Genomic DNA, 72,089 nt, shown 5'->3' with positions numbered 1-72,089 from the left:
TGCTTGAATCATCTTCAGGTTGCTGCCTACATCGAGCCACACCTGGAAGCTGACTTCAAGCTCTCTGAAGTAAAAATGGATCTTTCCTTTGCTTTCAATGATCTGTGGGACTTGCTGCCATGGTCGCTATAATGGTGTCGCTTCTATGCAGTTATTAATCAGACTAACAGCAAAATATGAGGAGGGGGGATGAAGAGTCACTGGCAGGTTTGAGGGCAGCTATACCGTCCCTCCACTCCCGTGGCTGCGAGCTGTGCTACAAATGCTGCCAAGTGCCAGCACACGACATACCAGAAAGGGCTTCCACAAGGCTCTGCGACTCTGAAAGCCTCTCAGGAAACATCATATGGCTTTGATTTGGGAAAGACCACACACGTTACAGTACTCGTGCCACCTGCTACATGTTTCTTGCCAGTCACTGCTTTGCTTTGCTTTGCTGGTTCTGGTGTAGAAGGTGATCTTGAAAAATATTCTTATTTTGATAACAATACTACAGTAATACATAATTCTTCTCCTTATAAACATCCTGAGGGTGTATTGCAGGAAGAGCACAGGCCACTGAACCAGCGAAAGCCAAACAGTTGGTAAAAGTTCAGTTTCTGCAGCAGGTTAGAAGTTTCCCAGCAGATTAGGGCAGCCACTTGGGCCAACACTGCTTTTGGAGGTTATTTTTGTCCTGGAATATACAACTCATGCTGCAGCACCTGTTGTTTGTTTTTCCCGGCTGCTGCTCTGCCAAGCGCACCCTGCAAATGGAGCCAGGGAAGTCAGGGGGTCCCCTCTGCAGCACCGGTTGTGCTTCACAGCCCTGTGTCTTCTGCTCGTGCTGGACAACCTGCCCACTGCTGCTGCATGCCAGGGAGGTGCTCAGGGAGAATAGCAATGCCTATGTGCCACCACAGATGCCCTGGGAATAGCTTGTGCCGTGTCACCGCTGACAAAAACTTAGCAAATCTCCCAGCCACCCCCAGAAGGAGCCCGACCAACTTAAATTATGGTTAGCAGGGTGTTAACATAAGATGGATGTCACTAATGACAACACTAATGTTGCCACAACTAGGATGCCTTGTACCTTGCTTCCCTGGGAAAATGATCTTGCTGATAGAAACCGAGAAACAAGTGGTGTGCTAGCATGGAGGTCCTGGCAGTAAACAGAAACTTGCTGTACATTGAACAGCAAGGGATCTTATACTCTCCTCATGCTTTGAAAGAAGTACGTTTGCTGCTCCTTCATCTAAGAATGTGCTTGGTGGGGGATTGTGTAACACAGGGCAAAACGTCGCTGGCGGTTCTCCTCTGGATGCGTTCAGACATCCCACACATGCTCTGAAATCTGGCATAATTTGCTGGAAAGTTTGCATGAACGTCTCAGGCATTTCCAAAGTTTTATCAGGCTGGGAATGCCATACCTGAACTAAGGTGCAACCACCCGTGTGTGTCCTAGGCAGGGACCAGGATTGTCACCTGCAGTCAGTAGGTCCTTCAAGCATTTTCTAAACTCCTAGGCAATGTGAAAGGTAAATGTGGCAGGAAAGTAGGGAAGACTCACTGCAAAAAACACCCCTAATAACTACAAAATGGAGTATCTGAAATAAACTACCCTAAGGCTATCTTGTTCCATTTGAGTAAAACAGCAGAGCAGCAATGTATCCCACTCTGTAGGGGTGCAGGTGAACAGCTGGACCTGGAGAGCATGGGACAGGCCTCGGAGCAGGTTGCTTGGGCAGGGTGAGGGCTCGAGTCCCATGGCAGCGGTGTGGCATTGAGTGCGACTGAACAAGAATTACCACCTGCAGGTGAGATTCCTGAAGGAACCTGAGAGAAACTGAGATCTCATGGAAATTGATAGTAGATTTATCACTGGGGCCAGAATAACCAGGAGTATTCATTCCCCCTTTTTATCTGCTGTCATCTAATGCAGCACTGTTTAAATGCATACATTAGGGTAGACCAGGAGTTGGGATGGCACAAAAGGATTGTGGGTGCCGAATCTAAGAACGACCAACCCTGCTTTAATTTTGCTTTAGTCTCACTGAATCATTTTGCCTTTCATGACCCTAACTATTTAGATACACTATAAAATAAACCAAATATCCAAGGTTAAGTGATGTTTATTTTTATTTTCTTCAGCCTCTCTTATTTCTCTCTAGGTAGACATTTTAACTGTTTCTAAAGCCTAAGAGGAAAGAAATCTACAGGCCTAGAAATGTATTATTACTTGATTTCATAATTCAAAAGTAAGCTCTTTACCAATCATTTGGTCTTTATTTAAAGGTTATTTTGTAAAGTAGGATTGTAGGCATTAAAAAGCAGACTTTAACGTCAGAAAATATGCATGCTGGAGCTAGGATTCTATTGTTTATCTCTAGAGTCGTTAATACATGTTTTATGAGTTCCTCAGGAATAATTTGTGCATTGTTGTGTTTATTCAGATAAGTGGATGATGCTTTTATGACTCTGCTGGAAAACAAACAAAGCTCCCTGGTAACTCACAGTCCTTGTTGTGGACTATTGGCTCCATCCTTAATTCCCCCAGTACCCCTTTCCTTTTCTTTCACCGGTTAAACTTAAGAAGCTTTATAGCATTGAGAACTTTGCTGTCCCAAACCCAGAGATCACAAGTGCCATCTAAGCTAGCTTCTCTATAGCACCTTTCACATTGTCTCCCCTCCTTTTAAGTTCAGCCATAATTGCCTACAGCCCCCAGGCTGGGGCAGATATGCTTTATATTTGCACCTCCTCCTCCTCCTCATCTTACACTCACTACTCCACACTGATCTTTCTTAGCCTCTTTGTCCATGTCTATAGATTATACATTTAAGAAAACAGTTATTTTAACAGTGCATGTTCACTTGCTCGTGCTTCCCGGAGAAACCCAGCTTGTGCACCTTGGGGGAAGCCTCAGCTGTGCCCTGGCCAGAAAGGGGTACTGAGGTGTGGCACCCGCTGTGCCACCCTGTGCCTGACCTCTTCCTGTGATGATGTCCATCATACAGCTGATCGCAGTCAGAGAAGACATCATAGATCCACCCCAGCTGCTGTGAAAGCAGATGGGAAAGCGACAATTGGGTTTGGTATAAGGGAGAAATAGACACCGGGAACCACCAGCTCATGGGAGGCTTCCCAACTTCAGGCCACAGCTGATGCTGTGGCTTGGAGTCAGCAGAGGTGTATTCCAGCAGTAACCTTCACTTCCTAAGATCCTTTTATAGTGTTTAGCAACGCATATTTCTGCCTTACCTTCCTGTACCAAGTTTTTGTGGGAAACACTTTCACTTCACTTTTCACTTCTATTTTCTTAGATTGGATGTAAGGAAAAATTTCTTTACTGAAAGAGTGGTGAAACATTGGAAGAGGCTGCCCAGGGAAGTGGTGGAGTCCCCATCCCTGGAGGTATTTAGAAGACGTGTAGATGAGGCACTTAGGGACATGGTTTAGTGGACATGGTGGTGTTGGGTCAACGGTTGGACTCGATGATCTTAGAGGTCTTTTCCAACCTCAATGATTCTATGATTCTATGATTCTCCAGCTGTTTTTCCTTGGTTGTAGCAGCCTGACTTTTGGATTGCCCAGTCCTTCCAGAAGACCCCACCTGTCTGGTGGGCAGGAGGCTGAAGGTGCAGGCTTCTGATTGTGGTCATCTGTCTCTGTTTCATCTGACATAATTGTAGCATGTATTTTTACACCCCCCAGTACTTATTTGTTTATGTTACAGAATAACAGAGACCTTTGCAAAGCAAAATATAATTTATTTGAGTCAGATAAGGAATGAAGAGAGTAGTGAAATCTTTTGGCTAGTTTTATATATTAATGAAGAAACATGAAATAACTGAGGGTTTTTTACATGCTCAGAAAGAAAGTCTTACTGTACCTAGCAAGGGAACAAATTGTAATGAAATGAAATCAGTCCAGCTGTATTAATTATCAAAGTTTGTTGGGTTGAAGTTAAAGGATGAAGTAATGCAGAACTCCCTAGCTTTTCCTTTGTGTGCAAAACTTGTTCACAGAGCAGTACACATTTTACGGGACTATCAGCTAGCTTTCTTAAGGGAGAAATAGTCAGTGCCCAAACTTAGACCAGATATGGATTTGAAACGCTAATACTAGGTCTTCTCAAAACCAGATGAGGTAAGCATGCTCAGAGCATCCTACAAACTTACTAGAGCCATCCGAGATTCAAGCTGTTGCCTTTTCTTTTGCTGCATATTGACAACAACGCGGCTAAAATCCCACAAGAGGAGGCATCTCTCCCAGGTCGGCCCTTTGAATGCCAGATTCCAGCCTGTCCCACACAGCTTAGGGGAGAGGTGCCCCTCTGCCCACTGACTACCTCTACCTGGGGATGGGGGCACACCATGACCCCGTGTACTGATTGCCACTCTCACAAGTATGAATTACCTGCCATCTATTTTTTATATATAATATTTGTAGCCATGTATTGTATATATGATACATATGCTAAATAAAATATGTTATCTGTAATATGTATATATGTGGGTAAAAATAAAGACTACTTCATTATAAGTGTGTGGTGTATTATTACAGTCAGATGGTCAGATATAAATGCATGCATACGGTAAACTACATTTTCGTTTAGCTCGAAGAAGTTGCCTCTGTTTTTCTGGACAAAGCCACCTCCTGACCAGACACCAGACAAAACCACTAGCATAGTCCTTAACTTGACAATAAACAAAGTGAGGCCTCAGTACATAAAATGCCCTTGCAGACTGTCAAGGCCACAGGCAAACCTCAGTACATTTCTCTTTCTACACTAAAAGTTAAATTTCATATCAACAGTTAGCCACTGTATTACAAGTTCCTGTGCTGGAGAGCAATGGATGCAGTTTATGACTGCTCTGCTTTTGGTAGAGGCTGACCACGATGGTAACCAAAACAGCTTTGGGCCAATAGCAGCGTGAAGGAACAGCATTCTCACATTTTATCTTTTTCTTCTCTAAGTGATATACATCCCACATGTCTTAGTAAATGTGAGAAATGAGCCTGCCCTGAACGATAACAATGCTGGTTTTTTACTAGAACAAATACTTTTTTGGTTCCTCTTCATCACACTCCCTGCAAGATCTGTCTTGAACATGCAAACACAGAATTTATCTTCTAGTTATTTATTTTTACAGAAGGAATTGTGTACGTAGATTCTACATGTAACACCCTGGATGCTGTACTTCAGCAGTGGCATAGACCAGAGCGGAGATGATAGACCAGAGAGGAGACCAGAGGAGAGATAGACCAGGTGGCATAGACCAGAGGAGATGCTGGCATTTCCCAGAAGCAAAGCTGTTTCCCTTCTGCTCCTGTTACTACAGTGGAGCCGTCATATTAAGCATCTGAAATACTATATTCCTGTCATCACCATGGATATGTGAGAGCACGATCCCATTGGAGAAAACTGGGGTTCTAGATGATAAGAACTCTCTGCTTCCCAGCTTTTATCTAAAATACAATATATATATAAAAAAATAAATATGTATGAAATACATAATAATATATAGTAGATATAATATCAATATACTATAAATATACAATATTTATATATATTATATATATTTATATATATAAAAAAACCTGTTACCTACAGATACCTTGCTCTCAGGACAACAAAATAAAGGTGGTGGTGCCTTCGCTGAGTACTCTACCCAGGCTGAACACATGAATCCAACTCTGTCTTTTCCCTCTAACTTTGAATTTCTTCATTTTTGACGACTTGCTGGAATGTTGTTGGTAATCCTTGCCTGCTTCATTTTCTTTTCAGTTTGGGTGCCTGAAGGACTTACCCAGCTGCGTTTAGCATTTTTGGTCTTGTAGCTTTGCAGAGGCCTGGTGGGCTCTGAAGACAGCTGGAAGTGGCAGCAGATGCAGTGGGGGAAGAGGCTCAACACACGGTGAAGGGCTCAGAGCAATGAGTACTTCTGAGGGAGCACTGCCGTAGTGTCAGAGCTGTGTTTGGAGGCTGATTGGTGCTAATGCAAACCGGTTTCTCTAATTCTCAAGTGCCCGATGCGCTACTTCAGCCTAGGAAAGTGCAGCTGTCCCTTGCCTTGAGAATCCCTTCCCCTTGTTAGGGTGAAGCCACCATACTGCAGTTCTTCAGGCATCCAAGATGTGGACACAACCTTCAAAATGAAATAAAGCAGACCAAATCCTTTGAAATACACATGCTCCTTTCCTCACAACACAGTAACAGTGCCAGCGGTAACTTTTAACCACGATTACTTTCAGCCATTTAATGCAACTGTAATTGTCCGACAGACTCGGAAAATATGCCAGTAAATGTTAAAATTCGAATCCGCAGGAAGCGAGTCAGCTCAAGCGATGAGAAATGACTCTGAAGTCCATTATGGCTATCTATCACTGCATCGCTTCCATGCTGCCTTGCTGAATTATTCCCAGGGACATTGCCAGCTCCAGGGAGTATCATCAGGACTGAGTTGGGAAGTGTGCTTTCTGGTTTTAAAAGTTTAAATGATCTTAACTCTCCCTGTCCTCGATCTCACGTGGCTGAATGCAGCTGAATTTGACATTCCTGTGAGCACCACCGTTGTACTCAGACAGGGCCAGTGGCGTTCTGGGGCTTTCGGCCCTTTTCAGTGTGATCACACTAACGTCAGTGTTACTCCCAGTTTCTCACCCTTCATTTTTCTCCGAGTTACTGGCCTGTTTGAACTTTCCATTTTTCTCAATCCCCGATTTCCTGCTGCTGATTGATCTTAGACTGCAGTCACCTCTCTGGATAAATAAATATTAACAGTACTATTACTCATTTCTGAAATGAATAGCTTTAAGCTTTGCTCTGCTTTCTAAGCTGTGATTCCCAATTGTGAAACGACATAAAATGCATTGCTTCTCATCATTTGCATTACTTCCCATTTTGACTTCTAAACCAAGTCTTATCATTGCTGAGATTTCTCCCTGCCTGAGCTACTTGTTCAAGTGCCTGAAGCACCTTCTGTAATGATTACTGTGGCATTGCCTTTGCTGCATTTCTATAAGGATGCCAACATCTTTACCTAACAGGTTCAGTCATGCTTGAGTGGCCTGTGCGCAGACACACTAGAACTAGAAATATGGTACAGAGATGCAAGGGCTCATATGGAGCTCTCCTGCACTTCGCATGCCACCTTGGCACCACCTAGTATCTTTGTACTGCTCGGAAAATGCTACATTTAAGCAGTACTCTTACTTTCGGTATCAGAGATTTTCTCATATCCTGTGCCATCCTTTATAGCTTCTCAACCATTTCCAAAGGAAAGCTCAAAAAACTCTCCTGCTGTCCGTAACTCCAGGGCGAGGTTTGCTACGCTCTTGCACTTTCTCCATTCATTACGGACAACATGGGCTTAAGTCCTGCCCACGGTGAGACCCCTTCTGTCGGATAATCAGTGTAAAGATATCTTACAACTGATGCGTAATATGTTGCAGCCTAAATGATTCCTGACACTGACAGGGTGGGGTAAAAGGGCATTAACCTGAAGGAAAATCTGGCTCTGGTTTCTTCTCTTGGGTCCTCCAATATGGAGTAAGGATGTTTTCTCACCTCCTTTTCTTTCTCTCACTACATAATCTGCTTATGGGCATTTCACGTTACAAAACAAAAACCTAAGCAGTTAGGAGGACCACCACTTTGTTCACAAGGATTTCTATTCTTTCTCAATACACGTACCCCCAGGGTTTTTAAATCCTTCCTGGCTGATTTCAGCAGGGGGTTTCTCCACTACTCATCCTCTATAATCCAATTTTTTACGTAGCAGCTACTGTCAGGAGATCTGAAGGGATGACGTTTCGGTGTGAAACTTTTTACAAAGCCACGTCTACAGGATGTTACAGGTAAGAAAATGGTATTATGCAACACAGTAAGGAGAATGCAAAGCTATTTCTTTGGAGACAAAATGAGAGTTAAAAAATGATGGTTCACTTATAGAGTGGCTCTGTCTTTGTTTCAGCAGCATAAGATCATGTAAAGGACACAAATATGCACAGTAGACAGCTTGAAGCAGGTTATTTCCTACCTACTGGGCTTTCCAGCCCTAAAACAGTCTCACTCTAGTCCACTTCACATTCAGGCACTTCAGGTTTTCTTGTAAGGAAGCATTTTATTGCTCTAGCTGATTTTAATTCACTTGGGCAAAGTATTTTGCTAGTCAGTCCTCCTCAGCAAGAGTCCAATGCATTCACTAGAAAGCCAGGCCTCTGGACGTTTGTTTCAGCAAAGGATAGCCAACTTGTTTCAGACTGCCAGATCATACAGTAATGGCATTTCTTGTCCCAAATTGTGACCTTCCTGTGTGTCACACAGGTGAGGCACAAATCAACCCTCCTGGCAACAACTCTTGGGGACGCCCTGGTTTGGTGGAAGGAGATGGTGCCGTTGCCTGACCCACTCTTCACTTTGAGGAGAAAACATTGCCAGAGCTGCTGAGCAGCAGGAGATGAGCTGGAATATTTACCCTCACTATCAGAAATACTTGATACACGATCCAGAAAGAGAGAAATGATGCCCACGTATGCCTACAGAACCGTCCGCACCCTGAATGAAGAGCAGGCGGTATTTCCAAACAGATTAAAGGGAAGTGGGTGATGAAGATTGGCTACAGATATACGCCCCGTCACAGTTTCCAGATGCTATATTCACAGCCAAAGAATCAATTTCAGTTGAATTTATCCATGTTAATTCCTATGTGTGAATTTAAAAACTCACATGATGACACTTTCAGTTAACATATATGGACGCGTCTAACAGGATTGCTTCTAGAGATTGCTGAAATGGCCCCGTATCTTCACCTCAGTCTACACAATTCTTCTCAAACATAACTGTGATTTGTATTCCAACTGACACTACATATATTAAGTTTCTTAAGCTCTATACTTTCCATACTTAGACTCTACTATATATTTCTATCATGTGGCAATTAAATAATCAGTCTGATGATTTCCATAGAAAGTTAAGTAACTAATTCAATGCTGTAATGTTAGCTAATTATAAAATGCCTTCTATCTGTCTTTCCATATAAAAGCTGTTGATCAAAATTGTTTTTTGTTTGCATATTAATCGGCATACAGGTAGTTTAACTGTTTTCTATCCACTGTTATTTCTATATGTGCTGAGAACTGCTCCTTCATGAAGCTTAAAAGCCAGGCTCTAACCCTGCACCTTTACCTTAAACTGCAGGAAACATCTTCTTTAAACTCCTATGTTTTCTTCCAGGAATCGGCCAGTTTTGGTTCTGCATAGGACCAAGAGAGTCCTGCTCTGCAAGCACGCTCCATATCCCAACCACCATCAACTTTTCGACCACCCTTGGTTTGTATAGTCCTACTGTCACCATGTCCTGGTTTCGGCAGGGATAGAGTTAATTTCCTTCCTAGTAGCTGGTACAGTGTTTTGCATTTAGGATGAGAACAAAGTTGATAACGCACCGATGTTTTAGTTGTTGCTAGGTAATGCTTACACTAGCCAAGGACTTTCCAGCTTCCCATGTTCTACCGACTGAGAAGGCTGGAGGTGCACAAGAAGCTGGGAGGGGGCACAGCCAAACTGGCCAAAGGGACATTCCATACCATGTGACGTCATGCTCAGTACATAAACTGGGGAAAGCTGGCCGGGGGGGCCGCTGCTCGGGGACTGGCTGGGCATCGGTCGGCGGGTGGTGAGCAATTGCACTGTGCATCACTTGCTTTGTGTATTATTATTATTATTATCATATTATTATTATTATCATTATCATTTTATTTCAATTATTAAACTGTTTTTTTATCTCAACCCACGAGTTTTTTTCTCACTTGTGCTCTTCCAATTCTCTCCCCCATCTCACCGGGTCGGGGGGAGTGAGCGAGCGGCTGCGTGGTGCTTAGTTGCCGACTGAGGTTAAACCACGACACACCACAATGGAAATGACCATTTCTCTGCCGATCTATCCCGATGGCCTTGGTAGCCTGAGAATGCATGCCAAATCCAGGAGCAACCATAGATCCTAGTATCTATTCAGCTACCTATGTGTGTACAAACTACCCAGTAAATAGCGTGTATTTGGTAATTATTCCTTAAATCCAGAGAGTTGAAAATATTACAGATCAACTTTAATAACGTCTTTTACATTATAAAAGTGTGAATAATTTAGTTAATTGTATGGATGTGTTTATAAATGGTATTACAACACACCACGGAGTTTGTCAGAAGCGTTTGTACTACCAAGATCACTTCTGTATGCCATGACGTGCATTGGCTTCCTAATAATGTGCCAATACTGGATTTAGATCCACATTGGAAGTCACTCTGATTTGTCGAAGAGCTGCTGCTGAGAATTTTAACAGGCTGTGAACCTGCTACGGCTAAGTCACAGAAAATAAACCAAAACCGAGCCACTGAGCGATCTGGAAATTTCTTAACACCCACCACCACATGGTCCTCCATGCAGGCAAACTATGCAGTGGCGTTAGGGTCAGCTTTGGATGGGTAGTTGGGAAGGGTGGATATGGTTATCCGTATTTTCCACCATAATGACAGCTGCTGAACGAGTGAAAGAAGCAAAGTCTGAGGGGAGGAGGAGGGGGGAAGGAAAACATTTCTCAAATTGTAAGTTAAAAGCTCAGAAAAGATTAAATCCCTGAGAGGCTGCTGTGTATAAATGCCTGAGTTCTGTTTAAAGAAGCTTGAAAGGCTTGAACTTTAAAACTATAAACGCTGACTACTTTGCTTCTGCTGTAACTGTACTGCTGTTCCTCTTCACTTAAAACTATGTATTTAGGCCCAATCTACTTATTCAAAAATGTTATCACTCACTGCCATCTAGTGTTAATGGTACAGATTGTCAGGAACTTAAAATTACTTTTCTCGGTTTAAGAATTAAAAATTTACATTTTTCAAGTTTGGCCTTATCCTGAGAACCTGGAAATTCCTGTTTCCACGGACAGAGGGAGCTGCAGGTGCACAGTAGCTCAGAAAATCCAATCAGCTTATTCATAGGAACAGATTTAAGTTTAGAGGCCACAACACAACTTCAATGACTACAGCTACCTTCAGTTTTACTTTCTTGATTCTGACTCTGCCCACTGGTTCTCTCTCCCTGTTTCACTGTGTCACACCAGACTTGGTCCTGAAGCAGAACCCACAGCTGCTCCTCCTGCAGGCTGCAGGGCAGATGCAGCGTGCTTTGCAGCACACGCTCTTCATCCTCTACTTGTCAAGAGAAAACTGAGGACACTGTTATGCTCCACCATCTCTGCACCGTATTTCTTTCCACCTGGGTATGCGAGAGTGATGGTACACACCGGATCTCAACAGCACAGTTAGAACAGGATCCAGAGGCAGACTTAAGGATGGGGCCTCTGGGGCACCCAGGAGTGTATTTGTGGACACACTCACACAGCAACGCGTATGTCCATGCCCCCAATTTGCTGTTTGAATGGAGTAGCCAAGTGCTTATTTTCTGCCTTAAGCTATTACTTAACTAAGCTATTACAGTCACACTTAAATGCAAAATGCCTATGCAGATTCTGGGAGGCAAACCCAGAACAGAACTTCAGTTTTAACAGCAAATGTCTTCAGTTAGAACTGGCGTGGATTTATGCCACAGGATTCAAAGGTATCGATGAATCTTGCTAGTGAAGAGAAACAAACTCCAAACGCTTCCTGAATCTCTACAGATGCCATCCACCATTTGATATTAAGCAACTGTTCACCTTAGTAAGTGTCGTAGAATAGGCAAAACCAGTGATAACTTCCTCCTTTCTCTATTTTACCAGGCAAAGATTTAAAGTCTCAAAGCTGGGATAAAGCGGTTGGGTGAGAAAGCATTTTCCGTACTGAGCAGCGTGTCATCCATGGCAATTTTAAGGCACAAGTCTCACTAATTTACAGCGCATCTTCCTGTGTTTTCTGAAGATTGGACAAGTTCTGTACAGTGTGAATTACCTTCTGGTGGCTACCTTTTAAATAAACAGGAATCATAATTGTTCTTTACATGAAGAATTAACGTACATTAAGTTCTTAAAGAAAATGTCTGAATTCAAAAGCAGACCACAGAGCATTACAACCACATGTAGTCACAATTAGTTTATTAGCACTGGTTTTGAAACAAATATACTCAGGTACTTAAACACAGTTTAATTCATGTTTATTTCCACATTTGACATATTACTGTATATTACATAATGCACTGAATATGCAGTAAATAAATAATAAAACCAAAGTGCAGATGAAAGTAGCAAGGTCAGTTTTTAGGTTATCAGGAAGGCCAAAGTCACATTAGCAGTATAAGGACAGCAAGTTGTAAATGACTAATATTTACCGTGTCATTCTATTGTTGCTATATGCATGCTAGTACAAATGATCCCTCTGAGAATTGCATATAGTTCTCTACAAAAGAAAACAGTTCTTCCCTTACATGACATTTTCGTGGTCTCTTTATTTCTTACCTTTCAGGCCTGATCCTGCAGTCCTTACTCAGCAAAACTTCCAACGCAATCTGTCAGGTTAGTTTCTTACTTTTTCTTTAAGCTACATAAAGCCCATCGGCTCTCTCAAAACATCCGAATACTAAATGGTTAGAGTTTGAATTTCTAAAAAATTCGGAAATTCTAAAAATACTCGTAACAGAAAATAATGTAATTAAGTACAGACCTAAGAGTATTAGGGCCAAATCCAGGAACAGATCTAGACAGAAGCCTTGGGACCTGTCAGGACAGCAAGGTTGGCATCTGGTGAGTTAGGCACTTTCCTGATTAGCCAGCCACTTTTAGGATCACAGTTTTGGATGTAGACATCTTCAGTCTCCTTAAACACTGTTTTCAGCACCTGCATCCTTTTTTTGGATCTGGCCTTTTTTTATACTTGAATACATGATGTATCACATTAACATTATGCACAGACAATAAGAGAAGTGACCCTAAAGTAAACCAAAATGATAATACAACGTGATATCATAGCCATGTCTAGAAGAAGCTATTGTTCTTTTCTGTGCTTGGGTTAGGCACATTTGTTTTAACAGCTTTTAACACTGTATCCCATTTACTATTCTTGTGCTCTAACTGCCTTTTCCTAAACTTGTGCTGAAATAAATCATTGCTGTCTTCGTCCTCAGCCTCTGACACTATCTCCATTTTTTGGATAATCAGTTTAATGAGGTCATGTTGCTTTTCCAACAGTGTTGATATATCTTTGAGCCTAAAAAAAACAAAAAAGAAAAAAATATGCATAGAGCAGGCTTTGTCATTTGGTTTCAAAGGACATCTTGGTCATTAAAATTAGATGTGAAAGACCTGACAGTTCTCAGGTTCACCCTTCTGCTAACAAAGAATATTATCTGGAGTACACTTAATTTTTCAAGCTGTGGTACTTCTGCAGGTTTCAGGAAATAGGATTAAAGAACAAGTTCCTGGTTCTTGAGAAAAGTAACTTACTAGATACTTAAGGTAAGAGCAACTTCACTCTCAAAAAAAAATTCTGAACAGTTCTATCAAAAGTTTTTCCCATTGACTGAAGTAGTCTGGCAAGAAAAAAGGGACAGATTTGCAATGGCAATTAAACATCCACAAATATTTAGTGAATTTCACAACTACTTTAACAGCATATGAGAGATACTGATAAGGCACTTACTGATCTCTTTTAAAGTGCTATCCAAAGTGCAATTGATACAAATAAAGTTAACATCAGTTAGCATTATGCATACAGAACACAGTATCTGTTATCTTTTAAGAAACAATGAAAGAAATGGGAAATGTGTCTAGAAACTGTCTTTGTAAAACTACCAAACAGGCTTTTTGAAAATCTACTTTTCAGAATGTCTAGACTCACAAAATTACAGCATGAAATACACATTGTGACTGAAAAGGTTCTCTGCGAAGAACAGTTTGGGGCTTCTGTAGATGTAGTTGCCTTTTTTTCCCCCCAAAGAATTAAAATAGCGCAGCAATTAGCTAACATTAATACAAAGCAAAAAAAATCCCACCCCAAATCAAAAAACAAAACCATATACACTCAGCACTGGTTGCCACTAGCTTCAGTAGGAACTGAACTCTGTTTTGAACTCTGACAATAAAAACATACTGGCAACGCAGCAAAACGAAGTTTTCAGCCAATATTTTCGGAGCAGTGAATATAACTTTCCATAGTGAAATGGCCACAAGTTATTCTATTCCAAATAATTTTATAAAATTATAGTTTTCTTCCCTCTCTGTAGGGAAACAAAAAGAGTATGTTCAATGCTGGTTCCTAATATATTGACGTAGTATGGCTTTGAAGAAAGACTTGTTAAATTCCATGGTTTGCCTACATCTGTAGGGTGTATTCTCACCCCTTCAACTCTTGCTAAGTCCTTCATGCAAAAAAATACTTAATCAGAATCTGTGCAGGGAGACAAAAATTTAGTAGATTAAAAAAAGAAAGGAGAAAGAAAAAAAAGAGGAAAAAAGAGCAGGGGAGAGTGAGACAGAGTGACAAAGAACAGATTTTCCTAGCTGTACATTCACAGAAGGCTCTTCCTAAACCATTCTTAGGGATATATTGGTAAGATGAGTAAGAAAAGTAAGAACAGAGAATTCCTTTCAAGGCTTTGGGAAACAGCTGATTTGTTCAAAGGAGAACCAGGACACCAATCCATTTTTGGGGAAACAATCTGAAGCAGATTTACCATCGGACCAGTGGAAAGTCAGTTACAGACTGTGTATATTTGCAAACCAATTGGAATGACATCAATTGTGAATTTAAAATAACCCTTGAAAACCTCCATACACAAATCTCCAATTCTGAACTGAAAATGCATTTTCCCCACTACTTCAGTTTACTTTAATGAGCAAACAAGCCTGTCCTCTTTCTCTGCCATGGGATAAAAATATTTCTCTACCACGTAAGTATTTTGAAGGTAAATACATTACAGAATATAAAATACTAAGTCACCATAGTGAGGGAGCTTACTTAGGGACACTAGATACATTGACTTTTTAGGTACAGTATGGAGCTTTCGAACACTTTTTAAAATAGGAGTATATTTATAATATTGGTTCTACTTATTTTTACAGCAGTAGAATAACACAACAAATACCTGTATTTCTGCTTCAGAACTTCCAGTTCTAACGTTGTATCAGTGCTCTGTGCATCTGTGGTAGAGTCCTCACACCCAAAGCAATACTGGAACACGCTCTAAACAAAACATGGAACCAAACTGAAATCAGGTATTATAGTCTGACAATAGATTAAAAATCCCAAATAAATGAATGGTAACAGTCTCCACACAGCATTAAAGTTGAAAAGAGTTTCTGTTATGAAGTTATTTTTTGTATATTAAGCATTTGTTTTGCAAAATTTGTTTAATCAGAAAATTCAGTCTACCAACACTGCTGAAACGAAAAGTGAACAATAAAAGAAGAAATGCCAAAAGGGAGTAATTGTATTTTTGGTCTGAGTAACTTTCGTAGCTTGTCTCACTTAGTAAAGTCACAGGTCACTGAGAATTCAAACACTAATTGTATCTGAATAAGTTAGGCTGCACTCAAACTGATTTATCATTTTCACTGAAGTTAGTCAAGGTCTAATCATGATTCCACTGATGTCAGTTAATGATTGAGTCTTATTAATGCAATGTTCCTAGCAATCTGTGTAAAAAGTAAGTCAATCATATCACATTTTAGTAAGAATTCTTTATCTAAGATTCACCATCTTACCATAAATCCACAGTATCTTGGTCTGTTGGGATATACAGTGATTGATTCCTGGTCCACCCGACTTAAGAACCAAAATGGTAGCTTCTTCTCTAAGTTGGTGTGAAGATTAACCTAAACGTAGTTTTGCATTTAGAATAAGATATATTCTCTTAAGATAAAGACACATTATCAAGTGAAGATAACCATCATGTAATTATATTCAAATCACTATATCTAGATGTCAAGTCTCAGAGGATATCTACACTGCAAACAATGGTATAATATTTGAACAGTCCAGCCCAGACACTAAAACCATCAAGTCGTAGCAGTACTGAGTATCTTAGCAGAATTAATTATTCCACATAGATGTGCACTCTTATAACTAAAATGGTTCCAAAACTGAGTTAGCTCTTGTGTAATGGCTTGAATAGCTCCTTAGTACACTGTGGGTTGCAGTATAGAATTACAGGGCAGAAATGTTCAAAAGACAGAATACCTATCATAGCCACGGGTTTTAAGACCAAATAATAATGGGAAAGAGAGTGATCTTTCTCTCTTTAATTGTGCCATATCCTTTTACTAGATTATGACAGAGTCAGTATAGATTAAGATGCCAGTGGAATGCCTGTGAGAGAAGGAGTTTTCCCTTGGGTAGAAACAAGTATGTTGTATATCCTGTCACACCAGGAGAAGCGCTGGAGCTAAGTAATGCAACCCGATCTGACCCCCGTATAACAACCAGCGCCACTAAGAAAAGGCAACGGGTGGCAGTAGTAGGCAACTCTTCTGAGAGGTGCGGAGGCACCCATTTGCCGACTGGACGCACTCTCTAGAGAGGTGTGCTGCTTACCGGGGGCTTGCATCAGGGATGTCACCAAGAGGCTACCAAGCCTCATACAGTCCACTGACCATTATCCGCTGCTGCTGTTTCACGTGGGCACCAGTGACACAGCCCGGAGCAGTCTGAGGACTATCGAGAAGGACTACAGAGCCCTGGGAGTGGCGGTAAGGGACTCGGGAGCGCAGGTAGTTTTTTCATCAGTCCTGCCGGTCAAAGGGAAGGGGTTTGAAAGGGCCAGTCGAATCTGGCGAGTCAACAAATGGTTACAGGACTGGTGCCACAGCCAGGGGTTCGGCTACTTAGACCATGGGACTCGCTTTGAGAAACCTGGTCTACTGAGGGCTGACGGGGTCCATCTGTCAGAGAAGAGGAAGAGCATCTTCAATCATAGGCTTGCCAAGCTGGTGAAGAGGGCTTTAAATGAGAGATGCTGGGGGAGGGAAACCTCAATCCATCCCACTCTTACCAGTTTGATGCCAGGGCCAGCAATAGATGCCCAGCGCCTGGAGAAGGAACACAGGTCAGCAGGAGAGCACCTGAAGAGCAGCACAAAGGAACTCCAGCCAGTAAGATAGCTTCATCGGGGGCCCAACTTAAATGCCTCTATGCAAACGCACGTAGCATGGGGAATAAACAAGAGGAGTTAGAGACGTGCGCACACCTGCAGGGCTACGACCTTATTGGCATCACAGAGACGTGGTGGGGTGGAGTGTTGGGATGGAGGGATACAGGCTCTTTAGGAAGGACAGGCAGGACAGACGAGGAGGGGGTGTCGCCCTCTATGTCAATGACCAGCTGGAGTGCATGGAGCTCTGCCTGGGGATGGATGGGGAGATGACTGAGAGCTTATGGGTCAGAATTAAAGGGAAGGCAGGGACAGGTGACATTATGGTGGGGGTCTGCTACAGGCCACCCGACCAGGAAGACCGAGCAGATGAGGCCCTCTACAGACAGACAGGAGCAGCCTCACGCTCACAAGCCCTGGTCCTCATGGGGGACTTCAAGAACCCCAACGTCTGTTGGAGGGACAACACAGCAGGGCATAAGCAATCTGGGAGGTTCCTGGAATGTGTTGATGGTAACTTCCTTCTCCAAGTGGTAGAGGAGCCAATGAGGAGAGGTGCTATGCTAGACCTTGTTCTCACCAACAAGGAGGGGCTGGTGGGGAATGGGAAGCTCAAGGGCAGCCTGGGCTGCGGTGACCGTGAAATGGTGACGTTCAAGTTCCCTAGGGCACCAAGGTAGGGTGCACAGCAAGCTCACTACCCTGGACTTAGGAGAGCGGACTTTGGCCTCTTCAGGGATCTCCTTGGTAGAGTGCCATGGGACAAAGCCCTGGAGGGAAGAGGGGCCCAAGACAGCTGGGTAATATTCAAGGATCACCTCCTTCAAGCTCAGGAGCGATGCATCCCAACGAAGAGGAAGTGAGGCAAAAACGCCAGGAGGCCTGCATGGATGAACAAGGAGCTCCTGGACAAACTCAAACACAAAAAGGAAGCCTACAGAGGGTGGAAGTAAGGACAGGTAGCCTGGGAGGAATACAGAGAAATTGTCCGAGGCATTAGGTTAGGAAAGCTAAAGCCCTGATAGAATTAAATCTGGCCAGGGACATCAAAGGCAACGAGAAAAGCTTCTATAGGTATGTCAGGGATAAAAGGAAGACAAGGGAAAATGTGGGCCCTCTCTGGAACAAAACGGGAGACCTGGTTACCCAGGACACGGAGAAGGTGGAGATACTCAATGACTTTTTTGCCTCGGTCTTCACCGGCAAGTGCTCGAGCCTCACCGCCCAAGCCGCAGAAGGCAAAGGCAGGGACTGGGAGAATGAAGAGCCGCCCACTGTGGGAGAACATCATGTTCAAGACCATCTAAGGCACCTGAAGGTGCACAAGTCTATGGGACCTGATGAGATCCATCCGCGGATCCTGAAGGAACTGGCGGATGAAGTTGCTAAGCCACTATCCATTGTATTTGAGAAGTCATGGCAGTCCGGTGAAGTTCCCACTCACTGGAAAAGGGGAAACATAACCCCCATTTTTAAAAAGGGAAAAAGGGAAGACCTGGGGAGCTACAGGCCAGTCAGCCTCACCTCTGTGCCTGGGAAGATCATGGAGCAGATCCTCCTGGAAGCTATGCTAAGGCCCATGGAGGACAGGGAGGTGATTCGAGACAGCCAGCATGGCTTCACCAAGGGCAAGTCCTGCCTGACTAACCTAGTGGCCTTCTATGATGGAGTGACTACATCAGTGGACACGGGAAGGGCTACAGATGTCGTCTATCTGGACCTCTGTAAGGCCTTTGACACGGTCCCCCACAACATCCTTCTCCCTAAACTGGAGAGGTATGGCTTTGATGGGTGGACTGTCCGGTAAAGGGTGAGGAATTAGTTAGATGGTCGCATCCAGAGGGTAGTGGTCAACGGCTCAATGTCCAGATGGAGACTGGTGACGACTGGCATCCCGCAGGGGTCCGTATTGGGACCGGTACTGTTTAGTGTCTTCATTGATGACATAGACAGTGGGATCGAGTGCACCCTCAGCAAGTTTGTAGATGACACCAAGCTGAGTGGTGTGGTCGACACGCCAGAGGGACGGGATGCCATCCAGAGGGACCTGGATGACCTGGAGAAGTGGGCCCATGTGAACCTCATGAGGTTTAACAAGGCCAAGTGCAAGGTCCTGCACCTGGGTCGGGGCAACCCCCGGTATCAATACAGGCTGGGGGATGAAGGGATTGAGAGCAGCCCTGCCGAGAAGGACTTGGGGGTACTGGTGGATGAAAAGCTGGACATGAGCCAGCAATGTGTGCTCGCAGCCCAGAAGGCCAATCGTATCCTGGGCTGCATCAAAAGAAGCGTGGCCAGCAGGTTGAGGGAGGGGATTCTGCCCCTTTACTCTGCTCTGGTGAGACCCCACCTGGAGTGCTGCATCCAGCTCTGGAGCCCTCAGCATAAGAAAGACACGGACCTGTTGGAGCGGGTCCAGAAGAGGGCCACAAAAATGATCAGGGGGATGGAACACCTCTCCTATGAAGAAAGGCTGAGAGAGTTGGGGTTGTTCAGCCTAGAGAAGAGAAGGCTTCAGGGAGACCTTATTGCAGCCTATCAGTACTTCAAGGGGGCTTATAAAAAAGATGACGGCAGACTTTTTAGCAGGGCCTGTTGTGACAGGACAAGGGGAAATGCCTTTAAACTGAAGGGGGGTAGATTTAGACTAGATATAAGGAAGAAATTTTTTATGCTGAAGGTGGTGAAACACTGGCCCAGGTTACCCAGAGAGGTGGTGGATACCCCATGCCTGGAAACATTCAAGGTCAGGTTGGACGGGGCTCTGAGCAACCTGATCTAGTTGAAGATGTCCCTGCCCACGGAAGGGGGGTTGGACTAGATGACCTTTAGAGGTCCCTTCCAACCCAAACTATTCTATGATTCTATGATATGAGTGCCTTTTCAGGTGATGCTACCTTTCCAGTCATTCTTAAATTGCTACAGAAATACTGAGCATATGTATCTAAGAACAGGATGTACAGTAGAAGCCTACTGCAGACATCCATAATCCTGTCAAACATACAGAAGGTTACGTGCTTAATAAAGATTTTGTAGTACTGTCTGAAGTTGCAAGACACCATCCTTCCTGAGCATTCTGTTCGCAAAGAAATACCTAAACAGGTGAAAAGCATTAACTGCTACAAGAACTGCCCTTATACCTCTGCTTTAGTAATTTGTATCTCTAGCAAAAGAAGTATCTCTTGGGAGGAAATGTTACTCTAAAAGAGAATTCTTCAAATATGCTTGAATGAAGCAAGTACAGCATACAACTTAAAGTTACGTGACTACCAGAAGTTATTTCTGAGCTGTTCTTCTTCTTGGGTATTCTGTCTGCGCACTCCTCTCTTCTTTATGCTCAGCCACTAGGTAGGCTCTGACACTTTTTAGAAAAAGCAGAGCCAGCAGGAAACATAGGCAAAGCCACTCCCTGCATCAATTTTATGAATGGTCAGTTGCTCTCACAATACAGACTTTGAGCAGAACTTCAAGAAAGCATGTGGACAGACAGTTTCTAAGAACATGTTAGTGAGAAGTAATCTTTACTCTTTATTTGACAGGTGTATACTGTGTATATTTCCCCTTGTGAAAGTCAAGCTTGATACACAGTTCACAAGGAAAAAAAGCTTTTGAAAACTATATGCCAAATTTATCATTTCTTAAAATGAAAATTTTATGAAGTCATGCTATTGCCCTAGCCCCAGTATGTAAGCCGTAAGGCCTACATTTGCAAAAGCTACTTTGAAAATATCTAAGATGCACATAGTTTTCAAAAGCATATAGTTTACTAAACTCTTCTGATTTCAACAGAAATTCTGTTAGATGTCTTTATACACCTTAAGGTAACTAAAACCATTTAGGAATGTGACGTTAAGTTCCTTAGTTATACCTGGTATCCTCAGTACACAGACTAGCATGAGTCTTCAGTATACTGCAATGAATGTGGTGCCCTTTTGATTTCTGTGTACCTTAACCTTCTTTCCACTGCATCAATTCTCTCCTTAAAAGGCAACTCTCCAATTTCAAACATTGCATTTACTCATTTTGAGATTCTGTTGTTGGAACAACTCAAATTCATTGAACTGACTGTTCAAAAGTTCCTTAAAAATGCATTTGCTTATCCATTTCCTTGACAATGACTCACATGACTGAAAATGAGATTCAGGATAGGATGCCCATGTTCACCAAGCAGCTAATTATCTCAATGGTGTTCTAACAATAATATCTACTTCCTATAGTTGGTGCTTCTATGGTATGCTACTTACCTGCATTGCAATCCTTTTGAGTGCAGCATATTTTTGTACTTCAGCTATGTCTCCAACAGCCAAACCAATCTAAAAATACCACAAAAGATTTCATTATCTATTTTTTCATAGTCTGTGATTTCAATTGTATTTCTTACTCACATTTAAATCCAAAATTACTCTAAAGTTAGATTTATTTTGTTTCACTTGAATTTGGAAACATAGCCCTTTTGTGTATCTTTGGAAAACCCGTATCAAGAAACGTCGTAAGCTTTTTTAATGCCAACTATCTGTCTACCAGTAAGGCACTAAAGAGCTACTTCAAAGATTTGTCAAGAATAACATCCCTTCTTTTTGATTCTTCATTACCGCTGTTGTTAGAAAACTTGTCGACCTCTTGATTGAATAGGATCATGGCAGCAATAAATAACTTAAAAAACCAGAATTGTTTGATTTTTATTACTCAGCTCATATAAAAACCTGATTTCCTAGAAAAAAATTTGATGTTCAATGGAACATGGCTGAAGCTGTATTACATATTTTCCCCTTTCTTACCATTACCAGGTTTTCTGACTCTTTTTGTTCAGGTCAGGCTCATTAGTTAGTTTTAACACTACTGTTGACTGCTGTTTTGTGTGCAATGAAGATCTGGGTTTTGGCTTTTTTAAAAAAAATATTGTTAGCACGGGGTTGAACCATTAAGACTATGTCTAGTCTAGGAGGCACACATTTATCAAAGTACTTCTTAAAATCATTGTTCCCCAGTTTTCTTTATCAAGACCTCATAATAATACATTGCAGCTCCAATGCAAATTCCATCACAGTTACTACCTAAAGATATACAAGATAGCCCTGCAAGAGTTAACTGTGGGAAAATACTCAGAACAGTAAACTGGAGGGAAAACGAGTCCAGGGAAAGGCATCTTTTTAATACGTTACTGAAAATATAAATTTGTTAAATAATGAATGAATGTCACAAATCAGCAGTAAAGTAATTCTATATGCCAAAACTGGGTGTAAACCTGTGCTTAACCACTTTTGTATATTAATAAGTAGTTTACTTACTAGCAAGTTCATAAGAAGGATTGGAATAAGCAAGGTAAATATAATGAGAACTGTGTAACTCAGGAATGGATATGGCAATTCACTGCTTAGTAGTGGATCAAGGAATGCATCATGGTAATTAATGTCTCCCAACATCATTGCAAATGTCTTCATTACAGAAAGCAGAGGTGTGCTATACGTTTGCTGCAAAAAGAAGAAACACCAAAATCAAGAAAAAAAGCCCAAATCAAGTAAAAACGCGAACTGATGAAATTTGTAAACAACCTCTTGAGATTCTTTAGTCAAAAATAATATTTATAATGATAAAAATTAACTATGCCATTCAACTAACCTGTGAACCCAAAAGGACAAAGAAACTCAGTCCAAAGGCCAATATCAGGAAAAAGAAAACGACAGCAATCCGAATCAAAGTCCTCAAAATTTCCCAGAACATCACAACATAGATGCCATAGTTTTCAAATCTAGGCAATAAGTAAACAGAAAAGATATGCAAAATTAAATACTGAAGTTAGAGTCCCTTACAGTTATTAATGTAAGGCAATAAGTAATCCTGATTTTCATGTCTGAAAAGAGACATTCTGAGATGGTACAAACATGTCGTACTTTCACATCAAAAAGAATGCAAGTGGTCTTATTTACAGCAAGCCTAAACTATGTAATCTTGTATTTTAATACACTAGAGCAGTACTTCTTCAAGATACTATTTTTCATGGACAACTTTTACTCTCTCCATAGCCACAGACAGTACAACATTGTACAACTGTTGCACTTGGAATAATAACATTAGGAAATTTTCTCATTTTTTGCTGCTTTTCGAAGCAAATTAGCAACCAGAACAAAGGACTACTGGCACCATGATCCATCTAGCAGCCACATGCCTGATTTAAAAAGATTTTGCTTTTTATGACACTACAAAGTATGGAAAACAAGCAAACAAAAAGAAACATTGTGCAGGAAGAGAAGGGGAGTAGCACAATTTTAAGACACCTGTGTTTCCAACAACAGTCCGTCATCTGGCAAGCCTCTCCCATTCTTGGCTTAAACGAAACTAGATCTCAGAACATGAGTTGTCATAAAGCAGATTAAGCGACCTTTTCACCCAAACCTGAACTTGGGAATTTACGTCCTCTGCCAGATTCAGGGACCAGATGAATTAATTTCTCAGTAGCAACTGAGAAAATCCCTCCACAGGACTTTCCCCCGGAAATATTATGTGGAAGGCTGAAAAGATCAAGCTGGAAGTAAAGCAAACATGATCTTCTGTTTATTAGGCATTTATTAGGCAAAACTCCATTGAAGTCAATGGAGCTACAGGTTGCTTTGAGAAAAGATGGCCTGAATGAGTTAGAAAAATGACGTGTAGAGTTCTACTGCTATACAAATGAAAAATATTCAGGTCAGGGAAGCATTTCATCTAGCAGAAGAAGGAAGGTTGGGCAATCATGAATTTACTTTTTACTGTTTAGGTTCAACCCCCATTTTGCCCACAGCACACAGCAGAGGGGACACACCCATTCATTAGTCATCTAAGGTCAGACACATGTAGGACAAGGTTTGCCAGCAGAGGCAGTACTATAAAGGTACTCTCTCTTTATGACATTAACTCTGTTTACAAACCTGGTCCTTAAACATCCCAACTACAGTAAAATGATCCTGAAATTAATCAGCAAATGCCGTGTTTGTCTGCCAGACCTCATGGGGGTGATTAGTGCATATATACAGTAAGAATCTGAAGAGCATATATGCAGTGTTATCACATACTGTCATCCTTATTTTCTGAACAGCTCCAAATCACCACTTTTTTGCTGATCAGCCACACCTCATCTTTGTGCAAGGCAGTCCTGCTCAGTCACAAACATGTTTAATTTATTAGTCTTAAGCACTACACCCACACTATTTTTCCCTCCACCCAGCTCTCCTGTGGTCCATAACTCTTGGACACTGTTGTACCAGTGACAGCATTAAGATCATTAATGGCAATAAATAGACCTAATGTCAACTAAAGAAATAATTTCATCCATTATAATTCTTTTTCTTGGTGTAGAAAAGTGGGGTGTGCCATTTAATCTGTAAAATGATAAAAGAATTTACCTTCTCCCAGGTATTACTTACAAAAACAGACTTCCTTTTGCCTCTTGTAATTCATATCCTTTTTTTTTTTAAGTGAAAGTCTATACAGTATAATGAAACATGTTTTTAAAAAGACATAGGCAGTGGCTTTGCTTACTTAACATTAAAATAAATCTTGTTATTTCTTTAGTTGCCATAACACATGCTGTGATTCTCTACATGAAAAACACTGAAAACTACTTTACTGCTCATAAGGTTAAAAAGTTCCTATGGTCCTAATCTGGAAACTTATATAGCTTGGAAAAAAAAAAAATAGGGCTATCACACTTGATCAGTCACGGTTTAGGATATATAAAATATCTGAACATATTAAAAAAGTATTTTATTGTAAAGCATGTAAGTAACTTTTACCGTTGAAGGTAAAGCAAGAAGTTCATCCAAGACAAGTATACAGCAATTGCTCCACATTCCCACTGCAAATGAGCTGGTGTATTAATAAATAAAGAAGACACAAAAATTATGCTTGTAGTATAAATAGTCCAGTCCAGTAGATTGGAGTAATCCAACAAGTATTTCAATTTCTAGGATTTAAGAGAGACAGATACATATTTACAAGTCATGCATCATTAAAGGACTGAATTCAATACACTATTGAAATCCTCTTCTCACTTTTAATCTTATATAAATTGTTATTTCCCTTTTAATTAGGGAAAAATCAGATTTATTTCAATATCACACAAACTGCTATGCAAGCACACTGTCTGATTAATGTTATTTCTCTATGTATTTACCTGCTGAATGAGCTGAAATATTTCTTTGCAGATTCCCAGTAAACTCATAATTAAAACTAAACACATACACACCCTTGTGAAGTATGAGTTCTGAAACAAAAATCAGAGCACAAAACAAATTAGAAATTATTAAATGAATGTTTATTTCAGCTCTACCTACTACATATACATTATATTGCCAAGTTAAGAAACTTTGTTAGCTTGCTTCAAATAAACTTATTACTATCTAAATTCTGTTTTACTAATATTTATTGTGAAATCCATGTCACGTATATTGTGTTTAAGTAACTGAAACCAAGTATGAAAGTTTGAGCATTCCCATGATAAATAGTTACTGTGCAACTTCCTTATTACTACTATTTGAGTATGGGAACTGAAATTGCAGTATTTATGCCACATTATCAGTCTGTTTTGCCACTGATAAACACAGAGACCAATTCTGTCGTCCATAACTTCACTATCACATTGCAGTATCCAGAATGGCAACAGAAGTCTTTGGACAAATTGGAAGTCCTGGCATCCTTATGTGGCTGCTCCCTTTGATGTCTCCCTTTACAACCAGTATAGGCAAAGCCAACTTTGTTGCGAAAAGCCTTCTATTGGCATAGATAACAACAGTGAATTTCATCTTTCAACTTGTAGAGCTAATTCCCCACCTGAGGGATTCATTAACTCACAGGCAGACCACAAATTCAGGGCACTCACTTTTCGGTGGTGCTGCAATACACATCAGCATCTGCCCCATTGTGATGTCCTTCTTTAACCTGGGTTAACAGTATAGCACCACGTTCCCTAACACCGTGCTCTGTAACACTGTGTTCTGCAACCCTACAGAGCTGGCATTCCCCACTCCATTCCCATTACTGGGTCATTAGGACACTTTCTTCTCCAGTGCATGATATTTCATATGTACTGCTGTTGCTCTAGTCTCTCAGGCAGCACCTTCATGGCTCCTGTTGAGTGCACTGTTTTCTCCACCAGCTGGCATCATTTGTCATTGAAGGACAGGACTCCCTCTTCCAACTATGCTTCTTCCACCCAGTCTCTGATGATTCAAGGACTTGGGTCAGTCTGAGTCATTCCTCTGTCTGCCGTATGCAGCTCCTGTCATTCTCCTGTCTTCCACCAGGAAGATTATTTAGTGGAGCATGAATTCTTCCAGTTCTGCTAGTTCTGGCTTCTGAATCTTTGAGGATCCCACAGGTACTGGGCTGGGCATGTGATTCTCCAGACTTTTTCATGTATCAGGATATCCTCATGAACCTTTTATATCCCTTGACTTTATTTTATTTCATATTTCTACTAGCATATCCTTTTTGAGTTCCTATTTCAGTTTTATGTCTTTTCTCTCCCAAAAGAACTGTAAAATATTTTCTTGACTTTTTTTTCCTTGCCAAAATCCTTGGTTTTAGTGATAAAATCACTTATTTGAAATGGATCATTTGAAAAGTTCACCACACAACAAAAACTTGTCTCCATTAACACCAGTATGTTACCGTTTCAGGGCAAATGACACAGGTGTCTCTTCTCAGAATATATGACTTCATGTCGTGCAGACAGAGCTCTGTGACGCTCCTGCCCTTCACATGGACACAGGAATGTAACACTATGCATGAGTTGTACTCACAGGTTCAATAAACAGCAGAACTTGCAGTTACTTCTCTGGAAGTCTAGTACAATGTTCAGCTTAGGGACAACACAGCCTTCTTTAAAAGACAGCATACTGCTTAGTTTTAACTGCAGGAAGGAAACACTTACAAAAAGGACATCAACCAGTCGCACCAATGTCTTTCTTTTCTAAAGCCTCATTCTCCTGTGGCGGTGGACCTGGCAAGTCTAACTTCTTCAGTTCACTATGGTGTCCTAATTATTCCAGTTCCAGCTTCTGAAAAAAAGTTTGAGCTTTGTCTCTTAACAACCCCAAAGTATCTATGGAGGACAGGCTTATCCTGAGACAGGGTTCATCCTTGCTTGCTTTCCTTATCGCCCCAACTAAAGCATCATTTCCATCCAATGCATATCATGAACAAGATCAATATTCATAAATTACTAGAGTAGCCCCACAGCTATCACAGCTGTGACTGAGAGACAAATATTCAAAAGTCATGATGCATATGTACTTTGCTACCTAATCAAGTTTTTCATTTTGAGATAACATAATTCCAAAATGGGGGTATATCATTCACATTTTAGCACAACACAATTTTTTCTATTTTTTTCTTTTAAGTTTATTAACAGGGATTGTAGGAAACATCCAATACACTTAAAAACCTTTCACAGTTTTCCATCCATATATGACTGAATTCTGCTGTTATGTTTTTCACTGTTAGGTTGTACATGAGGTACCTATATACAGACTGGCAAAAAATGTTCTGTCTTAGTCTCATAATTTATGAAGAAACACTGGGCCTGCAAGGGAAAGTAATACATATGGGCAAAGAAAGATGTATTTGAATACCCAAAAGCACTTTATTATTGACTAATCTTTCTATGTCAAATTTTAAAAGTGCGATATCCAGTTATTTTGGTTGAAAATTAAAAGGACATAGAAAGCTAAAGAATCCACTGTTTTCTGTCTTTTCATAATTAAATACACATTGATCTTTTTTCTTCAACATTAAAGAAATATTTACTTCAGGGGAGAAATTGAAGTAACTGTGTACCAGATGTAAGATTTTCAGAAAAGATGAAAAATAAGAAATGAGAATTGAAAATTATCTACAGAAGTTGCGACTTAATGTTTAAAAATACACACTTCAATTCTGTTCCTTAGAGTTGCTAAATCATAAATAATTCTAGAAATTATTTAAATAATCATACCTTTTTGCTATAAAAATCCTAAACATATTGTAACTAGTAAGAAAACTCAGTACCTCATATTCTAATGGTCTTGCTTCATAGGTCTCTGTTCCATTCAAAGGTCTTCCTGGCTGTATGTGAGTGACCAGAAGAGTCAGTGGGATGAGACCGAGAGAATATATGCCTAAATTCATCAGATGTGCTCGAAACCCATAGGCCATCCTTGAAAGTAACAATGTTAAAGTTACAACACTTCACAAATTTAGAAGAGCGTGCATTCAAATGTAACAGCCAACAATGTTTTCAAGATGAGGAAATAAACATTTCTTAAAACGTCCTTTTGTGATGAATGTGTTCATCGAGCTTTATGTGGACAAAAGTGTATTGGCCATTCTGAAATACTGTTCCTTTTCTTTTTAACTCAGCAATCCTATTATATATTTTTGCAATAAAGCAGAAACAAAGATAGTGTTTGTCTTTGCTGTAAATATCAAAGAATTTTTACTAAATGCTAAGCTACACTTTATATGATAATCATCAGCATATTCTAAATATGCTTATGAGAGGTTATATGGAAAAGACATTTGCTTCAGTCAACACTATAAATATGTACATCTTAGTAAACAACTCTCAGGCACAATAGCCTTCATCCTGACATGCAATATTATATTTTATGTACATTAAAATACACCTACCATTTCATAAGCAAATATTCTTTACACACGGGATGACTGAGTAGCTCCATGCGATTGTGGCGTACCATGGCCTACAAAACAAGAAAGCAGAATGATCAAATTGATCTCATCTAGCTAAGTAAAGTGCTTACAAACTTGCTAGGCCACCTTCTTTACTTGAATATTAGCCTAATGAAAAGTAAAATGTCTGTAACATATTGCAAAGTTCTTTTATTTATGCACTCTGGCCCAAAGCTATTACTATCTTGCCTTCTCTGCCTACTGAGGCATCCAGCTGCTCTCCTGCTACTCTGTTAGTCTATTTCAAGCTTTAAAAAATTGTACAGACTATTGCCAACTATACCTGTGAGATGACCAAGTTTTTCTAGTTACATTTAATGAGAAAATACTTATTTATTTATTATTAGACAGTATACCAAGTCTAATTGCCAACAGGAAGCCCAAAAAGTAATCAAATTAAGCCAGAAAGTTTGTTCTGTAAATATTTTCTGACGAAGTATGAGAGAACAGACTGGCAATGTGAAAGAACAGCAAAATTTGTTTTAGGCACAGAAAGTATTTTGCAATTAACATATGAAAAAATAACTTTTGTCAGTTTTTTCAATGCCTTACATTCCAGAGCATGGTCACTACATGTATAGTTTTCTTTGATGTATTACCTGCACATATAGCATGTTCTCTTGAAACATTCATAGTTGTTTAAATAAACTAAGAATTTTTACCTAAACCTAAAAGAAATGTTATTTCTTACTTAGACTGTAAGAACTTTGACCCATACTTCATTCCAATATACTTTAAATATACAGAGTTATGGGCTTCGTAGAAGAAATATGATGAAAAAGTCAAACCTCTTGATGTTATCTAAAGCAAGACAGCATGGAACAATGTCAGTGTAAAACATAGAACTCACATTTAAAGTGGTAAGTGGTTCATAGAAAATGTCTTCACCATCCTTCAGTTTCTTGTTAAGTGTCAGGGGACACTGAAGATATCTGAAGTTATATTCAATCTGAATAATAAACATACAGCAGCATTTAAATGTGATGAAACTGATAATCTAAGACTGAGATAATGTGCTTAATTTAAAAAAGGTTATCTGTTAGAGAAAAAAAAGGCATATTGTGTCAAAGTAATTAGAACACTGATGTATACTGATAGCTTGCCAGTGAACACATGCCATCAAGATACACATCTGTGACTGTAAGATGATTAAACAAACAGTCATTTTGAATTGTAAAATAAAAAGCACACATTTCTTCTTAAAATATTACAGTTTAAAAAGGTCATTCTCATAACTGTAATTTATTTTAATGTTGACTTTGAAGAAAAGCTTGTATTTAAAAGTTATATGGCTTTGATAACACAATATAAAGGAAACGTACAATAGCAGAAAATTTGCAAGTTTTCTGTTAATGATGTAGACACAATCCAATGTAATAATTGATAAGGTGGTTTTCAATATGGTTTCAAAGGTAACATAACTGTAAAACATTCATGCCTCCTTAGCATTGTGAAAGCAACCTACTGCTTAAGACTTTGGACAAGAGTTTACAAAAAAGAAACACGTTGGACTCTGAATTATTGATGACAACTGTACTACTTATGATAGGCATGCTTTTGATACGCATAAATAGATACTATGTCTTCTATCACTGTTCTTTTGAAATATCCATAACCTCAGATACCCAGCTTGATTGCAAGAATTAACACAGCAAAGATAAAGTCTATAGATTGCTCAGGTTTAATGTTATACTTGTTAAAATGCATAAGCATGAAGATTACAGAAACTGAACTTCAAAGCTGTTTACAGACCAAAGGATAAAATAAGATCAGTCACCTGTGTTTTCTGTTAAGATCTGATATTCATCTACAAGTGTATCTTATCCATATGAACTTGACATATACATTAAAGTATATGTCTTGTGTACTTCCCAAACTTTCAAGTCAAAAATGTGTTCATTTCAGTGTCACAGAGGCAATAAAGAGAATTAAATGAGTGGCTTCGCTGAGAAAAAAAAAAGAGACTGATAGTTGAAGATTGGTAGTATCTGATGAAGTGATTTTTAAAAGTCATCCTAATGCTGAGGAGTTTTTTGCCAAATATATATTGAAAGTGCAGATTCAAATACAGTTATGGTTGAGTAACTACTGAATTATTCATAAATCAAGTTAAAATACTGGCTGATTTCAATTTACCAACTACATAACTATAATAGCAACTATAGAAAATATTTAAGAGGTATTAAAATTTGGTCCAGTATTAGTAGCTAAAAGCCAAGCTGATGATTTTCTAACTTAATTATTATCCAAATAATGTACTGCTGCTAACATATAGCCAGCCACGTTGTAACATATTCCATCCTAAGACTGTAAAATGTAGTCTTCATAAATTTTTTCATCCACTTACATAGAAGTCTCGACTTGTCTTTTCCTCTGAAGACTCAATTATGCAGTTGTCCAAAACCAGCTTTGCAGATGAACAGAAAAGTGAATTAAGGTGATATAGATAACATTCATCAGAAAGAATATAATGTTTGTAACTGAAGAAAATGACCTTCAAATACAGCAGTCATCTAATGGAAGTGATGATTCAGTCAGATTTTATGGTGTATGTTTTGAAGACATAAAACTCCAGAGTTTACATGTAGGAGTTAAACATGAAACTACGCAGTTTACGAGGCTACATGCTAGTTTACAAGTATAAAATGTGAAGTGTTTATGAATATATACATACCAAGTCACTTGCTATTGTAACAAAAAAACATTTCTGTAGTGTCATTTAAGTTAACTCAGAAGGTGAAAATATCTCAAATGGTTTTGAACCCAATTCTCTTCTGACTTTCATCACTTTTATACTCCTTTTTATACTACTTTTATACTCTTATAACTCCATTGACCTCAGGAAGCTAAGAAGTTTTTCTAATACTAAAGAAACTGAACTGGCCAAACTGAAACTATCACTAAAACACAATTAAATCAATTTGTGAATTTATATTGTTTCCATTTTATAATAATACATATTAGTGAGGACAGCATTAGAAAAACACTGGCAAAAGATGCAACGTAACTAAGGTTTTTTTGTGCAGTCATTTCTTTAATATGTGCAGAAAACTCACTTTAAATGAATCAGGAAGATACTCAACCATTTCCAGCAAAGGACACTTATTGGCACTAGAATAGTGAGAGAATGTCACAACAGCCTCTTCCCATCTGCAAAAACGAGTTGAGATAATGGAAAATGAATTAGTTGCTTCTCTTTTAAAGTAACTGCTTTTAGATTATTTGAGTTTTATTTAAGATATTATCTTGCAAATCACAATATATAACAAGTTTACATACCATCAACTGGAAAATCAGCTGTTTGGGGAGTAATTGAGTAACATTCTGGATGCTTCTCTAAGAATGATTCATATTTAATTCTGTTATCAGTTAAACAGAAATATTTCAACTATGCTAAGACCTTCTAAAAAATATGAAATGAACTAAAGCTGGAATCTTGGGTTACAAGATTAGGTGAGTAATAATAAATACAGTAAAATACTGGCAGTGTTCCTGCAACTCTTACCAAGAGATGTGATCATTAGGCAATGGTGCAACACTTTTATTCCTGAAGTGGGGCTTCACTATATTGTAATATAAAATATTCTAAACTGCAGTTGAACTGCCACATTTTTAAATATTTGCAACATTTAAAACAACAATTTTAAATTAAGTCTCTTGAATGGTATCAGTTGTGCTCACAGTTTGATTAAAATTCTGTAGGTATTGAAGCATTATGTGAAAGGCCAAAATTATGTATGTAAACAGAGGAAAGACATGGGAAGGATTACTTATTTCTAATGGCTTCTACATGTTTTTTTTAACAGAATCTGAATACTCAATCTAATATGGAAAACAACATGCCACATGTCTGATGTCCATTACAATTATGCCATTTTTTATTTACTCTCACTAGAACACAACGTAATCTCTGGAATTTTAAAGTATGTACTCAGTCTTACTTATTAAACTACAGGTTTTCAGAACTTAATCTCAGTTAAAAAACAAAACAAAAGACAACAGAAAATAAATTCAAAAAGCATTTTCTGTATACCTTACCTTTTGTGCAAAATGACAGCAGACACTACATCTTTCCTCCTATTGTGTATTGCTTCATGGAAAAAAGAAGCTACTGCTTTGTTGAACAGAATTTTCGCACCATAGTCAAGAAGTAACCTTACTGCTTTTGCATGTCCTTCTCTTGCAGCCAGGTGCAAAGCTGTGTTCTGTGCAGAAAAGTAGTACAGCGATGCATCCATGAGAATCATTTAAAAAAAAAAAAAAAGTATATATTTCAGTCCTTTCTGACACTGAAAAGCCACATGCTATTCTCAGTTGCAAGTCCTGAATACTTTTACCAGCAACATTAAAAAGTAGAATATTGTCACAGAGATTCTGATAGAGATTATAGACAAGTTCTTTATTCTATGTCTACAGATACAGTAGTGCTAAATCTGAGGAGGAAACTCAGCTGTAGGTAAGAAAGGCCAATCATTAATATCTTTTAGTTTTGTAACTAACAAAGTGCAAGTCACAAATAGGTAAAAATGATGGCATCTACAGATACAGAACACCTGCATTTGATAATCAGGACGAGAAGCATCCAATTATATCCAGATGTGCTCATACGAACAAATCTGCAAGAAAATGTGCAGGCACAGTTTTATAAGAGGAACGTGATTTTCTTTGGTATTTTCATAAAAGTAAGGCAATGAGTGGTTTAGGAATCAAGTCACACTGAAATTGACTTTTGAAAGGCTTCCCAACTCACCCAGATTTTTCTGAGGGAAATTAAGAACTAAGCATTGGCTTCTCATTAATTTCTAGGCAAGATCTGTTCCTAACCTAATAATTCTAAATGTTTTCAGCACCAGTTCTCACAGAAATTAGCAACACCTTCTGTGTTGGAAACTGAATAGTTCTTTAAAATGAGCACCCTGTTTTCTGATGGGGAACTGTTATGCAGGTTCATACAAGAGGTGTCCAATCCAGGAAATGGATTCTGTCTTAACCCAACAGATGCTGCATTTGTCCAAACTTCAGAGCAAGATAGGAGCTGTATCTGTTGGACATCGCTGTGCAGAACAGATGGATTTCAAACAATATGTTAATGAGCTATAGTTGATACTGGATTTTTTTTAATCTGTATAAGTTCTTTAAATTTAAATTACCAATGTTTGTACTACATTGTTAAAATACTCTCGCATTGTAAAGAGGGGAAGAGGGACATGTCTAACATACTCAGTATTTTATATTTTCTATTAGGCTATTTACATTTTTTTTGTCTCCCACTTATAAGAACTGGATAACAATTTCAGCAATCATATATTAATCTAAGCAATAAACTTTAACAGTGGTGAAATATAAAGACTTTAAATCTGCCACAGGAAATGGAATATTACACATGTAATGCACAGTGGAAAACTACTAATAGCATACCACTGATGTTTGGTCTAGAAGCAATAGCAGACAAGAAACAAATAATGCTATGTGAACACATACCCCTTCTTCATCCACTCTGTCAGTACACTTCACATTAGTATCCAAAATGATCTGCATTGTGCGAGTGTATCCTCCGAAGGCAGCATGGTGCAGGGCTGTCCAGCCTTTATAATCACTTACATGTAGTGGTATAAAATTAGTACTTATAAATGCAAAACTTTTTATACATGTTAAGTAAATGTAAATGCCTCCTCCTTTGACTCAAACCTCTTTTCTTTGGCATGACTACTGCAGAGATGTCCATGCTTTCTGTCAACTATTATGTGATTATCAATGCATCATTCGGAAGTAAAAGTTTCAACTCAATAATAGCATTTGGGTCTCCCTCTCTCTTTTTTTCCCTTTCTCTATTTCTGTATATATCTGGATTGCACCCATTTTCTTACATGTCCCTTGAAAATGACACAAATGCTTGCAATATTCTGTTACTAATACTTGGCAACAGATGTGGCATAGATCATGGCCATATTACAGAATTTTGCATTTAAAGATAGTGAATATACAAAACTTTATAAGCACACAAATCTATTCCTATTAATATTACTTCATCTTAGTATAACGAAACTCATTAAGCCTTTTATCACATAGAAACTACCAGGACATTTCTTTTAAAAATGCCAGATTTAAGTCTAAATTAAGCCTAAATACACACACACACATATGTGTACACATAGATATACATACTTACATATGTGTATGTATATTATCATCTCTATCCTTGCTAGGTGTACTAGTCCAGCTAAGGACACTGGAAATAAAGGGTTTGACAGTAGTTCGTTTAGTGGGTCCTCCACAGTCACAAATAATGAGCGTTTGACAGGTCTGTTTGCTAAAGGATCTCCTCAGAACACTTAGGCCTCTAGCTCCAAGGTCTAGCTGCAGTGGACTTGAAAGCACAGGACTTGAAAGTTAAAGCTCTAGACTGTACCTTGGAAACAGGACTCAAAACTTTTGGTAGCTTTGGCTCCTGGCTTTTACAGGTGTGAGCCTGGAAGCTTTTGTGGAGCTGCCAATGATCTGAGGATCTTTGACCTGAAATCAGGACTTAGAGTGAAAGGCAAGTTGCCTGTGAACCACCAATCTAAGAAGCCCTGCTCAAGCCTGTAAGTGAAGCTGATGTGATTATAGTATTTCCAAACCAATATTTTTTCCATCAAAAGGTTCAATATGCTTCTCTCAGTTGGATTTAGAGAAACCTCAGTTTCCCCAGCATTAGAAGCCTTGCTTTACAGCTAGCCATGATTCTATGTGTCAGGCTGAAGCAATGCACAATCAACTTAGTTTTACAAATATTTTATAAATATGCTCTTATATTGTATATTTATATTTGTATATATTAATATATTGAATATTTTTATATATTGTATTTATATTTATATTGTATTAACTTCCCAGCAGATGGACATAAAATGTAAGGTGATAGTTCTTTTTTGCCTTAATGAATGGAAATCTGTAACCTTACCAGAGAAAAAGGGCCCCTCTCTTCAGAAGAAACTGAACTACCTTCTCATGACCATTCTGGGCTGCCAAATGAAGGGGAGTCATTCCCTTCTTATCACCTTCATTCAGAAGTCTTGTGTCTTTCATATCTCTTATAAGTCGTTGACATGTATTGATGCGCCCATAGCTTTGAAAGATAAACATAGAACTCAATGTCAAACAAATACAGACGGAAAAAATGGCATTGATTCCATTGCCTAGACTGCACTACTAACCTGGCAGCAAAGTGTAATGGTGACTTCTTGTCCCTGCTCTTAGAGTAGATGGAAACGTTGAGGCTGAGTAAATTATTTACAGAGAGGGCCACACCTTGCCTGCATGCATAATGCAATGGAGTGCATCCTTCATTATCTTCATCCACTACAAGATTTTTAATATGTTCCATCTGTTACCCCCCAAAAAAACCCCCCAAAAGCACAGAATTACATTTATATCACTAATGCTCCACAGCTTCTAATAGCTTGTAACAATAGCATTAATACTTTAAAGCAGATCTAAAAATAAGAAACAAACTTTAGGAAAAGTAAATTTAGCAACAATGAGCATTTAACGTCTGCTGATTTGTGGGTCACCATTTTTTCAAACAACTACTCTTTGAAGAACACAGCAGTTTGCCACTCTGCACCCTTACTGCAATCCATCCACAGTACCAGTATAATACAGGAGATTCTTCTTTGCTGCCATTCAACCATAATACTCATTGCTGTCAGCAGAAGGCTTGTACAGAACTTAAGGGTAGTCTATAGTCTGTATTCAGTAGCAAAACTTCTGGCTGTCAAGAACCATCAGTTCACTGGTTTACAGTGTAATTTTATTTCCCTCACTTCTCTTTCTCATCTTCACTTCCCTGTTTTTCCTCCATACCTTGTCTAACACTATCCTTTCTTAAAGCAACTAAAAATCTCCTCCCCCGGTCTACTCCACTCCTTTGTCTGAATTATTAGTATAATCAATAATTAGTAAGTCAATACAGACAACTGAGAGTTATCACTGGTTTAAAACTGATTCTCTACATCTGCTGGAAAGGGAGGTTCAATCCATTCTGCATTACTAATCAAAGTTGTTTACAGATTTCAACAGATGTTGTAAGATCAGTTATACTTGATTCACATTTAAAAGGTTGTTTCTGGAGCTCTGGAGGCTAGCAAATTTAACTCTTTCAAGTAAGCCTGGGCTCTAGCAATATGAGTGCTTCACCTCAGCATAGCCAAATACAAACCCATGTTTGAAATCCTTTTTAAAACTAAATCCAAGGCTTCATTACAGTCCAGTCCACAGAAAGCTCCTGCAGAATATGCTGTAAGCTATTTAAGTCCTAGAGCTTGACTGAATATGAGCACGTCCCCTAGCTTTACTGCATGCAAGCTGGGAAAACAGAAGTGAAAAGTTCTATATTTTATTGCCTACCTCTTGAGCTATTCAATCCCCCAACAGCAAAATAATTTATGGGATTATGTTATTCCTTTGCCTGGCAATAAGAAAACTGTATTATTGGCTTTGAAATGTTTTCATGAGAGGTATGTACCTCTTCAAACTATTTTCTGTGACACTGGGCAACTTAACAAGTACCACAAACTTTTACAAACATTCCAAAATAAAATGGTAGTTGCTTTTTTCTTTACATTTTCTAGTAAGGGTAACAGAAAGACATAAATTGATGCTTACTGTACCTGCAGAAATTTCTCATTCAGATGCTGCAATCCTCCAGGCTGCAATACCGTCAAATGCAAGAAATTCCGACCAAGATGATCTTTTAATGATACATTTGCTCCTAGATAAATATGGAAATAAATACCAGCAACTTCAAAACTGCTGGCCCCTTGCACTAACTGATGATGTTTAAGACAAAGGAACAAACGTTGAACAAATGTGTTTATAAATCTATAAAATAATAAATGTTATTCCAAGTCAACATTATAACATATAATTTTACTTACAAAAAACCTCCTACTGACACTCAGATTTCAACGTTATCTCATGTGTGTATGCATTTTGTATTTCATTGCAGCACTAAGATTTATGTGGGGCCCTTATATTCAGAGATACTGAGCACCCGCAAACCAAGAGGTAATTTAAAGATGCAGATGATCACCTCTTCTAAAGTTGTAATCTTGTTACAGCTTCAAAACTTATTACAGGGCTTATTAACAAAATCAGTTATATTACTATTAACAAGGGGAAATACAGTAACAATAATTAGCTTGCACCAAAAGCGTACCAATTGAAAGATATAGCTCAAACATTTTCAAGGTGACTGTGATTATATAAAATCACAGGTAACACTTGAAATATGGGCTTTAACATTTAAAGATTGATTGCTGGTACGAAACACGACTCTGTGTAAGTGATGTATTTATTCCACAGTTCTGCTTACTTTGTGAACTGCGAAGGAATGCAGGGATGGAGTGCCAATGCCAGCTCTACCTTGAGAAGCATGACACATGGCATACTCATTTTTCTACAGCCTGTTCACTCTGTATTAAAAAGGGTGCAATGATCACACTAATTCTTCCTTTATCTCAGGGGATACCAGCACTGTGCAGCTGTTTAGCTCAGCTGCTCCTGGACTGTATGCTGAAGTACTGAACTGAAATCGAGAGGAAAGTTAGACGCAGAGTTTTAACATGTATGAACCCTGCTCAAAGGAAGCATATGATATGTGTATTCCTTTTTACCTTTTGAGAGCAGTAAATTCACAATTTTCCATGATGCACAGGAAGTGGCCAACAGAAGCGGGGATCGACCTTCTATGTCAACACTATCAATATTAGCCCCCTGCAATAAAGAATTTCAAGTGTATCATGAATAATGAATAAATGAAATTTTAAAATGGTGCTGCCCTTTATAAGCATAGCAGAATTACAGGCATTCTGAGTAACTCCAGGTAAGTAAATTCAATAAACACATTACATATCTATATAAAACTGCTATGTTTTCAAACTATCAGCCACAGCCCAGTCATCTATATGTATATAAAAATTTAGATGCCTAAATAATAGTGGCCTACTTCTAGGTATACTGAACTCACAACTCAAGATCTTTTGTTAGGGTACCTTTCCATGCATTTAAATACTCAAAATCTGGAATTCTAACCTGAAAATACTGGGATTGAAGCTCTGGAAAAATAAAAAAATTGTAGCCCTTTTGAATGTGTGGTCTTACCTCTCAAACAATTACCAGAACAAGACCCTTCTGAACCTCTTTGCTATATGAATACTGTTCAAGAAGTAATGCATCCACAGATTAGTACAGTTCGATCTGTATAGCTTGATCTATCTTCATTTTCAATTCTTCATCATAAGCTATATAAGCCAAGTTAATTTTGACTCCAAAGTAGTTGTATCAACAGCGGACACATTTTTATTCTCCAAACTCAAGGTTTTTGATACGACCTTTTTCCTTAGGGGAAGCACAAGGACTCGAATGAGATATTCTGGCAAAAGCCAAAAAGTTTTGCTGTTTTGTCTATTTTTGCACAAGATGCATATTGCCAGGATAGCATGGTCACTATGGTCACAGTATCACTATGACCATATCAGCAAAACACTATGAGCATAAACATATCTATCTAAAAAATCCCACCAGCAAGGGAGTATGAAGATACAACTAAATGAACCAATGAGATGTACGTATATTTTATGATGTTTTAGATGTAATTTTTCTAGATATTGAGTTGCAAGTCAAATTGGATGAGTTGAACAAAGTACACAAAAAAATCTATTTTATTTCAGATAATATCCAACGATCATTGAAAAAAAAATCAATGGGAGTTTTTCCATTAACTTGAATCATCATTGGGTCCAGTCCTAATTCGAGAGAGAATTAATCATAATCATGAGCAATATTTACTTTCTAGGATGGTAAAATCTGTAATGTAGTAATAAGAAATATTTAATAAATGTACAATGATTACTTTACCACAGAGAACAGGAAGCTTCCAATGTAGGTTGATGAAACGTTTGAGAGTAACACATGCAGGACCCTTTCCCCAGTTACCTTTCTACAAGGTCAGACAATATCTTAAAAATGTTCTTATTCATCGAAGAAACAGACCTTTATTATCCAAGTGGCCCATTCATTTCAGTGAATACAGGGCAGCAATATCCAGTTAATAAGCAATCTTTAATCATCTTCCCTCCAGCTAACATTGTTCAGCCTTCAGCAAAACTAATTCAGCAGCATTCATCATTATTTATCACAATAACAAGTAACATATATTGCCACATATATTTACCACATTTACAATACAGCTGAATTAAGAGTTTGTAAATTTAGTTTCTGAACTCCTTTTACTTTTGCATTTATACATTAATATATATGAATTAAACAGCCATTAATATAAAAATAAATATTATGCAAATTTTGTAAATATCAATTAGTATTTATACCAATTTAACCTTTCATTTTTCTTTTAGTGAAAACAAAAGAAGCAAAAGAGGAAAAAGGAAGTTCAAAAAAAGAACCAAGAAAATGTGTAAAAATTACTGCTTATTTACTTTGAATAAGCAAGTTTCAATAAAATTAATGAAGTAAACTCAGGAAGCACCAGACACCTCAATGCTAAATTGTCCAGTACACAAGAAAAAAAAAAACCACTAAAAGATGCAGGGAAATTGCTAAGATACTAGCTAAATCATGAGAACTTTCTGATTTTCATGTCTTTATTCTTCTTTACAGTTATGTGCATAACTTGTAAATACAATCACACCATTTGTATGCACAAAGCAGATACCGTGCACCTAATGTGACAATGGCCACTTTGACATTATTGTTAAAGTCATTGTGCTTAAAATGCTTGATTTGCAAACCAATTTGTAAGTAGCATTTCTTTAAAGCTATAAAGCTTTGTAATGTTTAGAAGTTGGGAATAGTGATCTAGCTTTCTGTCTTTTGCCTTTTTTTAAGGCTTCGGTTGGCCTTCAGTTATGGCAAACCATAGCTGTACATCTCACCAAAACAAGAGCACGTACTCATTGCCATGTTATGTTGAGGCCAAATGCAAAATAATGAAAAGCTCTGCAAGAAATATCTGTGGAGTTTGATTCTCTGATTTTTGTGTAGCACATTGACCTACAACTTACAAAAAAATTGGTGTAATTTAAGTGTAAATAGCATACATGGTGTGCCTGGACAATTCTGTTTAGCATAGCTAATCTTACCTTTTCTATCTAGAAGAGCTAGATGTAACACTGTATCTGTTTACAATGGCTTTTATTTTCAGGCTCAAAAAGTACCAAAAAGAAGATAAAGGAAGTAATCATTGTAAGTTAATGTGCATGAAATGTGGGTATTTAATGTATAAAATAAAGAAATTTTGTTCTTTATGAAAACTAGAAAGCCATTCTGAACTGGAATTTGCTATTCCTTTTGAGCAGTAACATTGCTCCACCTTTTCTTTTTCACCCTCGTGTACACCACAGCATAGGTGATACCTAGTGATCTTGCCAGGAGTCCAAGAGAGCAGGGAGCACGGGTTGTAAGTGCCGCATCCCACTAACCCCAACTGGCATATTTTGATCCACTCCCAGACAGGGCAAATGAAAACAGTCCTAAAACTTTATATGGAAAGCCAAACAAACCCTCAGCATAGATTCTACGAAAGAGGCCAAAATAGGCAAAATGATACTCAAGGAATAAAAGTTTGTTCTTAGCAAATGCAGTCTTAAAGATATTCCCTCTAATACTTTCTGCGCACAAGCCTCCACATGCAAAAACTTGTGCCTATATTTATCAGGTAATAACTTCTGTAGATGGGTTGTGTTGTCAGACAAGTTTAAGCATCAAACCTCACCGTTTCACATTTGAATTAAAAATACGCACAACATCTAGTTCTGACTAAATCCAATCCCATGTTTCTGAGAAAAGCAAAACTGACTGTGGAAGAGAATTTTTCTTAATATAATTGTCATGAAATTAAGTAAAAAACCTAAACATACATAAAATGGAAAAGAAGGCTGCTGACTTCTGAAAATTTCCTCATCAGAGTGGGGCATATAAATGGTTATATGAGCCTTAGTTTAGTTGGTATAAATGGACACTTGGAGCATAGCCAGTAGCATCCCCAGTTATGTTTCTTCTCTTTCTCCCTCATAATCATTCAGTGAAGAAATATAATCAAATGACACAGAGGAAAAAATATTTCTAGATCAGAACAATCATATGTACATACTTCAAAGAAAGGATTTCTTTCTGGAAAAATCAGATTAAATTCAATGCATGTTTAGCATTTATTTCGTATTTCATATCCTAAAAGTGAGGATGACTAAACCAGTTTGTCATATCTGGTAAAAGACGTTTATGAAACCTTTCTAAGTAAAATGGAAATAAAAACGCAAGTTTTTATCCTCTGTAACTGTGGGATGCCATTATGCAGCCATAACTACCACTGTACTGTAACTGTCAATTACGCATTATGAAATCTCTCTCTCTCTCTAAATAACCTATACCTGAGAACACATTCTCTTTTATGAATTTCTCTATGCAGACCTGTAGCAATAGATAGCAATAATCTCTATAAACATGTTGCTTGATTAAATATTTACCATTGAAATCAAATACTCTGCCAGTTCATAATGATCAAACAATGCTGTCCTGTGGGGAAAAATGCAAAAATACAGTAACATTAGAAAGGACAATGAAGTTTCAAGCCAAAGGGTAGCATTTTTCTCCATTTGCTGCATTTTCTAATATTTTCAGATAAATACATTTTAAAATAAAGAGACAGAGAGATACCTTTATTACATAATTCATTTTAATAAATTGTTTCCATTTTTGTCATGGAGTTTTGTTTTTAAACTAAGTTCAGTTCAATTAATACATTGAAAACTCACTGCAGGAAACAAAGACCTCATTGATAGGTCAACAGGTATTTTACCACTGATTTTTAACAGAACGAGTCATTTCATATGTCAGATCTTTCGCTCTAACACACAAAGTCAATATAGAATTCCATAAACTTCAGACTCAGTTTGTTCTAGGCAGACCTAGAGCCTCAAATCCATTTCATTGATCCAATCTTCAAAAATAACTTGCTACATATTTTGTGTAATAATGCTAGAGTGGGGTTAAAATGGCAGTGACTTAGCTAAACATGTATTCTGACTGTGGCAGGCAAGTCTACTTGAAAAAATATGAAAAAATATAATATACTGATATAAATCGTGATGACATTAATTTACTAAAAATATTTTAAAGCTGTCTATACACATGAAAAATTCTCAGGTTTTATTCTACAATAAGACATTGAATTATATATTATAGGAAAAAAATGCTCAAAGCAGGAAGTATAGCACAGTTAATACACACACTCTAAATGTTTTCAGAAGTCAGACCCCTATTAAATATTTTGACTCAATGAGCAACACAGAAGGACAGTTCCAAGGTTGTACTGTATCTCAAAGATAACAGTTCTCTTAGCATTATAAGAGGTAATAACACAGGGTGTACTATAGTTAGAACTGATTACTCAGAAGACGTATTTTAAAAATCATGTCATGATTCCAAATAAATACAGATGCCTCCATTATCTATAGCAGACCCCTCCAGCCAGCCATAAATACTGAATGCTTCACACACACTCAAAATAAATTCCAAGGTGCCTAAAGAGACAGTGAAGTTATTTTATAAAATATTTAGATGGAAACATGACAGTAGGAATGTGAATGGATCAAGTCCTGCCTATGCTTCACTGCTCCTTCACTTCTCAACAAGCCAATGTTCCTATTCAGTTTATTTATATTTTGAGAGATTTGGGTGATTTTCTACCTTTCTGATGATTCTTGATAATATTTTTTTTCTTGTTTCACAGACACAGGGAGCAAAAGAATGTCATTCTTTTTCCAAGCTTTTTCCAAGGACATTCATTTTCATTCTCATCCTAAATCCAAAACACAGCATTGTACCAGCTACTAGGAAGGAAATTAACTCTATCCCTGCTGAAACCAGGACAATATCCACCCCTTATTCTATACCATCTACGTCATGCTCAAGTCTCATATTTTCCAGTACATTTTCATTAATCACTACTGCCCCTTTTTTTTTTATATATATATATACACACACACACACACAGATACCATTCCCTTAGTCTGTGGGCCATCCCTCTAAAACATTTGGTGAGTTCATTTAGTCCATGACTTTGGGCTCCATCTGTCATAATAATCTTCCAGGACAGGAAAAATGGAGATGGTATGTGGTGTTGGATTGTTTCATGTTGAAGTCAGTTCTGGTACCATCATCACTGTGCTTTGCTTGGTTTCACTGAAGTTATTCTTTATTAATCTGGGTGATTCTTATTGTAATATCATTAGTATGGCATATAATATTATGTAGTACTTAACATCACATAATTCAGATCATTGGCTATTTTCACCCAAAACAAAATCCCCTTGAGGTACACATCGGACTTCCCCATCCTCCCACATCACCCACCAAGTGCACCCAGGTCCTTGAGCAAAAGCAATCCCACGGATGGGTTTGCCTTTGCCCGAGGCAGGAATAACCCAGACTGTCTTCCCCAACATATTTTTTAAGTGCGCTACAGGGACTTTATTCCCATCTACAGTACGTAAAAGTTCTGACTGGGCAGAACCAGCTCGACTGGCAGATCCCCGAGTGTTGACTAACCAGGTGGCCTTTGCTAAACGTGTATCCCAATGTTTGAATGTCCTGCCACCCATCGCTCTCAGTGTAGTCTTTAACAGTCCATTGTATCGTTCAATTTTCCCGGAGGCTGGTGCATGATAGGGGATGAGATACACCCACTCAACGCCGTGCTCTTTGGCCCAGGTGTCTATGAGGTTGTTTCGGAAATGAGTCCCGTTGTCTGACTCAATTCTTTCTGGGGTGCCAGGTCGCCATAGGACTTGCTTTTTCAAGGCCCAGGATAGTGTTCCGGGCAGTGGCATGGAGCACGGGATATGTTTCCAGCCAATGGTGGTTGCTTCCACCATTGTAAGCACGTGGCGCTTGCCTTGGCAGGTTTGTGGGAGTGTGATATAATCAGTCTGCCAGGCGTCCCCATATTTATATTTCAGCCATCGTCCTCCATACCAAAGAAGCTTTAACCGCTTGGCTTGCTTGATTGCAGCACATGTTTTGCATTCATGGATAACCTGTGCAATAGTATCCATGGTCAAGTCCACCCCTCGATCACGAGCCCATCTGTATGTTGCATCTCTTCCTTGGTGACCTGAGGTGTCATGGGCCCACCAAACTATAATTAATTCACCCTCATGTTGCCAGTCCAGATCCAGCTAAGCCACTTCAATCTTAGCAGCCTGACCCACCTGCTGGTTGTTTTGATGTTCTTCAGTAGCCTGACTCTTAGGTATGTGAGCATCTACGTGACGGACTTTTACAGCCAGGTTCTCCACCCAGGCAGCAATATCTTGCCACAATGTGGCAGCCCAGATGGGTTTCCCTCTGCGCTGCCAGTTGCTCTGCTTCCATTGCTGCAACCACCCCCACAGGGCATTTGCCACCATCCATGAGTCAGTACAGAGATAAAGTACTGGCCATTTTTCTTCTTCAGCAATACCTAAAGCCAGCTGAACAGCCTTTACTTCTGCAAATTGGCTCGATTCACCTTCCCCTTCAGCAGTTTCTACAACTTGTCGCATAGGACTCCACACAGCAGCCCTCCACCTCCGATGCTTTCCCACAAGACGACAGGACCCATCAGTGAACAGGGCATATTGCTTCTCATTTTCTGGTAGTTTATTATACATTGGGGCCTCCTCAGCACGCATCACCTCCTCCTGTGGTGATATTCCAAAATCTTTGCCCTCTGGCCAATCCATGATCACTTCCAGGATTCCTGGGTGACTGGGGTTTCCTAGTCAAGCCTGCTGTGTGATCAGTGAGACCCACTTACTCCACGTAGCATCAGTTGCATGATGTGTAGAGGGGATCCTCCCTTTGAACATCCAGCCCAGCACCGGCAGTCGGGGTGCCAGGAGGAGCTGTGCTTCAGTACCAATCACTTCCGAAGCAGCTCGAACCCCTTCATATGCTGCCAATATCTCTTTTTCAGTTGGAGTATAGCGGGCCTCAGATCCTCTGTATCCCCGACTCCAAAACTCTAGGGGTCGACCTCGACTCTCCCCTGGTGCTTTCTGCCAGAGGCTCCAGGTAGGGCCGTTCTCCCCGGCTGCGGTGTAGAGCACATTTTTTACATCTTGTCCTGCCCAGACTGGCCCCAGGGCTACTGCATGAACTATCTCCTCTTTAATTTGTTCAAAAGCTTGTCATTGCTCAGGGCCCCATTTGAAATCATTCTTCTTCCGGGTCACTTGATAGAGAGGGCTTACAATCAGACTGTAATTTGGAATACGCATTCTCCAAAAACCCACAATGCCTAAGAAAGCTTGTGTTTCCTTTTTGCTAGTTGGTGGAGACATGGCTGTTGTTTTGTTGATCACACCCATTGGGATCTGACGACGTCCATCTTGCCATTTTATTCCTAAAAACTGGATCTCCTGTGCAGGTCCCTTGACCTTACTTTGCTTTATGGCAAAACCGGCCTTCAGCAGGATTTGGACTATTTTCTTCCCTTTCTCAAAAACTTCTGCTGTGTTGCCCCACACGATGATATCATCAATGTATTGCAGGTGTTCCGGAGCCTCACCCTGTTCCAGTGCAGTCTGGATCAGTTCATGGCAAATGGTAGGGCTGTGTTTCCACCCCTGGGGCAGTCGATTCCAGGTGTACTGGACGCCCCTCCAAGTGAAAGCAAATTGTGGCCTGCACTCTGCTGCCAAAGGGATTGAGGAAAACCCATTAGCGATATCAGTTGTGGCATACCACTTGGCTGCCTTTGACTCCAGTTCGTATTGAAGTTCTAGCATGTCCGGCACGGCAGCACTCAGCAGCGGTGTGACTTCCTTCAGGCCACGATAGTCTACTGTTAGTCTCCACTCTCCATTAGACTTCTGCACTGGCCATATGGGACTGTTAAAGGGTGAGCGGGTCTTGCTGATCACTCCTTGGCTCTCCAGTAGACAAATCAGCTCATGAATGGGAATCAAGGAGTCTTGGTTGGTGCGATATTGCCGATGGTGCACCGTGGTGGTAGCGATTGGCACTTGTTGGTCTTTGACCTTCAGCAACCCCACAACAGAGGTGTGCTCCGAGAGACCTGGCAAGGTGGACAGCTGTTTAATTTCCTCCCTCTCCACAGCAGCTATACCAAAAGCCCACCGGTACCCTTTTGGGTCCTTGAAATACCCTCTCCTGAGGCAGTCTATGCCAAGGATGCACGGAGCATCTGGGCCAGTCACAATGGGGTGCTTTTGCCACCCATTCCCAGTTAGACTCACTTCGGCTTCCAATACAGTTAGCTGTTGGGATCCCCCGTCACTCCAGAAATACAGATGGGTTCTGCCCCTTTACAGCTTGATGGCATTAGGGTACACTGTGCACCAGTGTCTACTAGAGCCTTATACTTCTGTGGGTCTGATGTGCCAGGCCACCAAATCCACACAGTCCAATAAACCCGGTTGTCCCTTTCCTCCCCCTGGCTGGAGGCAGGGCCCCTCTAATCCTCATCACAGTACTCGTTTCTCATTTCTTGTACATACGAGTCAGAAGTTTCTTCATTAAGATCAGGAGTAAAATCAGCCCTTCTACTCTGTCTGGGGAACTGCCCGCTGGAAACTGGAGCAGCAATTTTCCTGGAAGAACCCCTTTTGTGATTGTTTTCCCTTGCAATTCACGTACCCGTGCCTCTAGGGCTGAGGTAGGTTTTCCATCCCACTTCCTCATGTCCTCTCCGTGGTCACGCAGGTAAAACCATAGGGTGCCTTGTGGTGTGTACCCTTTATATTCTCTCTCTTGAGCAAAAGAACACTTACTTCTAATAGCCGAGATACTGGTCCGTACAGGTGAGGAGTAGGACCTATCCTCTCTGAGTTGCTGGATCTCCCAGGACAGTTTCTCCACAGCCGAGACTAGGGAGGAAGAGAGACTTTCCTCGTATTGCCGGAGTTGACCAGCCAATTCATCCACCATTTGTTCCTCTCCATCTTTCCAGGTCATCACTGCCAATGAGTTGGCATATGACGATGGTGCGCTCCTTATAAACTTCCGCCACATGGGTCGTGTGCACTTGACTTCATCTGGATCTTTCATTGCTCAGGTCACCATAAATCACCTCCAGCATGGCTAATTCTCTCAGAAACTGGATACCCTTCTCCATGGTGGTCCACTTGCTTGGGCGACATATGACATCTTCCTTAAAGGGATACCTTTCCTTCACGCTTGAGAAGAGTCGCCTCCAAAGGCTGAGGACTCGTGTCCCTTTTCCAATCGCTTTGTCAATGCCCCCTTCCCTAGAAAGGGATCCCAGCTGCTTGGCTTCCCTACCCTCTAATTCTAGGCTACTGGCTCCATTATCCCAGCATCGGAGCAGCCAGGTGACAATATGCTCACCTGGACGACGGCTGAAATCTTTTCGTATATCTCGCAGCTCACTCAGGGATAGAGATCGGGTGGTCACTGCCTTGTTTATGAGTTCTTCCTCTTCTTCCTCCCCGATCAGTGGCCGGCTCTCCTCCTGCTGTTCTCGTGATGGCCCTTCTCCAGGGTGGTCTGCCTCATACACTTCTTCCTCCGGCTCCCTTCTAGAAGAAGTTTCTTCCTCCCTTACTACACAAGCCGACTTCCACTTCCAAGCTTTCTTCTTGTGTACAGGGGCAACTGATACCGGCACAGGCTGGTTCTTTGGTTCAGCCACAGAGCGTGTTGCTGGGGTCTGAGTGGCCGCAGTACCTGTCACCAGGGTCTGAGTGGCCACAGTGCCTGTCGCCGGGGTCTGAGTGGCCACAGTGCCTGTCGCCGGGGTCTGAGTGGCCACAGGGCCTGTTGCCGGAGTCTGAGTGGCTGCAGGGCCTGTCGCCGGCGTCTGAGTGGCCACAAGGCCTGTTGCCGGAGTCTGAGTAGCTGCAGTGCATGTCACTGGGGTCTGAGTGGCCGCACAGTGTGTCACTGGGGTCAGAGTGGCCACAGGGCCCGTCGCCTGGGTCTGAGTGGCCGCAGTGCGTGTCGTTTTACTGTCAGAGCCAGAGACCTTCCCTTCCCTTTGAGGGCACTGAATGGTGTTGAACAGGGCTCGGTAGGCATGGGCCAGGCCCCAGCACGTTGCAATGATCTGCATCTCTCTGGAGTTGCCAGGGTGTCAGCATACTTTTTCCAAATATTCTACTAACTTTTCAGGATTCTGCACTTGCTCAGGGGTGAAGTTCCAAAACACTGGGGGTGCCCATTGGCCTAGGTACTTGCCCATCTTGTCCCACGCACCCTGCCACTCATAACTATTCAGCCTTGGGGCAGATCTCTGGATGATATTCTTAAATTGCTTACCAACTTTAGACAAAACCGAAACAATATTCCCAAGAAGTACCAATAGAAGTATCTTAAGTACCCAAGGATGTTCAAAATACTGAAAAGTTACTGTAATGAAGGAGGAAACATCATAGAAGAAGGTAGTGACACTGCCATTCTGTATTTCCTCCATAAAAAAAACTCTCAGAAAAGTTACTGCAATTACTAGTTGTCTCCACAAAATGGTATCCGTGGTACAGTAACGGCTTCATTGCGAAACTTACATACCACATTAAGGTCAAGGTCAATGTTCTAGAAACAAACCTCACAAGCGAGACATCACTATTCACTGCAGACCACAGCAAACTGCAAAAAACAACACCAATCTTTAACATGCACAGCAAAAAAAGGAGCACGATACAGATTACACAAATCAATATCAAGAACAGAGAAACCAACATTGTGACCCACAACTATTAACAGATATAAATTCCTTAATACACTCCGGTTAATCTGTTATTATCTCAAACCCTTCGTGCCCCATGTTGGGCGCCAAAAAGGACTGTCGTGGTTTAACCTCAGTCAACAACTGGGCACCACGCAGCCGCTCGCTCACTCCCTGCCCCCTGGTGGGATGGGGGAGAGAATTGGAAGAGCACAAGTGAGAAAAACTCGTGGGTTGAGATAAAAACAGTTTAATAATTGAAATAAAATGATAATAATAATAATAATACACAAAGCAAGTGATGCACAGTACAATTGCTCACCACCCGCCGACTGATGCCCAGCCAGTCCCCGAGCAGCGGCCCCCCCCGGCCAGCTTTCCCCAGTTTATGTACTGAGCATGACGTCACATGGTATGGAATGTCCCTTTGGCCAGTTTGGCTGTGCCCCCTCCCAGCTTCTTGTGCACCTCCAGCCTTCTCAGCCAGTAGAGCATGGGAAACTAAAAAGTCCTTGGCTAGTGTAAGCATTACCTAGCAACAACTAAAACATCAGCGTGTTACCAACATTATTCTCATGCTAAATCCAAAACACAGCAGTGTACCAGCTACTAGGAAGGAAATTAACTCTATCCCTGCCGAAACCAGGACAATATGACAGCCAGTTATCTATTAAGTAGTACGTTGTGTCTGTACAATTTTCTTTGGTGTTCTGTCATCACTTTGTCTTCAGTAGTGTTCTGTCACGGTAGCATTTCCAAGTGTACCAAACCTTATCTTAACTTTACAACACACTCCCCTTTTAATTTCTTCAATTATCTTTGAATCATTCTACTTTATACTGTGCCCAAAGAACAATCACCTCCACTGTCTCTAACTGTCTACCAATCATTTCATACTGTAAAACTCCTTGTAGAATAACACTGTAAAGTTATTACACTTAAATGCAGTGAGACATATCTTTCTTGCAAAAATATATAGATGGGGAAATATACTATCTTCCATAGAGTTGGTAGCCAGCACATTTAACTAAGCGTCTTTCTGCTACAGAAGAGTGAGGAAACTTCTCCACAGTCTAGTGCTCTGGTTTCAAATGGACTGTGAAAGACTAGAAGTCTAGCGGATTAGTACATACACAAATGCCATCTGCAACTTTGTAGTCATAGGGAAGTGTACCAACATCTACTTGTAGCTGATCAGGTATAAGATAATTTTTTAGGGGGAAAAAAATAATTTTTTTTTTAACTGTTTATATTATTTTTCTTTCATTTTCTGGAGAACATAACCCCAGTAGATGAGGGCATTTGTTTCACAACCTCAGAAGCTGTTAACAATTCCATAAACTTGTTCACCCACTACTTTACTGGAGTAAATTTTCAATACAAACTGTTAGTAACCATTCCTTGACTTGGTTCCAAGGTAACTGGAACTGTTTTGATTTTGATATCAGCACCAAAATCTTTAACATTCTGACCAAATTACTGACTCTTTCATATTGTACTAAAACCATCCCCCATCCCATGGAGAAGTTCCAACCCATGTGGAAGGGTGTTCCGAAGTATACTATATAAAATATAATTGGATGCTGAGAATAACTAACAATATTATGGCTCACAATTTATAGTGAAGTCTAGCAGAGTAGCCTCCTACCTGTGTAGCAGCGTTTCCTTATTCCCGTCTACAGCATCAATAATGGATTCCTCACCAGCATAGGATGACATCATTAACTTTACAATCTCAGTTGCTCCTTGAGTGGCAGCAAAATGAAGTGCTGTGCATTTTTCATTCTACAAATGAGAAAATAAAGCAACATTTAAATATTTAAACCCCAACAACCTAACCTCCAACCTATTAAACACACTAATGATCTAGCCCAGGATTCATAATTCCTAAATGCCTAAATTTCTATGCAAGTAATGAAACTTTAGTCTTGAACTAAAGTAGTGGAACTCTAAAGAGATCTTAAAGACCAGAAAAGACTAAAGAGAGAGTTTTAAAGGATCACTACAAAGCTTCTTACTATTCTATGTCAAATCCCTAAGATAGGAGATAATTTCACTCAACAATTTTTTGTAGTTGAATTAATAAACAGACAAACACAGCACCCTTTAATACAAGAGATGAAGCAAAGGAAAACTACAGAAAAACATAGGTAGACAGTAGAAATGAACGAGCAAACAAATGTCCCTATCTAATACAGAAAATGCATTATTTTAAGATGGTTTTGACTTCCTTAAATGGAATCTTCCTTAGATGTCGTTCTTAAATAAAATTTTCTGCAGGTTAAAAATAACTTGATCTAATATGTTATTACACTATCATAGGCTAGACAGTCATAAAATTATTAAGCAATAAATAAATGATTAGAACAAGATTTGCCAAAACAGGATTTCATTTAGCTAGATGGGACAAACTAGCTTTGATACATGCCTGAGGGTTTTGACCTTCTCCTTTTTAGAACAGGAACATTTCAGTGAGTGCATTGGAATGGGCTTTTCCACAATGCCATAAGCATTCTCAAAACAGTCCTACCCATCACAAAATCGGCAGCGTAAATCATCTCCTTCAAAAGCTGTGTGTTCAAAGAATCAAACCAATAAAAGAAGGCTAAACCATGTTTATCTTTGCTCTCATGAGTTGATCTGAGCCTTGCAAACAATTTGATTAATGACAGATATCTTCGAAATATTTATTCATCATGAAGCTGGGCACAGGCCTTTACACCAACAGCATCATGGTGGCAGCAGTAGTATCACAAATTTGTGCTTGCTTACAAAGAAGACACTGTAAAGGCCAGGGCAAGGCTGAGGATAAACAAGAACGATGAGAAAGGGTCAGATCGAAGATCCCATTTCCAAGAACGGACAATAGCATAGTAAAGAGTTTGTGAAGAAGGCCGTACCATTCTCCAGAGTGCTCTCCCAGACTCCATCTGTTTATGACTCAAGGACTTCCTAAGCCATAGGGGATGTCACTGTATTCAGCAGTCGAGGACTGATTTTTCTGCTATGGATCTGCCCAAATGCATTTTGAATCCATGCAAACTTTTCATAGCCACAACATCCTATGTAACTTGTGTAAAGAAACCTGCCATTTTGCCTGATTTGAACTGGAGATTTGTTTTCATTTGCTGCTCCCTAGGTTTTGCATTGGAAGAGACAATGAGCAATGATTATCTGCTCATCTTTTTTTCATACCACTTAGAGATTCAGAGATATCTAGGTTTTATCAAAATTATATTTTGCTCCATTCAAAGTTTTACCTGTTTTAGATCAATTTGGGCTCCAAATTCAATGCACATTTTAATCATTTCAAGGTCCCCGCTTTGAACTGCCAAATGAAGTGGACTGCACTTTCCATTATTGGTAAAATTGATGTGGGTTTTAGCAGAGTGACCCAATTCTTCACCTGAGAAATGAAAATAAATGGAATTTTTTTAAGCGAGAAAGGTAACAGAAGCTATCAAGGCTTTCAAAACAAGTATATTAACTGTGGAATAATATTCTCCCCCTCAAAATATGAACCTTTCACATATATCATTAAACAATGGATGGGCACATTTTTAGGAAAGCAGTTAAGCTGCTGCTGCAATCCAACAGAAGTTACTAGCATGAATTGCTCACAGGAATAATTGCATTAACTTCTTGTAAGTTAAATCACAGTTATAAGTGCTTATTTGCACAGTTCTTCGAGAATTAAAACAGTAAATTGGTAATGCTACTATAAATAATAAATCTTACTGACTGCTTGGGAACAACGTATTTACCTTTTTTTAAAAGAATTTCCATACATGTTTTTGCACCTGAAAATGCAGCTGCATGGATAGGCATACATCCCGTTTTATTTGGTTTACATATTTTCCCTCCATTTTCAATCTGAAAAAAATAATGCCTGGATATAGCTTAATGACATACAGAAAATTCTGACTAATGAACATACTATTACAGGTATAGTCTCCTGGGTAGCTGTCTCCTTTTTTTATGTTGTATATGCATGGTGAAGTTTATATACAAACATCTTTTGCATGTTACATCCATACATCTACACATACATGTGCTTCATTTTGTTTTCTGATGACCTTCAAAATTAGTTTACGTTTTTTCTGTTTGCCACTCAGATATATTTATATATGCTCTTAAAAGATTAAAATTTGTTAGTAACCTATGCAAAGTAACTTGAATATTAGGTCCATGATTAACCTTCCTCCATTGAACAAAGACAGAAAACAGGAACAGAACAACACTGCATCAAGGTAAACAGAATCACATCAAAAGATGATAGATAGTTACACCTACCAGGAGTGTCAGTGCTTCAGGATTATCCTTGTAACATGCTACAATTATAGGTGTGTTCCCTGCTTCACCTTCCAAATTAACATCTGTACTGCTATGCTGGACTAAAATCTAAATGTTCAAGAAAACATTCAGTCAACCATAAGCCAAATACAAAACCAAAGGCCTATACCATTACTTTGGTTGTTTATCACCCCTAGCGCTCTTGCGACTTATTCTTTTTGCATACCAACAGCCCACAATGCATAGGCAGGGGAGGGACAAAATAAGGGAGAATGTAAAAATATACAGGTGAAAAATGAAGGTGAGAACAAAGAAAAGTAGAATTCTTTACAGCAGACAGCTGGGTAACTAGGATAAACACTGCACATAGTTGCAGAGTATCTTAAAGTTTTATTTAACAATTTCCCCAATACTGGGAGAAAATCTTTTCTGTAGCAAATTGAGATGGGGATTTTCAACTTAAGTTTGTTATAATGTCTTGTAATATTCTGTATTCCCTGGAAAGTTGCAATGTTGCAGATGCTGCTCGATTATTGGACAGTTACATGAGACCAAGGGAGACGGGACTTGATGAAAACAGGGACCCTTCCTGTCCTGAACTCCTCCTTCAGCCCCTATGTTAACAGCTAACACTGAGCTATCAGTATCACCAGGTACCTCTATGACTGCTTCCAGCATTTTTTGAGAAGCAAAGGATCTGGAAATGATAATGACCATACTGCACCACATATGTATTCCTCTATCTACATATTTATTTAATTGTCTTTCAGTAATTTCAATGAATTTTTCTGTACTGGATGAACTGGCACATTTTAATAACTCTTGGGCAATTTGACAATAGAAACCAAAGGAGAATTAGCTTGAATAAACAACAGAGTGGGGAAAAAATGAGAGCACAGATTTAGTCAGGAGCAGAGCTGTAAAATAACCCAAACCCAGAACTTGATACAAAGCCCATTTTAAAAAAGTCATTGTATTTCAGATTTTATTGTTCTTAATTCATAATAGATACAGATTTTGTAAAAGATATGAGGACAGTGAAATATTTTAGCACTGAAAATCTCTGGAGGATTTTAAGTCTTGAATACAGGAATATGTTTTTCTTTCTTTTGTTTGGATGAACTAGAAAAAGAGACAACTTTAAAGGGAAAAGCAAGTGATGTGGTGTTAAGGTTGTGTTCACCTAGTAAATTCAAGAACTTTACAAATTCTAAAATTCTATCCAAATGCCACATATGGAGTGAAAACTTTCTCATTGCACTAGGACAAATGATGAAAAAATTATGCTGCTTAAAATCTCAGTGCTGTTGCTATTTTACAAGGTTCAAAATGGACACCTTAGTAATTTCTTCACAATATATTTTTGTGATTTTTAATTGCAGCTTTAGTTCTGCTATTATTCAAATGATTATTACACTGTTGGTTTTAAGAACTGTATTTTCTGACTAATTTTAATCTGGTTTTCATAAAAAAAATACACAAGAAAAAATAATACACTAGTTTCAAGAAAATTTTGATACTTCTATGACTCCCTATACAATTGTGAAAAAAAAAAAAATCAGAACATAAACATTTGAAATAACACATGCCTACATGAAATTTTAATGTTAAAAAGAACCTTTTTAAAGAAAATTCCTTGTGTTTGGAAAAATTTGAAAGAACTCTCCATGAAACATAACAACTACTATCACAGCACAGAAATCAGTATTTATATAAATCAGTAAGTTACTTTTTACTTGCTGTGCTAAGAAGACACAAACATTTCTATAAGCATCATATGTTACATATCCTGCTTGCTAAACAAAGCATATGAGGAGATACAGCATACATAAACAAGGTCTTGGTGTTCTGCACGCAGCTGCTGTTGAGCTACTTGTCAAGTCTGTATATTTATGTGGGCTTTAGACTTACCTTAACAATTTCATTATGCAGGGACTGCACAGCCATATGCAAAGGTGCCATCATATTGGAGTTGAGAATGTTTGGATTGGCTCCTCTGCTCAGAAGCAAACTAACACTTTCAACCTGGTTTTTCTTTGTGGCCCAGTGCAGTGGGGTATTTCCAGAAGAATCCATCACATTTAATACTAGGTCAAAGGAGAGAAAACAAAACAAAGCCATAACCAAAGCAAAACCATCAAATGTTCTGATCACACTGAAAAAAAAAAAAGTGTCTTCAATGGAGGTTTAGGTCTGTGCTACTGCATTTCTTTGAGGAGAAAAAGGGAAAGATTGCGTGTCACGCAGTGCATCGTGTTAAATGGATTAAATATTGTGCTGAATACACGGTATTGGTTAGAGAGATCGGAGGGGTAAAACACCTGTCTATTTCTTGCCCATTATTATATACCTTTTTTCTCCCTCCAAGAGTTACTTGATTTCCTTCTTTCCTTGTCTCTTCTCTTTCCTATCTTACTTGACTTTGCAGCTACTACTTTAGAGGCTGCATAGAACAAAATAAGAGATAATAAATAAGTGCTTGTGAATTGTAAGAAGATTAAAGACCATATCTATTCTGATTCACTTAAGAACACAGAAGTAAATCAATTCACGCCAGTTATAAAACTGGTCTGTTCTACACATATAGTTTGAGCTTCAAAATTGCAAATAAACGTCAACAAATAGTCTAAAAAATTAAGACAAAAATTATATACTGAAAAGAAAAAGAATATATTTCAGCCAGAAAAATCTAAAATTAGATTGGCCATCATTAGGTGAAAAAATGAGCTTTTCAGGGTCACTGTATGTTTGCTCAGTAGCCCACAGTCTATCAGTGGAGACCTGTGTAGTTCACAATGCTTATTAATAACTACTAAAAAACACCTTTTACACAGAGTGTTTTTCCATCATTCAAGGCCCCATGTTCTCCTACTTACCACTTCTTCCCTAAATTTCTTTAGATGGCCTATCTCATCAAATGTTTATTCTTCCCCACTATTAAGTAAACAAGTTGTGATGACAACTTGAATGACAAGTATAAGAAACCAAATTAATTCTCTTTTACATTTCCAGTATTATAAATGTAACAAAAGACACATAACATAAATAAGGAAACTTCACTGCAGTTTTCTTTTTCATATCTGAAGACTGTAAATCTGAGTCCCAAACAAAATAAGATATACCGATTCACTGCATTAGACAGGAAACAGTCCTAACATAACAAGGGTGACCCAAACCACATCCGAGACACCGCAAACTGTGGCAGACAGTTTGAACTATATTTAAATGTATAAATATAGATCACACATACCAGTTCTGCTTCAGCTGGGTAACAAACACTTTGATTATTGAACTTTTTTATTCTGTTAAACAAAATAGTTCATAAAATGCGTGTTACCTTCACAGGAAGAATCGTCTATGATCAGCTGCATTAATTCTATTTGACCTCCTTCTGCAGCATGATGCAGTGGGGTGGCATTTAATTCATCCACTTTGGTAAGCCCAGAACGATTCTTCTTAATGAAGCTCCGTAGCCTACAGGCGCTTCCATCTGAAATCACCTATTTTGGACAGAAATTTTCTCATTTTCTCATTCTTCTAATAGGCAAGACATTAGCAATGCTATAATGTGTTACTGCGGGCATGTTACTGCTCAATAATTCTCTCCCAACTATTTAGTTTCATACAGAAGTACACAAATCCTGATCAGATTGAGTCAACAGTGAAACTCAGATTGAGGTGATTGATTGCAAAATCAGATCCAGATAAGAAACAGTGCAAAATTAACAAAAATGGAAATTATCTTGAATACATTATTTTGTCTTCTGTAGTGAGCTCAAGATCCTCCCTCCACCATGGAAAATCTCAAACAAGCAAATTCATCACTTACTGTTTTATACTCTCTCCAGCTGTGGCCACGTCAAATGAATTCAACAGAGAGGAAAAATTAATAATCTTGACAAATTCCTTTTCTAGATCTTTCTATAGAGACTGATATTACGTCCTGGGCTTTCAAGGTCAGCTGTTGGGTTTCTGTCATGTTCTTTATGTCAGAGCAACCAATAAATTGTTTCATTTCAGCAGTATCCTAAGAGCATCCCATGGGCTACTATCTCAGTCTGAAACAACCCAGCATCTTCACAGTGTAATACAACAAACCCCTCTCCGACAGCTCAGCCCTCTGACACCTTGATACCTCCCTGGTACTGTGCTTTGCAACCAAAGCCCACTATGGAAACCCTGCTGATCCTTACTTTATGATGTTCTCCAAGTATTTTTGTTAAAAGTGTTTCAAAACCCATACTTGTATATGAAGAAAAGTGATAGAAAAAAATTATTGCAGTAGAATGGGCAGGAATTTAAAACCAAGTTATTAAAAAATTAAAAGGGAATAAAAAAGAAAACCAATTCAACAAATTGGGAGGGAAAAAAAGGAGAAAAATGCCTATCAAAAGTAATGCAAACCTTCCCAAAGATGTGTAAGCAAGCAAAGGTTAAAAAAAGAAAATCCCCTAAAATCACTGTTCCCTCCTCAGCTGCAAAAGAAAAGGAAAATTTTGCTCTCCAGGGTCCCCTGAGCCACAAAGACTCAACAATTTTTGCTGTCATTAAGCAAATATACATTACGGGACAGCCTATTCATACACTTAAGCACATGTTTAACTTCCTTCAGCTTAATAGTCCCATTGACCTCAGTGAGGTTACTCATGTGAATAATGTTACAAATGTGTTTAAAGGTTTAGAAGATTGGGGCCAAATACAGGGGTAACATCTGCTTCAAAAGTGCAATTAAAAAAGCTAATAGAAAACAGGTCATATCATTGTGGAAAGGGTATTTAAGATGGCTCAACTGTCATAAAAATAAGAGGTCAGTTACATACACAAATATCTATACATTTTATACACATCAAAAAGCTATTTAACAAAACCTTATTATAGAGCCCGGTATCTTCTATTCCTTCTAATATTCTAACTTAATTTTAATTGTAATGAATTTCAAATCTTTCTATTGATTTAGATAACTTTTTGCCACTCTTTACATTGGAATTTTTTGTCGATGTAAGACAAAATGTGCCCAAATTTGGCACGATGTTAATTTCTATCAACAAAAATAAGATGTTTCAGCCAATACTGCAGTGTTTCATTAACAAAATAGGAAAGGAAGAAATCAGTTAGGTGTTCTCAGTATTTCGGTTGGTTCAAAACAGCAAAGCAAGCTATTTTAAACAACAGCAGCTCCTTTGCACTTTGCCTGAACAGCTCTGTAGTGGCAAATCACCCACCAGATTGACAAGCCGTGTTATGCTGAAGAGGTGTTGCTCAGGACTACAGCTAGCACACAGAAAAAAAAGTCTGGAAATGATCTCAAGAGGTCTTTAAACCCATCCACATACTTTGTCAAATTTGTTTAGCCTGCTCTTAAAAATCTCCAAAGTTACCCAAGTCATTTGTCCCATAAGCAACCTCTTCCTCTGCTGAATTATTCTTGCCGTTAAAAAAGGCTTCCCTAACGTTCTGTCTAGGTCTCCCTAGCAGCAATATAAATATTGTCCTACTTTCTATGAAAAAGGGAAGAGGTTATATCCTTCCTGGCAGCAATTTTGCATTTGTAGGTTGTGCCGCGGGTTCCCTTTCCCTTCATAACAGTTCCAGCGCTTCTAAACTGACCTTTCAGGACATTTTTGCTAGATGGTCTACTCATTCCCATCATGACCTGTGGACCTCCCTCTAAGACGGGGACTCTTTCTGGGGAGCCGTGCCCAGGGAGGATGTGAGCCCTGTGTCAGCCGCCTGTTGCCCACCACCCGCCCCTGCCACCCTGCATCCTCCTTCACCTGCTCCCCTCCTGTGTTCCCGCTTGCCCCAGTCCAGACTTGGCCACCCAACGCCACAGTCTCCTGTGCCTTCACGCGCCAGGGCCAGGGTAGCTCCCAGCCTGTCTCCCACCCCTCACAGCTCTTCCCTCATGGCTCCGCTGACAAGTGAGGGGAAAGGGCATCCTGGAGGAAAGGGTCTCTGGGACGTAACCAATGCCAAGCCTGCACAGCTGCCTCCGGAGCCCCCACCTCACCCTCACCCACCTCACCCTCCACCTTCACCCCTCCTTGCCCCAACGCCCTCACACGAGCCCCAGTCTTGGGCACCATCTTGTCTCACGGCGGCCTCGGTGCCTCAGGCAGCTGGGCTGCCCGAGGCTGTCCCCTCGCACTCACACCCACCACCCAGCCCTCGGGACCCCCACCTCCTCCGCGCCCCTCCGCACGCACCTTGAAGACATCCTGCGAGGCGACGGAGGCGGCATCCGCCTCGCAGACGACGCCCTGGTAGGAGCTGGAGACGGCTGCCTTCTCCCGCGACTGGCAGAGCCGCAGCAGAGAGCGCTTCATGGCGCCCGCCCGCCCGGCTCCGAGCAGCGCCCTCCGCGCCCTCTCCGGAGACCTGCGAGGCGAAAGACCGAGTGACGACCGGTGCCGAGGCCGCGCCCGGCCACCCCGCCGAAGCGGCGGCGGCAGGAGGCGGGGAAAGCGGGCGGGAGCCCTCCCGCCGCTGCGCCCGGGAGGGCGAGTCGCTCCCCGCCGGGGCGGGCACCCGGCCGGGAGGCTCCCTCCGCCGAAAGGCAGGTCCCGCCGGTCCCCGGGGGGCGCGAAACCCCGGTCCCCTCAGGGGCCACCGCCTAAACTAGTGCTGAGTGGGCCCTTGGCGGGTCGGCGGCTGTCCCCGCAGCCGGCTGGGGAGCTGCCAGAGGCGCCGCTGACAGCGTTAATTGCGGGAGAGGGCTAAGCGATCCCTGTTGGGTTTTGAGTGGGTTTTTTTTCATTCCCTCGTTGAGTATCTGACAGTGACAGAGGTCCCTGGAGATGGATGCATCTGTACATGAAAGAACTGCAGCGTGGAGAGTGCAACGTGCAAAAATTAAAATAAATAAATGCAATGCAAAACAGGAGCAGCGAAGTCAGACTCTTCGTAGCGCCCGTGGTGCAACGGAGGAGGAAAATAGCTGTCCTGCCTGGGCTAGGTGCCGTAGGGCGGTCAGGCAGTGCTGCTGCAGCGGCGAGGGGGCTGGTCTACACCGGCCTCACAACTTTAAAATAGTTCAGTTTTCTACAATTAACTTCCCAGCATTTACTTTGTAGTCATAACATTTTCTTGTAGAATTTGTTTTACCAGCAAATTTGGAGCAGCGTAGGAAAGCTATAGGAAGAGTATAGAAAGAAGCAGCACAAAGTGTTTCAAAGGGTTAATTGCTAAAGCGACTTTAACTGAGTCATTCTTGCTGAGTCTTTAAAGGTAACTGGGAGAACTAACGGTTTACTTAATGTGATAAGAACAGTCCCACCAAAGGTCAGGTGGTGGCCGGGGCAGACCCTTAGGAAAAGCAATAGGAGGCATACGGGATGACTTTTTGCCTGTATGATCATGGTTTATGGCAATCCGGCAGCTTAAGGACTGCCAGAACCAGGTCTCACATCCAGTCCATCCTGTTTAATAGCCGTCAGCTGGCAATTCTCCGTTACTTGGCTCACGCCCTTTCCGAACCCTTTTTATGCTGTCTATGCCACAACATCCTGTGGCACTAAGTGCCATAATTTCATTAGGTGTTTGTGAAAAATGCTTTCTTTTGCCACTGGCTTCACTTAGTGCTCCCTAGTGTTTTTATTTTGAGAAATGGAGAGTTGTTCCCCTTTTTTTTTATCCCTGTTAGTTCTCATAATTTCACAAAGTTCTTCCAGCTCTTTGCTTGCTGCTGGGGCTTGGTTCATTTGGTTTTCCTTCTTAGGGATGCCGTTTTGTGCCTCTGAACATCCTCATCCTGCTACTCTGCATCTTTTCCATGTTCCTTTTGAAATGGGATGGCAAGACCTACATGCTGAAGTCAAGGTATACTCGAGCAATAGTACTAATTGTTCAATTTTTTCTTCATTCCTCTCCTAAATGCTCACAAAGGTTTTAGCTTTTTTTGAATGCCACTGAGCTAAGTTTCCTGAGAATTTTTGGTGCTCCACCACAATCCCTTTTCTGAGTGGTGATAGTATAGATAAATAGCACTCGTGCTATCCTCACTCATACAAGGGTAGTTAGGGTTATGTTTCCTCTGTGTAACCATCTAGCATTTATCAACACTGAATTTCATCTGACATTTCATTACTGTATCACCAAATCTTGTGGGATTTCCCACAATCATCTGCATTTTTGGTCATTCTGAAAAATTCAATAGCACCTTCCAGATCACCAGAATATCTTTGCACCATTGATCCCAACACTGACTTTAAGGGGTCCTAAGGAACCTCCCTGCTTTGCGAAGATGTATTCCTAGTCCATATTTTTTAACCCTTAACCAGATTCAGGAAATCCTGCCTGCCTGTCCCATGACAGTTTAGTTTCGTTAAGAGACTAAGGAGGGACCTTGTTGAAGAACTTTCCCGAATCCACTTATCACTGGCATCATTTGTACCTCTACGCTCGCTGATTCCTTCAGAGAGTTTCACTGGTGTGTGTAACACCAGACTTCTCTCCACGAATGCTGTGTTTGTTGTTTTGATCCTAGAGCCTGTAACTCCAGAATCGTTTACAGTAAGTTGCTTAAGTTACACAACCTTAACTAAGTAGTCTTAAGATCATAAGACTAAATAGTCTTAAGACTAACTGGGTGGTTTTAAGTGCTTGTGGTGTAGAGCTCTGATCCTATTAATTATCAGGCAACATTAAAAAATGGAACAAAAAAAGTTTCTTCAGCCAACATTCTGCCATAGCCATAGGTATTGCATACGTTCAACAGCAGTGCATTAAGATACATTTTTATTGTTATGTCATCATTAATTGTGACCAAAAGAAACAGGGTCATTTATGCTATAGCAAGAAAGCTATACTCAAGAAAGCTAGCCATTAGTGCCTGCAGAGATTTTAATTATGTGACTTGGGATTAAGTCACTGGAGGAGTCCTCTGTATTTCTAAACCCTTTTCCTGGTACTTCCATTAGGAGCAGCCCCAGTTGGTGAGATTGTTCACCTTCCCATGTTGAGGTGCCTTTGAATTCCCTGCCTGGCCTTGATTTTTCTGTTGCCCATAGTCCTCTTTATGAGAAATTGAACTCAGCAAATAACAGTCTAGGTATTGTATAAAGAGAATAAATGCTATTTTCTGCAAGACTCATTACCTGGAAATAGAGGTATCACTGAAACATCGGTAAGTATTAGTAAATCTATCATCCATTTTTTCTTAAAATCCCCTAAATTGCCATCAGAGTAATGCCGTGAAACAATAGAAGTCATGATCCTTGAACAACCATAGTTTTACTTATTTACTTGAATCTGATAATACTGCCCCCTTCTTTTAAAATTACTGTTAGTTTTCAGTCTTCTAGTGAATGTTCAGAAGAATGTTCAGAGCATGAAAAATAATACAAAGGTTTTCCATTCCCAGGAGGAATCAAATGGAATTTTAAGTGGGCTGACCACAACTTTTATTTCTGCATAATGATTTCACATAAGGAACTAATTCACATAAGTAGTTGAAGAGTAACCTTTCTTACAGCTGTTTTTCCCAGGAGTGGATTAAAATACATTTATACCATTTTATTTCAAACATGATCTTGTTAATGATAGAATAGTGGATCCATTAGTACAAGCAAAATTCACTAAAGGTAATCACAGAGCAGTATTTCATTCAAAATATGATTGTTTAATAATTAAATTGTATATACAGTAAATATGCACCATTCCAGTCCTGTAGTCTTAGTAATACAGTACTGCAATTTTGTTAATTTTGCAGGCCTAGGAACTGTAAATTCAGGCAAATATCAGTAATGAAAAGGAGGTACTGTATGTTTTTTTGCTTTGGAAGTGATTTCTTTGGCAACAGTGTTATACAAATTATGATGTGTAAAATGATATTTAGGATTTTGTGTTGTCAGCTTAATTCAGTAAGCCAAATGAATTCATGATGCTACTTCATATATTGATTACAGTCATCTAGAAATTAATCCAAGCTACTGCCTAAACAAGCAAGAATGCATGGTTTCCTACAAGTTTTCAGAACCATGCTTGTACTTACCATGGAGAAAAATCCTACTGTCTTTTTAAACCAGCAAGGTGAATTTAACTAATATTTTACTTACGTCTAATGGATTTTTCATTGCATTTTTTTCTTCTTGAGATTTTGCTGTAGTAAAGAACATGCTGCTATGCTTAGCAGAAGGATTTAAGTTATTGACAGGTTTATTACATGCCTCATTTAAAAAAAAAAGAGGATTTAGAAAACAATAATTCATTCCACTACACCGCCAAGTCTTTTTTTTTCCTAATGATAATCAGATATGAAATAATATCTTACAGATTTTGAGTCCTACTCTTAATGCTTTGGACAAGAAGAAATTTAAATAGAGGTCCATAGACTACAATCTATGCTTTGAAAGTAAGTATAAATTGTTTTTATGGTTAATATCAATTGTAATAAGTAAGGGAGGTGACACTCCATGAGAACATTCTTGGTAACGATACTTCGCAAGGTGTCCAGTACAGCTGAGCAATTAATTGCAGCGACTATTGGCTTCAGGTTAACTCCTAGACTAAACCTTTCAAGTGTATAAGCTGGATCTAGAAAAGATTTAGGTGTATGGTAGCAAAAGTGAATGCAATCCCTGTCCCTGTGAGAGCTGGATGCTTCAGATTGGAGTGTGTACAGGTGAGGGGTGACTTAGGTACCCATTTCAGACAGTAATCCTCCTGTGAAGCTGGGAGCTAAGCCATCTCTTGCAAACTATCTTTTAAACAAGTGGAAGGCCTCTTACATACCAGGCATCATACACCTCTCTCAAACTAAAGAGATTAAAACATACTCTGTCTACTTCTTAATAAAAGCAATCATGGCCACCAAATGGTAGTTTGCTTTCAGGTAGAGATGCTCTCTCCTCCTCCTGTTGAAGCTGTGACAATGTACAGCCAGAGGCGGTCAGGGTCAAAGTGCTGAAGTCTGGTTCCCTACCACACTGGAAAACTTACCTTGTTCCTGCCTCCAGGACTGGTTTTGTGGTTTTACATTCAGCTAACACTGACCAAACCCAGCAACCATCTGTGAAGCAGGGACCTCAATCCTGGGCTTCCCCTAGCTATGGAATTTAGGAAAAACTGAATTATCAGGCTTCAGAAACTTCCTGGTCCATAAAGTCCAATCAGACTGAGGCATGGTATATATGCATTACGCTGCTTATCATGGACAAGTTTATTTCAGTTCTGGATATTGTGAAGATATACCTCCAGTTGTACCAACTCTGAAAAAATGGAGAATCTTAGTAATGAAATACATAGAACCATAGAATAGCTTGCATTGGAAGGGATGTTTAAAGGTCATCTAGTCCACGCCCCCTGAAATGAGCAGGGACATCTTCAACTAGATCAGGTTGAAGATACAGGTGCCTCAGGATATTGGTACATGTAAGGGTTAGGCAAGGGTTTGTTTTAGGCAAGACACTCCTAGATTTCAGAAGCCTAAATCCTACCTGCAATCTAATTTAGGCACATTCTTGCTGATGAATAATACCTTCAGAAAGCATTATTTCTTAGTGTTACTTGGTCTTTCTTCATCAGCTGTGTATTTTACATGGCCATTGCTGTCCTAACATGCATCCACAGATTTCTCCTACATGGTATATATGCTGCCGTGCCTGTCAGAACAGTATCCTCATTGCAACGGTGCTTTTCATTCATTAGTCTACCTACTTAGAAACCCTTTTCTCTTCTGGACATCCTATCCAGCAAAATCCGTCCCTATAAAGACGTCTTAATCACACAACTCCTACTCTCTCTTCTGCTCTGAAAAGAGCCTTCGATGACTTTTGTTCTTTCAGAGATATAGTCTAGTGTCACTGGTGGTTATTGATATTGACCTGTTATTGATAAATGTCTTTAAAGATGGAAGTTCTTAAAAATGACTGTATGAAGGAAAGCCTGTCAGAATGTGTCCTAGTAATTCATAACACTCTTTAGGAACATAATTGAGTTTACCATATACAGTAACAGAAAGGCAAAATAAGTAGGAATAATTCCTTATTACAACTATATTAACTGCTTTATTTATCATTCTGTTGAATGTTTCCATGCATTTATTATTTCCTAATGAAAACACACAGTAAATTTTAAGATCACTCTCTTGGAGTTTCCCTATTGTGTAGGACGTCTGATATGTTTTTAGATGTAATGTAAGATGCTTTCCAAAATAAATTTCATCATTAAGGAATTAAAATAGTGATGGAAATATGTTACAAATTACTAGATGAGTGTGAATCTAGCCATACTTACTCATGTTTGTAGAAAATAACTATTATATCAAAGATGATTTGTGCCAGAAAGTGCTTGAAATGAGAATGGAATAGAAAACTTGGAGGGGGAGCGGGGCAGGGAACCCAAATAAACAGAGAGAAATGAGACTTTAGGATCATAAAAATAGGTAAATTGTGGAAAATGCATGTCAGCATTTTCAGGGGGGACATACTGATACTATTTTCCTTGAAGAGTGTGGTGTGTATCTCACCGCTAAACCAGAATGATCAAACTTTTTCATGCTCATAGTTGTTCTGGGGAACCACTGATGGAAAATCTCATGGATGTTTCCCCTGTCAGCAGTTTGCAAGCATAGGAAATGAAGGGTGGCAACCTCAAGCATGGAAAAGTAGCATTAGTAAAACAATAGTGCACATTATTTCCAACTGTCTTCATGTTGGCATTTCAAACTTATTTTTATGACAGCATCTCTATCCTTCCTACTATCTCCTCTCTTGCCTCTTTTTCTCCCTTGGCTTCTCTGTTTGTATTTCAAGGCTGCTTAATCCTCTTTCTTCTCTTTCCCTGACATTATTTTCTTTCTTTACATATTATCCAGCCAAAGTCTGTCTTCCCCTTAGTTTCTGCTGACTATACTTTCATTTTTTGAACTAAGAGGATTCACTTAACTCTCTAACTCTCTCATGTACAAGCATTTTCTGAAAGCACTTCCATCATTTCTAATATCTAAGAGAGACATGGATGCTACCTTTCCAGTGGTTAATCTGAACCTCTTGTATAAGTAATGGGGAATAAAGAATTGAATCTAAATCACACAAGCAGCCAACACTGGAAGTCTTCAATAAATGCTTTCTATGGATCATCATAGACTGGTGTAACTGCAACAAAATATCAATCTTTCAAAATAGAAGGCAGTTCCTATTATCTATGTCAGATTCCACCTCAGGTTTTCACTTCTTTCAAATATCAATAATTTATTTTGCAAGATGTCTGTATCACTTTTATTTCTTCTCAATGAATTGCCCATGCAATTGCACTGAAATTGCGAAGCAGAACTTCTGGTATATTAAACTATATTTTTATCAGGTTAGGAAAAAAAAGACTTGTTAAAAACTAGAATTATTAAAATGTATGTTATATAGTGGAAATAAACTATATATATATTTTATTTTAAAATGAAAGAAAACATTATCTTGAAAATGGTTACATATATAATTGAGTGAAAATGATAGTTACATACCTGAATTTGTAAAATATGGAAATATATAGGGTTTTTTTTTAAAAAAATTAGTCAGTTCAAACAAATATAATTCAGGAAAGAAGAAAAAGGCCAAAATAGCTTAATGAAATTACTTTAAGTACAGTATTGCATATTTTAGCTAGTCTTTAAGACTTGCTGACTCTTGACTTGATTTCCCCAAGTTCTGGACATTCCTGTCCTAACTGAAGGATGGTAGTCATATCAAAGTCATTCAGACACTGTGTTTCACTGACTAATATTAAGTTCTGTATGCTTATCAGATGGAGTAGATACGGGTATTTGTTTGAAATATATTTTCTATTTCATATTTAGTAGATATGAAACTATGACCAGACCCTCAGTAATAATAGTCTACTTTAGTCTAAGCAAATATAATTATATATTTCATCTTTACAAACATTACTTAGAAATAGAGTTAATATCTACCAGTAAGGAAGGTGCAGTACTTAGAATGTTTTTTCATAGGGATCTACTGGGGAAAATAAACAATGTCTGGTGGCCAAAAGAAAAACGATTGTGAAAAAGTTTTGCCAATAAAAAGAAATGTAAAGTCATACTGAACATGAAAGGATGTCATATTATTTGTATATTACTTGCATTGTCCTGCTTGGAAAAAGTAGATTTTATTAAAATTCACTAAGATATGTATCATACAGTTCTTCAATTAGCTGAAATTATGCCAAATTAACATTTAAATATGAATTCCAAATATTCTACCTTGTATTTTTAACACAGAAAGCTCCCTAAAAGCAAAAGAAAAACAGGCCCAACAAAAATTTGAGCGACAGAATCTGAGCTACAGGAAAACTATATTACGCTTACCATTCAAGAAGTTTGCAGGTGATTTCTCTCTGAAGCAACACATATATAAAGAACACAAAGATATGACTATTTGAATCCTTATCTGATGCTTATATCAGTAAGTTCTTGTGACGTGTGAAGCCACCAGTTGTGTCATCTGGTGGCTCGCTCTGTGTAGACAGATGCTTATTTAAAAGAGGTAGGTATGCATTGCTCGGTGTGGGAGGAGCATCCATACTCATCAAGTGATCCTCGAAGCTTTCTTTTTTTAATACATCTGATCCAACCCCATCCATTTTCATTTCTGGCTGCAAATGTACCCTCCGTACCAGAAGTTTTTTTCTAATGCAATATCTTAGAGTAGTTTCAGTTTTGTTAGGTAGTCACTGGAGGGTACTTGTTTACCTATTCGCAGTGAACTAATTGCTTTTAATGGAAAATCTAAACATCACCGAAGAGGAATACTGTCTACTTATGAAGATTCACTTTACTAATAAATGTTTCAAAAATTAGAATTGCCATATAAAAAGTAGCGGCCTGTGATCAATACCTAATGCAATATGGGGCAGCATGAGAGTTGCATGTGCTTTCTTTTTGAAATATAAATCATACTTTGTTTTCTGCACTTTATTTTCAAAGTGCCACAAAATTGCTCAGTTCATTTGAACTGACTCTGAAATGACTCTTTGGCCCTATCTGCATTAGACTGAAAGTCGGACTACGTGGTTCTCTGATGCTGGAACAGTTACTGTGGCCAGCATTTTGATACAGTACAATGTTTCCTTGTGCTAGCACATATCAATCAAATTGTCTTACCACATATACTAAAATACATAATTGTGCAATCTGGGGAAAGTAGCTCATATACACCAAGCAGTATCACAAATTTAAGTTCTGTGTGATTTCATCTTCTTGCTTTAGAATCTATGAGCCTTACTGATTTTCAAACAACGGATTTGATTTGTGGTTCAGAGAGGCACATTTTCAAGCTTTTCTATTGTTTTGATCACATAGAAGCTGGACAGCACCAAGATATTTAGAATAAAACATTTTTTCTAATTTAGATAAAGTTTTATCTAAATTTATTTTTAGGTAATGAAATTTAGGTAAAATCTCCTAAATTGACATTTGACAAGAATGGAGCTTCTGATTCTGCGGTTCATCTTTCCCCAGCCTGCTGAAACCCACCATGTTAGCTCTGTTTGTGACCAGGATAGCTTAGTGACTCAAGGAGACAGACGAAGAACAGTTTTCTAACCTCTCAACAATCAAGCAACTTAGACATTTCTCCCTACAAAAGTTGTCTACCGTCACTACATAATTCTATTTATCTCTCTCTTTGGATATGGAGGCTCTATCTCAGTAAATACAAAGTAGGCGCCCACACAAAAATAGTCTAAATGGTAGTTGAAGATTTACAGCCCATTATTATCTTTAAAAAATATGGAACCTGGGAAAGAGCGGTCTTGATAGACTTTGTGGACTTACTGGTGTACTTTGAGTTATTTTCCAGGGCTGCCATACAATGCTTGAACCATGAAATGTGCTGTGTTCACGGACTCTTGTTACGGCAGGTAACTAGACGATACGGTGCACTGGTTCATGAATACGGACATGGTTGGAATTTTGTGGATATTGAGTAGTGGTTCTCAGTCAGAAAACCTCATTTCCTCAAAATCAAAAGTTCAAATCACCATGACATTTTCTGTGGGGAAACTTCAAAATGAATCATTTTTAAAAAGGGATTTCTGCAGTCATTAAATTCAGTCATATGATAACCCGAGTGGTCACACCATGTCATTCATCAGGTGAATTCTACCTTAAAGCCAGTTACGTTTCTTGCCCCTATTGCTCCTGCTAAAAGGCTTCTCCAATAACTTACTGCTTTCATAGTTAGGAATGTTTCTGTAATTTCCAAACTAAATTTATTCAGGATCTAGGGATGACCATTTTCTCTTGATTAACATTGTCTTCTCTTTCAAGCTTTTCTTCCCTCACTGTGATATCTATCCTTCTGATTTACTTTGAAGAGGACAATGGTAGCCCTTTGTAGCCTTAATTTTGTCAGACTCAGCAAACTAAATCATTCTTTCATCTTCTTCCCAAAAATCCTAACAGCCTCCTGGGACCTGTTCCTCTTTGTTCTTACTGTTTCCAAATAGCAATTAGTAGTTTTTTTCTTCTGTAAATATTAAAACTGGCAGCTACACAAGTAACAGCACTTTCAAGAATTCCAGGTGTACATTAGGGCTTAATTTCAGAACATTTAATGGGACTAATGAACTCATTGTAGCCCTTTCTGTTGCCCTGAGAGTGAAGTCATGCTTTTGACTACTCAGACTAACAGTGTTCCAAAGACGTCTCACTCTCTCTTTTCCTGATGGTTAGACTGCATTTTTTTCTTGTATGCCTCCGGGGGTAGGGATTTACAAATCAAGCATGATGGCTGAGAATCATGGGACCCATGCTTCAAGGATATATAGGTCCCTAACTCCTAGATACCCCGCTTAAGGAACAAGCAAGGAAGAGACAGTATAACGTGATGAAGGAAGACCTCCAGGATTCAACTGTGTCAGCCAGAGGAGTGCCTAGGCTGCATACAGTGTGGAAATAAACTTTGCAGCATCTTTTATAGACCTCGTCACATAAGTATTGAAAGCATTCTTTTACACTTAAAAGTCATTAAGTACCAAATTAAAAATAGGCCCTGATCAAATGAATGGGAATTAGATGCTTAAATATCACAAGGATCTAAACCTCAATCATTTATCCATTTTAATAATTCATTTTTTAAGACAGACACTAAAGGATTAGGAAGACTACCTGTGAAAAGTTTATTGTTTCATTGCAGGAGTGATGCAAGTCAGAGAGAGTTTGGGGAGGAACTGGCAGCACTCCGTAAGTCATGTGGCAACTGGTGATAATATATACAGAGAAAAGCAGAAAAAGACAGCAAAGTACAGCATATCAGAGGAAAAGATTAGATGGTATTACAGAATCAAAAGCAGCAGAGAAAGCAAAGAGAATGAAAGTTAAAAAAAAGAAGAAAAAGATAAATGCAAAGATATTTTAGTGAAAATACCTTCCATAGAATGGAGAAAGTGTGAAGGACTAGAAGTGGTAAAGTCAAAGTAAAGATTTTAGATATCACATCTAATGAGTCCAGAGCTGAGACTAATTTTAAAAAAAAGTTAAAAAGTGATAAATGGAGGGGTAGGAGAAGGGGCTTTTAGAGGATATCTTCATATGGTGGTACTGTGAGGAAGGGAGAGTGGAGAGTAGTTGAGAAACTAGTAAAATACTATTCAACTGTTTTCTTTCCTGAAGGCAAGTTGTGCTTTACTGAGATTCATTATAAACGGAAGTTGAGAAAACATATGCATAGTTCATTCATTATGTCAAAACATACCAGGTACTCAGCACTGTAAAAGGTGAAACCATTTGGCAGGTTCACAGTTAGAAGATTTTAATCAGAAATATTGTCCAAATACATCCAGTTGAATATACCTTGGATAATTTGTTGATTTTTCTTCAACATTTTCTCTGCCTAATGACTCAATTTCTGTTCTCTGGAACAGAGATACTGCACTAGATTTCAAAGCAAGAAGCAAAATTAAGGTTGCTAAAATAATGTAGAATATATATCCAAAGATAAAACCTGTATTAAGTTCAAGCTTAGTGTTTGCACTGTGCTATCTTCTCAATGAATGTGTGGCTTTCATGAAAAGAAAGATTTTTTTTTTCATATATCATTTCATTATCACTTCATTTAATTAAAATATAAAAATAAATGTCACATTGCAAAGAATGTATTACACCCTTGCTTCTTGGATAGGTATTTCTTTTTAATTAGTGAAAATTCTGATAACTATGGATACAGCTGACTTCAGTGGCATGACAGTGTGCAGTATTATTCAGTATATTTAAGGCATTAGTATGTAATTCAAAGAATTTTAACACTTTGACAGAACTACTACAGTACAAATCCTTATGAACCACCTTATCTATTCTT

At 39.3% G+C, this 72,089-nt stretch overlaps 1 protein-coding gene across 1 annotated transcript; it reads right to left on the bottom strand.

The window, feature by feature from the left end:
* Positions 1 to 12,804: 12,804 nt before the first annotated feature.
* Positions 12,805 to 60,140, bottom strand: TRPA1 (transient receptor potential cation channel subfamily A member 1). Its single transcript, XM_076332190.1, has 27 exons — positions 60,006 to 60,140; positions 57,137 to 57,299; positions 55,711 to 55,886; positions 53,800 to 53,907; positions 53,271 to 53,379; positions 52,767 to 52,912; positions 51,155 to 51,291; positions 42,284 to 42,332; positions 38,417 to 38,516; positions 37,412 to 37,512; positions 35,957 to 36,126; positions 35,704 to 35,868; positions 34,242 to 34,356; positions 32,799 to 32,965; positions 31,817 to 31,910; positions 31,108 to 31,167; positions 29,611 to 29,709; positions 28,701 to 28,771; positions 28,080 to 28,227; positions 25,207 to 25,296; positions 24,827 to 24,996; positions 22,677 to 22,806; positions 22,346 to 22,528; positions 21,302 to 21,370; positions 15,673 to 15,783; positions 15,054 to 15,151; positions 12,805 to 13,177 (listed from the first exon to the last, which is right to left on the bottom strand). The coding sequence occupies exons 1-27, from the start codon at positions 60,123 to 60,125 to the stop codon at positions 12,946 to 12,948; spliced, it is 3,381 nt and encodes a 1,126-aa protein (XP_076188305.1). The 5' UTR covers positions 60,126 to 60,140; the 3' UTR covers positions 12,805 to 12,945.
* Between the last annotated feature and the right edge of the window lie 11,949 nt (positions 60,141 to 72,089).

This window comes from Aptenodytes patagonicus, chromosome 2, assembly GCF_965638725.1.
Source record: "Aptenodytes patagonicus chromosome 2, bAptPat1.pri.cur, whole genome shotgun sequence".
Taxonomy (NCBI): Eukaryota; Metazoa; Chordata; class Aves; order Sphenisciformes; family Spheniscidae; genus Aptenodytes; species Aptenodytes patagonicus.
This window is presented reverse-complemented; position numbering and strand designations above follow the sequence as displayed.

What these genes read in the sequence shown, in the direction of transcription:
- TRPA1 (XM_076332190.1), bottom strand. Translation starts at nt 60,125, where the DNA reads ATGAAGCGCTCTCTGCTGCGGCTCTGCCAGTCGCGGGAGAAGGCAGCC. An exon ending in AGAGGGGCCCTTTTTCTCTG is followed by an intron (nt 34,357 to 35,703) that starts GTAAGGTTACAG and finishes ACTACATGTAAG; the next exon opens with TGATTATAAAGGCTGGACAG. An exon ending in AACCACTTACCACTTTAAAT is followed by an intron (nt 28,772 to 29,610) that starts GTGAGTTCTATG and finishes CTTGTTTTGTAG; the next exon opens with GCCATGGTACGCCACAATCG.